This window comes from Arachis stenosperma, chromosome 2 (assembly GCF_014773155.1).
Source record: "Arachis stenosperma cultivar V10309 chromosome 2, arast.V10309.gnm1.PFL2, whole genome shotgun sequence".
In the NCBI taxonomy this organism is placed as follows: domain Eukaryota; kingdom Viridiplantae; phylum Streptophyta; class Magnoliopsida; order Fabales; family Fabaceae; genus Arachis; species Arachis stenosperma.
Window position 1 is genome coordinate 93,706,020 of NC_080378.1, and position 72,089 is coordinate 93,778,108.

Genomic DNA, 72,089 nt, shown 5'->3' on the forward strand with positions numbered 1-72,089 from the left:
TTGGGTCGCGGCCTCTAGCCTCTGCTGATATAAATCCTGTGTCACACACGTTAGTTGTGATTAGGATAATAGTTAAATAAACGAACTTAAAACCAACTAAAACTGAAATCTATGATTAATTTAAACTCACATAATGGGCCGCTGACCATTCGTCAGCAAATCTCTCCTTTTTTTCCTTCAAAGTATGTGTTTACTTGAAGGTCTTCGCCAGTGCGGCCTCGTGATCCAATGACTCAGACTACAAATTCATATATCAATCAAATAGTAAAATAAACGAACAAATTAAAGAATGACAGACAAATACATATGAAACAAATTTTAATTTTAATTTTTTCAATTTCAATGAAAAGCTTATAAAAATTTCGACAGAGTCTCTCCTGAAATTCGGATGTATCCACCTTTGAAGGGTTCCATCCAAACCAAATTAACATCATTGTTTTCATAGTCAAACATTTTCCAAACAATTTCAGTAGCAGGAATCAGCAAACAGTTAAACAATCCAATATTTTTCAGCCGGCTTAGAGCCTAATCTAACCTATTGCACCTATCCTAACCACTTAAATCCACTAAACTGAATATTAAATACTCTACACTCTACTAACTACTTAAGAAACGTCATCATAGAAAAGGAAATTAAACACTGTAAACTCTTCTAACTAATTCAAGTAACTACTAAAACAATGAGGAAATTCTTACCAGCCTCGTCTTCTTCTTCATGAAGGTCGCTGACCCACTGGTATACCTCGATGACCTGGGCAAAGCTTAGTTGGCGATGTTCGTTAGACGTCAATGCTTGAAGGCCTTGTTATCTCAAAAGTGAGCCTCCAGGTCACGTTTGATGTTTGGACAGATCCACTTCGTCAGGTGGTCTTTCCGCTGACGAACATCACTCATCATCTACTGAAAATGTTTGGATGCCTGGTGGTCGTATATCTTGCGGATCATGAAGTTATGCTCCGTATCCCACTGAAAATTTCAACTGCATAAAGTGATTCACCAATGTTAGTAACTTGGAATAAAATATAGTTCAAAAATAGTAAATCATTTAACAAAATTGGGTTCTTACCGTCCACTTCTAAAATCAGCGCTCTTTGGTATCAGTTGGGATCTGCGTGTAGGTCACCCATGGATAGTTGTACATGGACTTAATGACCTCTGAGATCTCTTGTGTGCAGGCAATGTGGTTCGGTGCAATCCTGTCACAGAACAAACTGCACAGTAACAATCACATAAGATAAGCAAACTTAACATAGATGAACTAAAGATAAACAAACATAATATTGTAAAATTGAACTCACGACTGTATGCCGTCGGGCCAAATCTTCAGCCGGAATACAGGCGGTGGTGGAGGGGCATCCTGTCGGGGGCATTGAAGGTATCACCCACCACAGGCTCGGTCGACGGGGTTGCTGCATCTGTCGGAGGAGCGTAGCAGATAGAGGCACCCAGTTCGGGTTTAGGACCACGATAAACTGCTGGTCCAAGGACCTGCCTATGACGTCAGAGGGGACAACAGGATAGCAGGAATAAAGGGCGATGACTGGGTAGTCCTGGGAGATTCAGTGGCAGCCCGTCCTCTACCACGACCACGGGATAACTGGTACATGGAATCGTGATCTCACACACTTTCTTCACAACTCCGCGTAGCTGACCAGCAAGTTCACTGGGTCGTCCAAGTAATAGCTTACGTGAGTAAGGGTCGATCCCACGGAGATTGTCGGCTTGAAGCAAGCTATGGTCACCTTGTAAATCTCAGTCAGGCAGATTCAAATGGTTATGGGGTTTTGATAATTAAAAGATGAATAAAACATAAAATAAGATAGAGATACTTATGTAATTCATTAGTGGGAATTTCAGATAAGCGTATGGAGATGCTTTATTTCTCCTGAATCTCTTCTTTCCTACTGCCTTCATCCAGTCATGCGTACTCCTTTCCATGGCAAGCTGTATGTTGGAGGATCACCATTGTCAATGGCTACCGTCTGTCCTCTCAGTGAAAATGGTCCGGCTACGGGTTATGTAGGGTTAATAATCTGTCGGTTCTCGATCGTGTTGGAATAAGATCCATTGATCCTTTTGCGCACTATCACTGCGCCCAGCACTCGTGAGTTTAAAGCTCGTCACAGTCATCCCATCCCGGATTCTACTCAGAATACCACAGACAATGTTTAGACTTTCCGGATCTCAAGAATGCTGCCAATTGATTCTAGCTTATACCACGAAGACTCTGATCGCACGGAATGAAAGACTCTGTTGTCAGGAGAGGCAACCATGCATCGTGAACCAGGAGGCCAAGAGATATGTATTCAAGTTTGTTTTTAGGTAGAACGGAAGTGGTTGTCAGGCACGCGTTCATAAGTGAGAATGGTGATGAGTGTCACTTGATCATCACATTCATCATGTTAAAGTGCAAATGGATATCTTAGAACATGAATAAGCTTGAATTGAATAGAAAACAGTAGTAATTGCATTAATTCATAAGGAGCAGCAGAGCTCCACACCTTAATCTATGAGGTGTAGAAACTCCACCGTTGAAAATACATAAGAACAATGTCTAGTAATGGCCGAATGGCCATGCCTCCCAAATAACATGAAACAATCGAAACAAGGGTTCAAAGACCTAATCCCAAGATCAAAGATTATAAAAAAGATGAAAATACAATAGTAAAAGGTCCTATTTATAGTGAACTAGTAACCTAGAGTTTACAGAAATAAGTAAATGATGCAGAAATCTACTTTCGGAGCCCACTTGGTGTGTACTTGGGCTGAGCATTGATGCTTTCACGTGCATAGGCTTTTCTTGGAGTTAAACGCCAGCTCTGGTGCCAGTTTGGGCGTTTAACTCCAGCTTTTATGCTAGTTCTGGCGTTTAACGCCAGAAAAGGGTCTCTGACCGACATTTTGATGCCAATTTGGGCCATCAAATCTGGAACACAACTACATATACCAATCATTTCAAGTTCAATCATGGCAATCCATTACTTACCGTGACTCACCCTATAGGAGATAACTCACCCTATCTCAGCCTTCAGCCCAAATTTCGATATCAATTGCCATTATAGGAGATCGGACCACACCAAATCAATTAATGCATATCCAATTTTATTCATTCAATAATAAAACACTCATCAACACCCTATTCGCATAAATAACTATATCACAATCCATCATCAACCTTTTCATTCAACACTAACCTAGGGGCAATTAACATAGGTTTTTCACATAATCTTACATCATGCCTATTCGAAACTAAAACCCGTATCTTAATAACAGCAGTTTCAACTTTTGAATTTCCTCTCCAATTAACTCAAACTTCAACCAGAAACTAAAACCCGTACCTTAATGATGGCAGTTTCAACTTTTGAATTTTCCCCTCCAATCAAATCAAACTTCAACCAATGGCACCAGGCCTTCGCCAAGTGTTTCCAAAAGCAAACAAAGCTCCAATTTTGCAACACCAACGCAACAATCAAGCTATTCACTACAGAAATTATAATTTTCTCAATCTAGGGTTCATAAAATGGGAAAATCCAAAGGAAAAAAGCTTTCTTACCTTAACCCACTCAAATATGGAATGAAATCCACTTGTAATCCATGCTAGAATACCCCTAAAGAACCAAAATTACAAGATTTTAACACCAAGTATCCTAAAAAGGCAAAATAGTGGAGAAACTCAAAAACCAGGATGGGATTTTGGATTTACTCACCACAATACTTACATGGAAATGAAGAGGACAAGGAGATCGATGTGTGACTGCAAACGACTCGTCAATCGGAGTTTCGAATAAAAAATTATGGACAAACGAAAGGTGTAATGAATGTTAGGGTTTCTTCCATCTTTCTCTCTTCTCTCTATCCACCCCTCTCTTCTTAAAATGAAGGGGATGCTAAATTTCCATTAAATGAAGGGTGTTATATACCTGGGCTTGGGTCTAGTGAGGTCCGGTTCAATCATTTTAGCCTATTAGCCCAATTTTGGGCCAAAATCTTTAAGATTAGTATTTTAATTCACATTTTAAATATTTTATCTCTCTAAATTATATATTTTAATTTCTTAATCTTCTTTGCTCATAATTAATTTATTAATTAATTATATATCATTTTTTTAGTTTTACATCCTACCCACCTTAATAAAAATTTTCTCGTCAAAATTTAATTACCTGAAAACAAGTGAGGGATAATCCTTCCTCGTATCAAATTCGAGCTCCCACGAGTGCTTTTCCAATTTGGCTTGACTCCATGCGATCTTAACCAACTAAACTTCCCCTTCTGCGAAGTCTCTTGATACTAATTTGGGACCTAACAGGCTTGACTCTACGGCCTCATACCTACACGACGGAGTATTGGCTTCTCGCAATTCTATTGCCCTCAACCACTCACACATGATCATAACTTTGCATTTCAGTTTTCAACAATAACATAATCTTTATTTATCACTTCTCATTAAAATTCTCAATCTTAATGATCACATTATAATGGGGACGTTAATCAAAGTCACAACCCTCAACCTCAATCTGGGTACCTACTCAAGATTTTCATTATTAGGCGCAAACAAGAAACTTTGACATGATAAATAATTAATGAATTCCCTTTATCATAATCATAATCGAATGTTAATAAATTTTAAACCCAACCAAAATGCCAAACCAAGCCTAAACCATACTCATTTGTCTCACCGTTAGCCCTATCTGTAAAACCCGGTTAATTAACGGCTAATTAACCCATAAATAAGAATTTATTCTAGAAAGCCAAAAATGTTATTTTTATGGCTAAATATGATAGAGGAGATTGAGACGAGAATTTTGGTACCAATTTTATGGAATTCGGACCAAGATTGGACCGAACGGGCCAAACCGGGCCAATTGGACCCAAAGTGGGCCCTTGGCCCAACATAACTAAACCAAAACCCTAGTTTTCAGCACTCTCTCTCCTCATTTGTTACACACACAAGCTGAAATTAGAGAGAAAGGGAGGAAGAACACTCTCTCAAGTTCTCTCCTTTGCTTAATCTTCAAACCACCATAACTTTTGATCTAGAGCTCCGATTGCCGCTCCGTTTGCGGCCACGCATTCACCGCGGAGAGCTCTAAAAAACCCATACAATCAATCTTGAGGTAAGCCACGTGTTGCTGTTCGAAATTTCAGCCCTTATTTTCGAGTTTCATGGGTGAAATGTTGAGATTTTGGGTTCTTTGATGTTATAGGACCCAACTCTCTTGAAGGAGAAGGTTAATCTTGTCTCCTTGGACCTTGGGTGTGGTAAGATTCTCAACCCTAGTGTGATTTTGTTGTTCTATGATGTTTGGGTTTTGAAATGTTGTGTATGGGTATGATGGTTGTGGCTTAGGTTGTGTATGTGTGGATATTGGAGCTTGATTGGTGATTTTGAAAAGCTTGGAAAGGGTTTGGTGGTGAAAAATCTGTTCTTGGAGGTCTTGAGGCCTAGAGAGCTTGTGGATAAGTGGTTTGGAAGTGCTCCGGTGGAGCTTGGGAAAGTCGGCTAAGGTATGGTTTCGGTTTCCCGTATCTAATATGTAATGTGGTAGGAAATACTTAGGCTAGAGGCCCTAAGATAGGCATTGAATTGTTGATGTTGTTGAATGATTGAGATATATGATGTGGTCATATATGCGATGATGATATTTGATGCCTTGGTGGTATGATGTATGAGAAATATGCATGTTGTGATATATGCTTGATGATTGGTTATGGTTGAATGGTGGGTTGAACCATGTTGATGGTGAATATGATGTTGATTGTGTACAATAATGATTTATTGTAATTGGTGTTGTTGAGAATTGGCATGAGGAATAGTATATGATATGTCAATATGTTTGAGTTTGAGCCACTTGGGTGAAGTGGGTTGAAATGATGAGATAGTGTTTTTGGTAATTTGTGGTAAAGTGTCAATGTGTGAGTTGAGGAGGCTTGATGTTGAATTTGATATATTTTGATTGATTTCAAAGAAAGGGATGAAATTGGCATGTTTTGATTGATTTTGAAAAGAGTTGAAAAAGGATTGTTTTGAAAATGGCATATTGTAGTTTTATATGAAAATATGGTTTTTGGGCATACTTTGATGGGACATAACTTGGACTACGGATCTCCGTTTTGTGTCAAATCTGTTTAGAAATGAAATTGGATCCGGGAAGTCCATGCCGTTCGAAGAACGGGTGAAAAACGATTTAAAATGACGAAGTTATGTCCATTGGAAGATAGGGGTTTGAATCTGTGAATTCTGCAGCTTTTAACTTAGAAAATTTTTAGCAGAATAACCCCTTGCGCGTAGGCGCACTTGGCGCGTACGCGCCGATCTTCCAGAAAACGCCATCCACGCGTGCGCGTGATGTGCGCGGGCGCGCCGATTGTGCTGCACCCAATGCCCAGCCATTTTCCAGAGAGTTATGCCAGAACTGTGCCAGTGTTGTGCCTGGGGCACGAGGACACCCACGCGACGTGGTTGACGCGTGCGCGTCGATTGGCAGATTTTTAATCCACGCGTTAGCGTGCATGACGCTTGTGCGTCGATGAGTTTTGAAGCCATCCACGCGTGCGCGTGGAGTGCGCGTACGCGTGGCCCTGTTTTCCTCCCAAAGTTGATTTTTGAGTTTTAAAAGTCAAATCTCATACTTCTAAGCCTCCGATCTCACCACTTATATCTTAAATCATTATGATATGTCTAGCTATGAGAAGGAAGGCTAGTGAATGTGGTAACTTGCGAGTGAAGCAAGGGGGAAATGAATGATCAATGAGGATCATTGATGATTATGTGAGATGTGGAGGATGGTGGTGGAAGTGCTTGTATGCCATTGGCCGAAGGACTGTAATTGTTTATGAATTGGCTGGTTCTGGATTGAACCGTGAGCCGGAATAGCTGTGTATGCTATGAATATTGGCTGGTTATGGACTTAACCGTGAGCCGGATGGCTGATATGGATGTTGATCCATGGATGAGAATTCATGCATGTTTATGCTGAATTATTGATAATTGTGATTTGCACTTCCACTATCGGAGATACGAGTTTCCCTGGGTAGAAGCAGTGGCTAGCCACCACGTGCTCCAGGTTGAGACTCGAAGCTCTTTTGACCCTATGTCATAAGTGTGGCCGGGCACTATGAAAGACCCGGATGAGCTCGCCCCCGTAAATATTCACCAGTGAGGGTGATGGATATAGATCATGATTATGATCAATTTTATGATGAGTATAACTCGAGTTGGGGATGCGTGACAGAGGGACAGTCCAATGGTTAACTGCCAGGACTTGTCGGGTTGGCTCTATAACTGACAGATGATATCATCAGCCACTAGGGACAGGCATTCATCATATGCACACTATGTGAATTGTTTGAGATTGCCTATTTGACTGCATAATACTTGCTAATTGTCTAAATGCCTTAACTGTTTCTATTTGTATATTCCTTGTTTGATATAACTGTGTTTGCTACATTATACTCCTGCTGGTGGTTGGGAGGTTTGAAGGAATTGGAAAGGGAAGTATTAGTTAGACTGAAGAATCTTTAGTCAGATGCCCTTATATGGTTTAGCCTGTTTATAAGCTTTGATATTATCTGGAGGAAGTTCTAGGATTGCCTTTGGCTTTCCTCCATTATTATGTATTATATATGTGGAAGCTGTTACCATGCTGGGGACCTCTGGTTCTCACCCATGCGGATTTTGTGGCTTTCAGATGCAGGACGTGAGGTTTCCGCGAGGCATGCTGGAGACTTCTATATTTGCGAAGATCCTCTGTTCTCGGGGCTATGTTTTGGTTTATATGTTTTTCTTAGATGCTTTTATCTCCATTAAATAATACAAACTGTGATGACCCCTCTTATGGGAGATTTTGGAGAATAGGTTTTATGTATTTGTGTCCCTTTGGGTTTCCTTTGGGGGTTTTCCTCATTTTTATCATATGTATATATTGCTATGCTCGGACCGGTTATCTCCGCAGTCGGATCTTGAGTCTTGATATTCCTGTTTTTGACACTCATTTGTATATATATATAAACTCACGTTGGTTATCCTTGTGCGTTACGTTATCGATCGGAGTGTTGCGCTTTCGAGTTGCGATTTTTGTTTACCCCTTTCTCTTCAAAGGCTCCTAGTTATAATCAATCATTCATACTACTATACGTACTAAATTTTTATTTTAGAGGTCATAATACCTTGCCATCTCTGAATTATGACTTAAGCATAAGACTCTGTATGGTAGGGTGTTACATTTTGGTATCAGAGCAGTTCATTCCTGTAGAGCCTGATGGATGGACTGACTATGCTTCTGTGCATTCTCTGTATGTGTGCTATGTGCTATTAGTATATCTGCTTGATATAATTGGCATAAACGTTCATGAGCATGCATTTGTGACTTGAAGCACTAGACTTCCGATATTGAGACTGATCAACTTAATATCGATTGTTTGGTGTGTATAGGAACCAGATGGCGCCTCGTGGACGCGGTAGAGGTAGTGCGAGAGGTCGTACAAATGCTCGTGCACCGGAGAATAACCCTAATGACCCGGTGAACTTTATGGCTGCGTTGGAGAACATGGCTGCTGCTGCTATGCAAGCCACTGCTGAGGCTCTTGGTCAACAGATGAACAACCATGGTAATGATGGAGGTGGAGTTCAAGGCCCGATGACACTAGCCAACTTTTTGAAGGTTAATCCGCCTAAGTTCAAGGGAACTACTAGCCCGACTGAGGCTGATACATGGTTTCAGGCTATAGAGCGAGCACTGCAAGCACAAGTGGTACCTGAAGGGCAGCGTGTCGAGTTTGCTACCTATATGCTCACAGGTGAAGCGTCGCATTGGTAGCAAGGTATCCGACGTCTTCTGCAGCAGGGTGATGACTATATCACTTGGAATGTCTTCCAAGAGGAGTTCTATAAGAAGTACTTTCCGACTTCTGCCAGGACGGCTAAGGAACTTGAGTTACTGCAGCTGAAGCAAGGCACTATGTCCATATCAGAGTATACTGATAAGTTTGAAGAGCTGTTCAGGTTCTCTCGTATGTGCCAAGGGACTCCGGTGGAATATGAGGAATGGAAGTGTGTTAAGTATGAAGGAGGACTCCAGAGTGATATCTTCAGTTCAGTGGGACCAATGGAGATTAGGACTTTCTCCGAATTGGTGAACAAGTGTAGGGTTGCTGAAGAGTGTGTGAAAAGGGAAACCGCTGAAAAAGGGAGTCACAAAGGTCCATTCCCACAGAATTGAGGGAAGAGTTTTGCACCTAGAGGTCCGTCTTTCAAGAGAGGAAGCTCTTTCAGGAGGCCCAATAACAACAACAATTTCCAAGGGAAGAAGTTTGGGAAGCAACCTCAGAATGATCAAGCTTGTACTAGGTGTGGAAGTCACCATCCGGGAGCACCATGCAAGGCCGGATGGGGTTTGTACTACACTTGTGGAAAGGCGGGGCATAAAGCCGCAAATTGTCCGGAGAAGCAGAAACAAGGTAATGGAAAGGCACAACAGACTGGTCGGGTGTTCACCACTTCAGCTGTAGGAGCTGAGGGATCCGAGACACTTATTCGAGGTAACTGTGAAATGGCTGATCAAACTTTAAATGCTTTATTTGATTCGGGAGCATCACATTCATTTATTGCATTTGAGAAAGCCCATGAGTTAGGATTGAAGATTGTAACCTTAGGTTATGATCTAAGAGTGTACAATGCTACCCATGAAGCCACGGTAACTAGGCTAGGATGCCCGGAAGTTTCCTTTAGGTTCAAGCAGCGTGATTTTGTTCATAATTTAGTCTGCTTGCCGATGATCGGTCTTGATCTTATCTTGGGATTGGATTGGTTATCTAAGAATCATGTTTTGCTAGATTGTTCTACAAAGTCGGTGTACTTTATGCCGGAAGATACTGAAGGGCCGGTCGTGGTGAATAATTATTACTTGAATTTGATGATGGTGAACTGTTCTGGAATCGAATGTCAGGGTATCCTGTTGTTAACTGCGGGCGTTTCGGGAGATGATCAAAGGTTGGAACAGATTCCGGTTGTGTGTGAGTTTCCGGAAGTGTTTCCTGATGATATTGATGAGTTTCCACCTGACCGAGAGGTTGAGTTTGCTATTGAATTGGTGCCCGGGGCGGGACCAATCTCAAGTGCTCCTTATAGGATGTCACCGTTAGAGATGAACGAGCTAAAGTCTCAGTTAGAGGATTTGTTGGGAAAGAATTTTATACGACCAAGTGTCTCTCCGTGGGGTGCTCCAGTGTTACTGGTGAAGAAGAAGGATGGGAGTATGCGGCTCTGTGTGGATTACAGGCAGCTGAACAAGGTTACAATAAAGAATAAGTACCCATTGCCGAGAATTGATGATCTCATGGATCAGTTACAAGGAGCTGGAGTTTTCTCCAAGATTGATTTGCGATCCGGTTATCACCAGATAAGGGTGAGGGGTGAGGATATCCCTAAGACCGCTTTCAGGACTCGTTATGGTCATTACGAGTACACTGTGATGTCCTTTGGGTTGACGAACGCTCCTGCGGTATTCATGGATTACATGAATAGAGTTTTCCGTCCGTTTCTGGATAAATTTGTTGTTGTCTTCATTGATGACATACTAATTTATTCCAAGACTGAAGAAGAGCATGCGGAACACTTGAGGACCGTGTTGCAGATTCTAAAGGAGAAGAAACTCTATGCAAAACTATCGAAGTGTGAGTTCTGGAAGAGTGAGGTGAAGTTTTTGGGTCACGTGGTGAGTAAGAAGGGAATAGCCGTAGATCCAACTAAGGTGGAGGCTGTGATGGATTGGAAGCAACCAACCACCGTAACAGAGATTAGGAGTTTTCTGGGTTTAGCTGGCTATTACCGAAGGTTTATCAAAGGCTTTTCACAGATAGCTTTGCCAATGACAAAGTTAACCCGCAAAAGACACTCCGTTTGTTTGGACTCCTGAGTGCGAGGAGAGCTTTCAGACATTGAAGAAAAAGTTGACCACTGCACCTGTGTTAGTGTTACCTGAGCCGAATGAGCCACTTGAGGTGTATTGTGATGCCTCATTAAAGGGTCTAGGGTGCGTGCTGATGCAGCATCGTAATGTGGTGGCGTATGCCTCACGACAGTTGAGACCTCATGAAGTTAATTACCTACGCACGATTTGGAAACTCGCTTGCAGTTGTGTTTGCCTGAAGGTGTGAGGCATTATCTCTATGGGGTTAAATTCCAAGTTTTCTCTGATCATAAGAGCTTAAAGTATCTCTTTGATCAGAAAGAGCTTAATATGAGACAGAGAAGGTGGATGGAGTTGTTGAAGGACTACGACTTTGAGTTGCATTACCATCCGGGAAAGGCGAACGTAGTGGCGGATGCGTTAAGTCGGAAGTCATTATATACGGCTTGGATGATGCTCCAAGAGGAGAAGTTGCTCAAGGGATTCGAGAGTCTAAAAATTGGTGCTCGAGAAGTATCCGGAACCTTATGTTTGAGCCGATTAGAAATCTCAAGTGACTTTAAGTCTGAACTCCTAAAGGCTCATCAAAATGATGAAGCGTTATGGAAGGTGTTACCGGCTATTGAGCAAGGAAAACAGTGGAGAGTGTCGGAAGAAAAGGATGGGTTATGGAGATTCAAGGGTAGGATTATCGTGCCGGATGTTGGCACCTTGAAGCATGACATCTTAAAGGAGGCACACAAAAGTGGATTCTCCATTCACCCGGGAAGTGCTAAGATGTACCATGATTTAAAGGCGATGTTTTGGTGGCCGGGTATGAAGAATGATGTGGCGGAATATGTTTCAAAGTGCTTAACTTGTCAAAGGGTAAAGATTGAACATCAAAGACCTTCCGGGATGTTGCAACCTTTAGAGATTCCGCAATGGAAATGGGAAAGTATTGCAATGGACTTTGTGTCGGGATTGCCAAGGACCAGGGCTGGTTTTGACGCTATTTGGGTGATTGTGGACCGATTGACGAAGTCAGCTCACTTCTTACCCATTCGGATGACTTACACCCTTGAGGAGCTAGCACGGTTATACATAAAGGAGATTGTGAGACTTCATGGTGTACCTGCTACTATAATCTCTGATAGAGATCCTTGTTTCACTTCAAGGTTTTGGGGTGCATTTCAGAAAGCTTTTGGAACCCGATTAAGCTTGAGCACGGCTTACCATCCTCAAACAGATGGTCAATCTGAGAGGACGATCCAAACACTAGAAGATATGTTGAGAGCTTGTGTTTTGGACCAACCGGTGAGTTGGGATCGGTATATGCCATTAGTGGAGTTTGCATACAATAATAGTTATCATGCGAGCATCGGAATGGCTCCGTACGAGGTCTTGTATGGGAGGAAATGTCAATCTCCGCTATGTTGGTATGAAGCTGGAGAGAAAAGCTTGTTGGGACCGGAAATGATAGTTGAAACTACTGAACAAGTCAAGAAAATCCGTGATAGGATGCTTACGGCGCAGAGTCGTCAAAAGAGTTACGCCGACCAGAGGCGGAAGCCCTTAGAATTTGAGGAAGGAGATCATGTTTTCCTTAAGGCTACCCCGACTACAGGAGTAGGTAGGGCGAATAAGGCAAAGAAGTTGAATCCTCGATACATTGGTCCATTTCAGATCCTGGAGAGGATTGGACCGGTGGCGTATCGGATGGCTCTACCACCTCATCTTTCGAATCTGCACGATGTGTTTCACGTGTCGCAGCTTCGGAAGTACACTCCTGATGCTAGCCATGTGTTGGAACCTGAGTCGGTTCAGTTAAGGGAAGATTTGACGCTTCCAGTGGCTCCGGTCAGAATTGATGATACTAGTATCAAACGGTTGCGTGGAAAAGAGGTTTCTTTAGTGAGAGTGGCTTGGAGTCGAGGCGGTGTTGAGGAACACACTTGGGAACTTGAGTCGGAGATGCAAACGGATTATCCGCATTTATTCTCAGGTAATTGCATTTGAATTTTGTGGGCAAAATTCCCAATTAGGTGGGTAGAATGTAAAACCCGGTTAATTAACGGCTAATTAACCCATAAATGAGAATTTATTCTAGAAAGCCAAAAATGTTATTTTTATGGCTAAATATGATAGAGGAGATTGAGACGAGAATTTTGGTACCAATTTTATGGAATTCGGACCAAGATTGGACCGAACGGGCCAAACCGGGCCAATTGGACCCAAAGTGGGCCCTTGGCCCAACATAACTAAACTAAAACCCTAGTTTTCAGCACTCTCTCTCCTCATTTGTTACACACACAAGCTGAAATTAGAGAGAAAGGGAGGAAGAACACTCTCTCAAGTTCTCTCCTTTGCTTAATCTTCAAACCACCATAACTTTTGATCTAGAGCTTCGATTGCCGCTCCGTTTGCGGCCACGCGTTCACCGCGGAGAGCTCTACAAAACCCATACAATCAATCTTGAGGTAATCCACGTGTTGCTGTTCGAAATTTCAGCCCTTATTTTCGAGTTTCATGGGTGAAATGTTGAGATTTTGGGTTATTTGATGTTATAGGACCCAACTCTCTTGAAGGAGAAGGTTAATCTTGTCTCCTTGGACCTTGGGTGTGGTAAGATTCTCAACCCTAGTGTGATTTTGTTGTTCTATGATGTTTGGGTTTTGAGATGTTGTGTTTGGGTATGATGGTTGTGGCTTAGGTTGTGTATGTGTGGATATTGGAGCTTGATTGGTGATTTTGAAAAGCTTGGAAAGGGTTTGGTGGTGAAAAATCTGTTCTTGGAGGTCTTGAGGCCTAGAGAGCTTGTGGATAAGTGGTTTGGAAGTGCTCCGGTGGAGCTTGGGAAAGTCGGCTAAGGTATGGTTTCGGTTTCCCGTATCTAATATGTAATGTGGTAGGAAATACTTAGGCTAGAGGCCCTAAGATAGGCATTGAATTGTTGATGTTGTTGAATGATTGAGATATATGATGTGGTCATATATGTGATGATGATATTTGATGCCTTGGTGGTATGATGTTTGAGAAATATGCATGTTGTGATATATGCTTGATGATTGGTTATGGTTGAATGGTGGGTTGAACCATGTTGATGGTGAATATGATGTTGATTGTGTACAATAATGATTTATTGTAATTGGTGTTGTTGAGAATTGGCATGAGGAATAGTATATGATATGTCAATATGTTTGAGTTTGAGCCACTTGGGTGAAGTGGGTTGAAATGATGAGATAGTGTTTTTGGTAATTTGTGGTAAAGTGTCAATGTGTGAGTTGAGGAGGCTTGATGTTGAATTTGATATATTTTGATTGATTTCAAAGAAATGGATGAAATTGGCATGTTTTGATTGATTTTGAAAAGAGTTGAAAAAGGATTGTTTTGAAAATGGCATATTGTAGTTTTATATGAAAATATGGTTTTTGGGCATACTTTGATGGGACATAACTTGGACTACGGATCTCCGTTTTGTGTCAAATCTGTTTAGAAATGAAATTGGATCCGGGAAGTCCATGCCGTTCGAAGAACGGGTGAAAAACGATTTAAAATGACGAAGTTATGTCCATTGGAAGATAGGGGTTTGAATCTGTGAATTCTGCAGCTTTTAACTTAGAAAATTTTTAGCAGAATAACCCCTTGCGCGTAGGCGCACCTGGCGCGTACGCGCCGATCTTCCAGAAAACGCCATCCACGCGTGCGCGTGATGTGCGCGGGCGCGCCGATTATGCTGCACCCAATGCCCAGCCATTTTCCAGAGAGTTATGCCAGAACTGTGCCAGTGTTGTGCCTGGGGCACGAGGACACCCACGCGTACGCGTGGTTGACGCGTGCGCGTCGATTGGCAGATTTTTAATCCACGCGTTAGCGTGCATGACGCTTGTGCATCGATGAGTTTTGAAGCCATCCACGCGTGCGCGTGGAGTGCGCGTACGCGTGGCCCTGTTTTCCTCCCAAAGTTGATTTTTGAGTTTTAAAAGTCAAATCTCATACTTTTAAGCCTCCGATCTCACCACTTATATCTTAAATCATTATGATATGTCTAGCTATGAGAAGGAAGGCTAGTGAATGTGGTAACTTGCGAGTGAAGCAAGGGGGAAATGAATGATCAATGAGGATCATTGATGATTATGTGAGATGTGGAGGATGGTGGTGGAAGTGCTTGTATGCCATTGGCCGAAGGGCCGTAATTGTTTATGAATTGGCTGGTTCTGGATTGAACCGTGAGCCGGAATAGCTGTGTATGCTATGAATATATGCTGGTTATGGACTTAACCGTGAGCCGGATGGCTGATATGGATGTTGATCCATGGATGAGAATTCATGCATGTTTATGCTGAATTATTGATAATTGTGATTTGCACTTCCACTATCGGAGATACGAGTTTCCCTGGGTAGAAGCAGTGGCTAGCCACCACATGCTCCAGGTTGAGACTCGAAGCTCTTTTGACCCTATGTCATAAGTGTGGCCGGGCACTGTGAAAGACCCGGATGAGCTCGCCCCCGTAAATATTCACCAGTGAGGGTGATGGATATAGATCATGATTATGATCAATTTTATGATGAGTAACTCGAGTTGGGGATGCGTGACAGAGGGACAGTCCAATGGTTAACTGCCAGGACTTGTCGGGTTGGCTCTATAACTGACAGATGATATCATCAGCCATTAGGGACAGGCATTCATCATATGCACACTATGTGAATTGTTTGAGATTGCCTATTTGACTGCATAATACTTGCTAATTGTCTAAATGCCTTAACTGTTCCTATTTGTATATTCCTTGTTTGATATAACTGTGTTTGCTACATTATACTCCTGCTGGTGGTTGGGAGGTTTGAAGGAATTGGAAAGGGAAGTATTAGTTAGACTGAAGAATCTTTAGTCAGATGCCCTTATATGGTTTAGCCTGTTTATAAGCTTTGATATTATCTGGAGGAAGTTCTAGGATTGCCTTTGGCTTTCCTCCATTATTATGTATTATATATGTGGAAGCTGTTACCATGCTGGGGACCTCTGGTTCTCACCCATGCGGATTTTGTGGCTTTCAGATGCAGGACGTGAGGTTTCCCGCTGAGGCATGCTGGAGACTTCTATATTTGCGAAGATCCTCTGTTCTCGGGGCTATGTTTTGGTTTATATGTTTTTCTTAGATGCTTTTATCTCCATTAAATAATACAAACTGTGATGACCCCTCTTATGGGAGATTTTGGAGAATAGGTTTTATGTATTTGTGTCCCTTTGGGTTTCCTTTGGGGGTTTTCCTCATTTTTATCATATGTATATATTGCTATGCTCGGACCGGTTATCTCCGCAGTCGGATCTTGAGTCTTGATATTCCTGTTTTTGACACTCATTTGTATATATATAAACTCACGTTGGTTATCCTTGTGCGTTACGTTATCGATCGGAGTGTTGCGCTTTCGAGTTGCGATTTTTGTTTACCCCTTTTTCTTCAAAGGCTCCTAGTTATAATCAATCATTCATACTACTATACGTACTAAATTTTTATTTTAGAGGTCGTAATACCTTGCCATCTCTAAATTATGACTTAAGCATAAGACTCTGTATGGTAGGGTGTTACATTATCTAGCTTTTTGCCTAATAACTCACCCAAATTCAGTCTCATCAAATCAATCCCAACTAACTTCAAATTATCCATTACTCAAAATTCAATATAAATCCTCCATTCTCGTAAGCATAGCCATTAATAAAGTAACTCGACACAATAATCAATCACTCAATGCCAAAAATATCTGTCTTTAATAAGCATAATCTAAACACCTTAGTTTAAGTCAATCCGTGGTAACATAAACCATATAGTCACACTTCCTATTCCTCGATCCCTCGTCAGTCCTCGCAACAATCTCATATCCCAAAACTTCTTTTTCACATCATAATAGCCCTAAGGCCCCCAAAATCACCGCGCTTCTACTGCGCCACTCTGATTGTTGTTAAGAACTTAATCATTCACCTACATCAACCAAAAATCTCCTTGAATCTATTTATCTGTCTAATTAAATATCATCAAACTTCTAAATCGATTCTTAGGCATTCACTTCCACTACAACTCACCATTACCGAGTTCAAATAATAACCTCGGGCCACTGTCAGTCCTTCTAACCCTTTTGTAGAATTTTCGGTGGTCACTTTTTGTCATTGCACTTTTCCTTGCGCAGTCCTCCGTCACTCTACTCTTGTTAACCAACTCCAGAAAACTCCTAATTTCTATCGGAACCACCGTACTCATCATATCATCTCTAACACCATGTCCATTACCCCCTTCATTTCCCTTTCCAACTTGGTGTCCCAACTTATCAGCTACAGCTTGCATAGAAGTAGCCATATTATCCAGAGCGCCTGTAAAAATCAATTAGATAACCTTACTCTTGTCCACAAGACGCCATTTGGGTCTTTTCTATACCGAACAATTGATATTAAGGTGATCAATCTTAATATCTCAAGTCTAATGCTTCGAATCCCCAAAGATATGCTCATGAACAGTTTTTCTATATATGTCAAGCAGACATCCTAAATAGCATGTACACACAACCCAGAGTATGCTCAAAAGTATAGTCAGTCTGTCCTTCCGGCTCTACAGGAACGAACTGCTCTGATACTATAATGTAACACCATACCACACAGAGCTTTACACTATAGTCATAAATCAAAGGTGGTGAGGCATTACGACACTTAAAAGATACACACACACACACACACACACACACACACACACACACACATACATAGTCTTTGAAGAAATATGATATACTAGGAGCCTGGAAAGAAAAGACACAACCAAAAATCGCATCACACTCGAACATCGACGATATACGAAAATGACAGAAATATATATATATATATATATATATATATATATATATATATATATATATATATATATATGATTCAAAAGGAGATGCATAACAAATACTAGTCTCGACCTGCAAAGACAAGGCCAGCTAGTAAGTATAATACAGCCCAGAAAGATACAAAATACATATTTCTCCAAAGTCAACCTCTAAGAGGGACATACATATACAATATACAAAAGTGAAGAATAACATCTAAATAAATAACAAACGCTCAATGAGATGCGTCGCGTCCTGTATCTGTAAAATTAAGAATTTTCGTAACGGGTTTGAACATCATCCTTTCGAGTTGTAGAGATAATATAAAAAAATATGAACCCACTAGGCAATCTTAAACTCCAAACATTCAAGGTTCAAGCCTAGGGTCCTTTCTAATTCCAACACGGTTAAGTTACTAAGTCTCAGCCCTTGTCAACTATCTCCAATCTCAATTTTTTCCAACACTAAGCTATTTATTCTCTCAATGTCATTATTGTTCATTTTTAGTATTAAGCCCTTCTGATTTTATCAGTCTCTAACAATTCTTACTAATAACATTCAGTCTCAATGGTATCGATTATCATTATTAGTCTCAACAATTTTAGTAAATCTTAACAATCTCAATATAAGTCATCAGTTATACTAACTCTCAATTTTTCAACCCGAAGCAAGTGGGATAAACCACTGCATCTACCCATGGAGTTCCAATAATCTCAATCAATACTCATTTCCATTATCCAATCATTTAATTATTATCATCTCATCTAGAACAGCACTCAGTGTCACCATCTCCAGCATAAGGGACCTCTAAGTTGTTCAAACACATACAAAGCAATATGAGGAATACACAAGTAGAGAGAACAGTTAAAGCAATTAGTTCAAATAGCCTATAGATACAATTAATGAACAAGGAAAACCAAATACAAGATGTACACTAGATCAATACATATATATGCAAATGATGCATGTCTGTCCTACTAGTCATGAGCTCACGTGTTGGTTAAACTGCCAAAACCTGACACATTCGGTAGCTAACTCGGACATTGTCTTTAGATTACACATCAGCAGGACGAAAAAAATTTCTAGACTGTAACAAGCCAGTCTTGTCTCAGAGGGAAGGTGCCCTGTCACCTTCTCACTGGAGTTATCATTTCGTCTCAAAGGAAGAGTGTCCTGTCACTTGTCTCAAAGAGAGAGTTTCCTATCACCTTACAATTAGAGAGAACGTGGGTCAAACAACCCACCACATTCCCAAAAAGGAACATTCTCAGCTTATCACAATCTGGTTTCAGAGGGAGAGTGCCCTGTCACCATTAGAGGGAAAATAATCCTTGAATTATAAATCAAAACATGAATTAAAAGACAAAAATAATAGAATCAATCCATATAAATAGACAGAGCTCCTAACCTTAACAATGGAGGTTTAGTTGCTCATGACTCAGAGAAGAAAAATAAGGATTCAGGTAAATTGTCTGAGATGGAAGTAAATTGGTATAGAATTCCCTAATGGAATCCCCTGAAATCCCCCCTAAAGAAGAAAAGTTTCTCCTGTTCATAAAATATTAATTAATTTAAAATCTAATATCTAAAATTAAGATAATATCTTTTCCTCTTTTCAAATTCAAATTTGAATCAGAATCAATTAAATAATCTACACCTTGTAACGTGGGGACCATTTGGCTTCACTGGATCCGCGCCTAACTTGGTAGAGAGCTGCGCCTTACTTGAGTGCCAAAATGGGCCCAGAAATTGCCCCCAACGTTTTCTGCATTTTCTGCATGTGGCGCATGTCACGCGTACGCGTCAGTCACGTGTACGCGTCAGTCACGCGTACGCGTCGATGGTCTATTCTGCGTGTCACGCGTACGCGTCAGGTACGCGCACGCATCAGGTACTCGCACGCATCAGGTACGCAAATTCGCTTTTCACGCGTACGCGTCATGTACGTGCACGCGTCTCCATGGAAAGCTCCAAATCATGCGTACGCGTCAGATACGCACACGCGTCACTCCTCGTTGATCATCTTCTTTAATTCTTGAGCTCCTTCCATTTGTGCAAGCTTCCTTTCCATCAAATCCAGCCAAATGCTACCTAAAATACACAAATTTGTACGAAACTCAAAGTAGCATCCATAATGGCTAAAAGATAATTAATTCTTGATTAAACTTAATAATTTAAATGCAAATTCACTAGGAAAAGTTGAGAAAGATGCTCATGCATCACAACACCAAACTTGAATTGTTGCTTGTCCTCAAGCAACCAAACTAATATAGGCTAAGAATGTGAATTTGCATGAGAATGAGAGTTCGATTAAGCTCAAGTCTATTCTTAAAATGGGATTTATTCATTGTAATTTTGAACAGTTTTGGCATTTCACTCTCCTTTGAATTAGAGGAACGTCAGTGTCATTCGGAATTAGAATCCGGATCATATTATGAATTCTCTGATCTTTATACTCCAGTTTAATCCTTGAACACAACATAATTTTCTTTAATTTATTTTTCTTTGGTGATTTGCACGTTGAGCCTAGCCGTGACTTTAAATATTTTGTCTCAAGGTTACTTGACACAGAAACACCACAAGCACTTAACTGGGGAACTCTCTTTAAGTTCTGATTTTTCTTTCAGTTACTCTCAGACAGTGGTGCTTAAAGCCTTTTGCATACTCTGTTAAACACACTTGGTCTCGACTCTAAGTGTTCTGTCTCAAGGATTACTTGACACAATCACACCACAAGCATATGACTAGGGAAATAACTCTTTGAGCTTTTAATTATGTCTTACCTCCCTAGTCATTGATGCTCAGAGCCTTGGACCTTGCTTTTATAGTTTCTTTTTTTTGCTGTTTCTTTTGATTCAAGAATTAAATTTTTATTTATTTCAGAGAAGTCATAATAATTCTCTAAATTCCTATTCCTTATACATCAACATCCTTTGATTCAAATTCAAATATGCATTGTTCATGTCATGCATTCAAAATCACAAATAATACCAGCACATTTAAGTAAATAAGACTACTCTTAAATATAACTCAATTTCTCATGCAATACACCACTTCTTTTTCTTTTGAATTCAAGTTTTAGTGAGCAATACATGAGAATTTTTTTTTTGACTAAAAGTACTAAAGATCATGCAAGCAATCAAAGCAACAAAAAACAGAAGACAACACAATAAGAATGAAAGAGAAATAGAATGAAAGAAACTTAACCACCTCAGTTATGCTGGTGGTCATCTCATTCCTTCATGAAGCACATTCATCTCCCTTTGGTGCTAGACAGAAAAGGTATCAACACCAAACTTAAAGGTTTGCTTGTCCTCAAGCAAAGAAGAACTGCAAACAGAGAGGGATATAAAAGCAATCAATATAATGAAAGAAGGATAAAAAGATAAAAGAACAAGAGAGAGTTAGGATTTAGGAGGGGGATGATTTGAAATCAGGCGCTGAGGTGGTTTAATTGGGCGTCGCATGCGACGCGTATGCGTGAGGCACGCGTATGCGTGGATCACACGAGCCTCAAGCGACGCATACGCGTCAGGGACGCGTACGCGTGGATGACCAGAATGGGAAAACGACGCGAACGCGTCACGGACGCATCCGCGTGGTGGGGCTTGTGCGCCCAGCATAGTTCCAGCCGCACACCAGCATAACTTTCTGGCCAAAACACCTATTACGCCGATTTCACTTATCCACGTGTGCGCGTGCTTAACGCATACGCGTGTAGTGCCAAAATTGTAATTGATGCGCACGCGTCATGGACGCGTACGCGTGATCCAATTTGTGCGCAAGGCACACTTCCTTCGCCACTCCCGCGCAACTTTCTGTTCACTTTTATTTTTCACGCACACACATATGACGCGTATGCGTCAGCGACGCTTGCGTGTCGTGTGCTCATTTTTTTTTTGAAGTGTCTGGTTCCTGTTCAAAAATAGCTGCATAATCAGAAAAATAGTGAAAACTCAATAAAAATCAAATAAGTAAGAAAACTACTACTACGAAAAATAACTAAGGATGAAAAGGAGCGATCATACCACGGTGGGTTGTCTCCCACCAAGCACTTTTAGTTAAAGTCCTTAAGTTGGACATGTGGTGAGCTCCTTGTCATGGTGGCTTGTGCTTGTACTGATCCAAGAATCTCCACCAATGTTTGTAATTCCAATGGCCACCGGGATTCCAAGCTAAGCGCATAACGCCTTCGAGCAAGTTGAAGCAAGTGACAAGGCCCCAAGAGTGTTGATTGTGGGAATGAATTCCAGGGCCCAAACCTTGCTTTTACACCCGTCTTCTTGTGGATCACTATTGTTCTCACTGGGTGGCAAGCAATCTGAATTCTCACAGAGACATCCAAACAACCTTCTAGACCCATTCAATTGAGCTCTACACCAATCCTTTCACTTCAATTTGGAGCATGCAACCATATTGAACCTTGCTTTGTAACTCTTGCCACTAACCATCTTCCTCTTACTCTTAATGCCATAAAGAGCTCTAAGTTGACCATCCGTCTCCAGTAGCCCATATTCAAGTGGGAAAGTAAAGGTTAAAGATAGGAATTTTACCCACTTGAATGTTGTATTAGATGGTGATGGCTTTGGAAGAGGTCTTGCAAGCTCCACTCCCTTGTGTTCTTCTTTGAATTCTTCTACCTCTTTGCAAGCTTCCTCAATTTCAACCTCTTCCTCTTGGTAGCTTTCTTCTATTTCAATCTCTTCTTCATTGCTTACCAAGGGCATGGGAGGTTGTGCATCTTCCTCTTCTTCCATATGTGAGGGTGGAAAGTTCTCTAATTCACTAGAGTATAAACTCCTTTGATTGGTTTCCTCACTTTCTTTCATAGGATCTTGCATTGTGTCTTTTGGAAAGGAATTTGCTTATTCCTCTTCCTGGTTCTTGATCATCATCTGCACATATTTCTCTACATTTTTTACACTTGTCTTTATATCATGTAGGAATTCTTTCATGAGAAGCTCAAGATCTGATGATATTTGAGATGAATAAGGAGATGGTGGCTCTTGGTATGGGTAGAAAGATGACGGTTCTTGATATGGATAGAAAGATGATGGTTCTTGATATGAATATGGAGATGGTGGTTCTTGGTATGAATATGGAGATGGTGGCTCTTGATAGTTAAAACATGGAGCATTGAAGTTTCTTTGGTTTTGACTTTGCCAACCAAAATTTGGATAGTTCCTCCATCCACCATAATATGAATCACTACTCGGGTATGAGTAGTAACCCATGTGATCTCTCTTCATTATTTTTCCTTAGCACAAAACACCAAAAAGGATTAAACGCACCATGTGGTAAACAGGAAAGCAAAGAAGACATAACAGAATTTTTTTTTCTTTGAAAATTTTTTAAATAAAATTTAAATTAAATTAAAACTAAAACGCCTAATCTAAGCAATCAAACAACTAATAGTTGTTAATCACTATCAATCCCCGGAAATGGCGCCAAAAACTTGGTGCGGTGTTTATAACCCACAAACTAACTGGCAAGTACACCGGGTCGTACCAAGTAATACCTCAGGTGAGTGAGGGTCGATCCCACAAGGATTGATAGACTAAGCAACAATGGTTAAATGAATTACTTAGTTAGGCAAGCAGAAAAGAGTGTTTTGGTATTCAAAGAGCATTAAATAGTAATTAAGAATTTCAGAATGCAAGCAGTAAAGAAGTTGTGAAATATTTATGGAGAAATACTTAAGGTTTCAGAGATATCTATTTTCTGGATTAATTTTTCTTATTAATTTATTTTAATCATATAAGATTTAATTAATGGCAAACTATATGTGACTAGACCCTAATTCCTTAGACCTTCCTAGTCTCCTCTAATATCATTAACTGCCAATTCCTTGGTCAATTAATTCCAATTAGAAGCTGCATGATCAAATTCCAGTTTGTATGCTACAAAAATCCTAATTACCAAAAAATAAGGGGATTATATGTCACGTATCCCGTTAAATCCAAATAATTAGAATTTAGGAGAAATTGTTTTCAAGCTGTTATTCAAGTAAAGAGCTTTTCCAAGTTATACAAGAACACAATTAGAACATGGGTCATACTTCCGTTCCACCCAAATTCATAAAATAAAGAGCAAAAACAATCCTTGAATTATAAATCAAAACATGAATTAAAAGACAAAAATAATAGAATCAATCCATACAAATAGACAGAGCTCCTAACCTTAACAATGGAGGTTTAGTTGCTCATGACTTAGAGAAGAAAAATAAGGATTCATGTAAAATTGTCTTAGATGGAATGTAAATTGGTATAGAATTCTCCAATGGAATCCCCCGGAATCCCCCCTAAAGAAGAAAAATTTCTCCTTTTTATAACTAATCCTAATTAATTTAAAATCTAATACCTAAAATTAAGATAATATCTTTTCCTCTTTTCAAATTCAAATTTGAATCAGAATCAAATAAATAATCCAGGTCTTGTAACGTGGGGACCATTTGGCTTCACTGGAGCCGCGCCTAACTTGGCAGAGAGCTGCGCCTTACTTGAGTGCCAAAATGGGGCCCAGAAATCGCCCCCAGCATTTTCTGCGTTTTCTGCACGTGGCGCATGTCACGCGTACGCGTCAGTCACGCGTACGCGTCACGCGTACGCGTCAAGTACGCGCACGCGTCGCTCCTCGCTGATCATCTTCTTTAATTCTTGAGCTCCTTCCATTTGTGCAAGCTTTCTTTCCATCAAATCCAGCCAAATGCTACCTAAAATACACAAAATTGCACGAAACTCAAAGTAGCATCCATAGTGGCTAAAAGATAATTAATTCTTGATTAAACTTAATAATTTAAATGTAAATTCACTAGGAAAAGATGAAAAAGATGCTCATGCATCACTAAACAGCACAAACAATACTTATCTCAAATGACAACAGAACAACAGAGTGTGTACGACCAAGTTATTGAAGCTACAAATTCAGATAATGGTCATATTTTCTTTTTATATGTATACGGAGGTACTGGAAAAATATTTCTTTGGAGAACACTCTCAGCTGCTCTTAGATCTAAAGGTGAAATAGTTTTAACTATAGCTTTAAGTGGAATAGCATCTCTTTTGTTACCAGGAGGGAGAGCTACTCATTCAAGATTTGCAATTCCTCTTATTCCTGACGAATTTTCTACTTGAAACATTAAACAAGACAGTCCGTTAGCAGAATTAATTTCAAGGAACAAAACTTATTATTTAGGATGAAGCACCACTGATGAATAAGTTTTATTTTGAAGCACTTGACTGAACAATGAGAGACTTACTTCGGCATACAAATGAATCAAGTTTAATCTTGCCGTTTTGAGGGAAAATAGTTCTTTTTTGTGGAGTTTTTAGACAAATTCTTTTAGTTATTACAAAAAGATATAGGCAGGATATTGTCAATGCATTTATAAATTCTTCTTACATGTGGTGTAACTACCAGATATTAAATTTGACCCAAAACATGTGACTAAAGTCAAAAAATGAAAGACAAAGCACTAAGAAAATAAAAAGATTTGCAAAATAGACCTTCTTGGAGATGGGAAGCTTGGAAATTTTGATGATGGATGCAGTTTAGTTCCTATACCATCTAAACTATTAATCAATACTCTTGGTAATCCAGTCGAGGCAATTGTTCAGGCTATATATAGTGACTATCTAAAGAATTGTCAAAATTTAAATCACCTACAGTGTTGAAGAGATTAATGATTACATGATATCTTTGAATAAGAATGAATTGAAAACATATCTAAGCTCAGATTCATCTTACTTTAAAGAAGGAACTGACGACACAGTTTCTTGCATACATACACAAGAATTTTTTTTGCAACAATAAAATTTTTTGGGTTGCCAAATCATGAGCTGTCATTTAAAGAAGGTTGTCCAGTTATGCTAATTCAAAATATTGATCATTCTGCTGGACTTTATAATGGGACTAAATTAATCATCACGAGACTTGAAAATAAGATTATTGAAGCCAAAATTTTATCGAAAAACAGTCAATGTAAAAAGGTCTTCATTTCTAGAATGACATTAACTCAATCAGATATAAAGTTACCTTTCAAGTTTTAACGTAGACTATTTTCTCTAATTTTGTTATATGCAATGACCATAAATAAAAGTCAAGGACATTCTTTAAATCATGTTGGCTTATTTCTGAAACAACCAGTTTTTACACATGGACAACTTTATGCCACAGTTTCATGAATCACCACCAAAGATGGACTCAAGATTGTAATATCTCATGATAATTCTAATAATTTTACTGCAACAGAAAATGTCGTTTACCATGAAATCTTCAGAAATATTTGAATCTCCACTAAAAGTCAAAAGGTAATGTGTCTTTGAATATTAGATACTAACTTATCTTCAATAATATTTTTAACATTTGCTTATTTAAAAAATATGATATATTACCATTTTTTTACTAATGATCATTTTTTATTTATGATGAAAATATGACCTAAGACTATGTAATTAAAATATTTATCTGCTGATTTAGTTGATTTATTTTTTAAAAACCAATGCCAATGTTAAATGTGTGTATTTAATAACTTCTGTTGTGCATAATACTTTTAGATATGGCATAAGGTAACATTCTTGCATCTCTTTTTGCCAATCAATTTATTTGTGTGACCTCACAATTGATTTATTCTTTGTTGCTGTTAATTTAAAATTTTTGAGATTTTTTCCAAGAAAAATCACTTAGAACTCTTAAGGAGTGGTTAAGTTTCTAATAACTGCAGTAATGACGAAGAACAAATTTCTTGATATAAAAAAATATTAATAATAAGAATAGAAAGTTATTATATATATGAAATAGAGGTTAGAGGAATCTCTTTATGCAGATCATACATAGCCTTAATTAGGTAGATCTTAGAAGCAAGAAAGCCGTCTATTAAGATAGGAGATGATGGTAGGGAAGGAGAGGAAGTATGACATGTTTAGTAAAAAAGGATTGTGGTTAAAACAAGTTGTGCAGCCATCTTTGTAGTGAGATTTATAAATCATGGGTATCAGATTACGGTAGTCTCAACTGATATTGCTCTCTCCTTAAACATACTATTAAGTTGAATTATTAGTGACTCATTATTTATTATAAAATCATTGCACAACAATAGTCATTATTGCTTTTTTTCTCCCTTTTCAATCAGTGGCAGAATTTTTTTATATATTTTTATCAAATTTGTTTATTGCTCATGAAAATCTGTTTTGAAATGCTCTTGAATATTGTAAAGTCACATAATGATTTAACATATATTTTTCAGAATATTACCTCAACTTTTTTATAATTTAATTTTTTCAAGGGGTGAGAAACAATTGCCACTATCTGTGTTGAATAAGGAATCGTAAAATTTGGTGATGAAGTTGAGGCTTTTGGACTCATGAAGGTATGTTTACTGAGGCTTTTTTTGGGTTTTGAAATTTTTTTAAAAAAAATTTAATGCATTCCTTTTGATTAAAATGCCAATTGTAGACATTTAGTTACATCTGTAAATTGTGACCATTCTTATATTCCATGTATACCTATGAGCTATGACCTATGGTTGATAGTACTTTGCAAACTTTTGATGCTTTCCACTTGCAGTGCTACTATGCAAATGTATCGTAATTTTTGTAGTTAAGATAACAAATTTTTAAGTTGTGAATTAGATTCTATTTTTTAATATTCTTGAATTAATACAAGACTCAACATCTGAAACTCTGCGCATCATGTTTGAGTTATTATTCTCCATTTGATTTTGAGATAAAATCTTATTTTTAATAGATGAATTTATGAAATTCATAAAGGCATATAAACCTGCACACAAAATTATTTAAATTTTGAGTATTTATCAAATTATGAATTCCAAAGCAAAGAAAATTGATAGATAAACATGTATCTCACATGAAATGCTGGTTTATATCGAGGCATTATTTACCAATTGAAAAGATGAAGTATATAATTCAATTTTAATTAGTATTTATCTTGATGATGATGAAAAAAAAAAGAGAAAGAGAAGGACAAAAAAATAATAATTATTTAATTTTAGCTCCATTTCATGTTTTAATATTTTGCTAATGCATGTTCACTTTTATTCTTCAAGATGCTACAATTGACATTCTGTAAAAAGAAGATGTAGCTTATAGGGTTAGTTGTACATTAAAAATCTACAATTACTGTCTTATGTACACGTTAAAATAGTTGAAACAATTTACGTAATCCGAGGTTTAATTGCTATATTATTATTCAATTCTGTTAATCAGTGATTGTAAAATTCGAAAGATTTGTAAATAATTAGCGAATAAATTAGTTATTAATCAGAGAATTAAAAAATAGAATTTTATAATCTATTATAGTAGAATTAACTAAAATATGAATTTAGACACTAATTTTAAAAAATTTAGTTTAAAATTAGACCAAACGGAACGAACCGAGTTCACTTTGGACCGAAGGCCTAGCCCAACTCCACCTTCTTACCCAACTAAATGGAGAAACACACTCAACTTGGAAGCAAAAGGGGGAAGAACATTCCAAATCACAAACCCTTGGCTCCAATTTCAATTTCTCATAACTTTTGATTTGTAACTCCGATTGACGAGTTGTTTGCGTCCACGCTTCCGCGGCGATGATCTCTACAAAACCTAGTAATCATTTTGGTAAAGAGGTTTCATTTTATGTTTCGAATTTCTTCTCTCCAATTTCCAAGAGAGCGCTCAAATGAGTGCCCAAGCCCAAGTAAGCGCCTAAGGGAGCGCCCATACATGTCAAGCACCCCTGGAGCTTGGTGTTGGTTTAATTAAAATCACTTCAAATCCACTTAAACTTTAAGCAAGCAAGTCTACAATTGTCAACCAATTAAAGCCACAAGAAGCATTTAGAATAGTTAATTTTTATTTGATTGTAATTTACTTTCAATTTCATTTGAATTTTTAATTTAAGAGAGCCTCTATAAAGGCATTAGTTTCTACATTTGAAGGGGGTATCGGGATACACACACACACCATCATTGGCACACCACTAGGAGTGGGTCTTCGGATCCCTCCATTTTCACACTTCTCTTCTCTTCCATGTTCTTCCATACGCACATTGTAAATATTTTAGTTATGAATTAATAACTCTTTCTATTGGGAAAGAGAGCTCTATTGTACTTTGAGGGATTGATTTATTTTGATTCTTCTTCTTCTCTTCATCTCTCTTTGATTTACTTGAAGGATTTTTATTCTTTATTTAAGCATTCAATTATCTTGAGAAAGAGATTGAATGTAATTGGGTTCTATGTGATCCTTGAAAAAGGAATCATAGAATCATGCTTGCAAATCCTTCTCATACTTGAGAAGATTTGGGTATGGATAGGATATTGTGATATTAATCTATCCATTATTTGGGTCTAGAAAAGTGTGTGGTATAATCAGGGACCAAGCATCATCTCTTTTCATGAACAATTAGGCCAATGAATTAGCTATTGATCAAGATTAGAGAGATTGGATTACCAAGGGATTGGGATCTGATCACTCATGATTGGCAAGAGGTCAATGAGTTTCATACTTGAGGAAGAGATGAGAATATGTTGATCTGAAGAATGCAACATCTCTTTATCCGAATGCTCTTTTAATTTTTACTTCTAGTATTTTATATTTCCGTCATTTACTTTCCAACACTTTATTTTCTTATACTTTACTTTTCTTGTCATTTACTTTCTTGCACTTTATTGCTTTCTTTTAATTTCAAGTCATTTACATTTTCTGTTGCTCATCGCTCATTTATGATTATCTAACTAAAATAATAAATCAACTATTGCTTGCTTAATCCGTTAATCCTCATGGGATCGACCTCACTCTTGTTAGTTTTATTACTTGATACGACTTGGTATACTTGTCAGTAGTTATTATGCGGAATGAATGGGGAGACTATGCCAATGAATTTTTTATTACAAATGATTTTTTTTCTAAAGTTAAGAATTAGATTCAAACTCGCAATTTCGAGATGAGTATGGAGAGGCTATGCCAATGAATAGTTGTATTTACAATTCTTGTTAATTAAATAAATCAATGAACTAACTACTAGGTCAACCCAAGTTGATTAATAATTAAGAAAAAGTCTTGGGGACAAACACTGATATTAAAATTTAGCCAACACTTAACCAGCAAAAGAAAAGTGAATAATCACACATTATTGGATAAAATCTCACGCCATTAAAAATATCAATAATAATTAATTAATGATTACAAATCACGAAACTTACCTGTTCTTAATACTCCTCAATAATTAATTTTTTTTATAAAAATTTTAGATTTCCGAATAAATGACCGTGGCTTACTTAGTACACGAAATGTTTTTCGCAATTGATAAACTTAAAAACAAATTGTAGACTAATTCAAACCTACCTCGGACTAATTAATAGTGACTAATGATTAATTAAATTCAATGTAAAACCAAGATTTTTGGCATCTGTGTGGCTAAGCTAAAGAGCCTTGTTAGATATCTACCTAACAGAACATGGCAAAACCTTTTCTGGAGCTGTATGCTCTGCACCCTGCAATTAAATAAGGTGAAAATAATAATAATAAATTAGACAACTTCTCAAATTAAAAAAAAAAACTAGTAAAAAAATATTTTATTTTAATTATCAAATAATAATCTCTAAAATTTGATTTTTTATATGCTATAAAAATGTTACTTTTATAAAAGTAAACCAAAATAAATAAATTACCTTCTTAGCTTTAAACTAAGATTATTAAAAAATTGTTTTTAATATTTTTATTGGAATAGTTGTCAATATAAAAAACGTGTTATTATTCTTATTCAATGTCGTAGTTAAATATTTATTTATTTCTTTTTAATCTTGTCTGTCTAGTTGACTAGTTAAATAATAAAATGCAAGTATATTTTATTCCAACTTGCTCGTATTAATAAGCTGAAAGTGATATCATGGTATGAAATGCATTTAAGAGAATTATTTTTTTAGTTCCTTACCTTTCCATAAAACCATTTTTAGAATATTAATGACATGGTGATCCCTTCCAAAGATTATCTTGTGTTAGATATAATAATAATAAATCTTTGAAATGAGGACACATGTCATTTCAATTTTTTAAGAACTATTTTATCATGCGATATCTATCATCCACACAAACATCAACTTCTTGTTAATTATTTGTAGCCATGTAGGGTATATCATCATTGAATATTGCTTTCTGGATTCAAAACAGTACAAAGCATGGTTGAATCATAAATAGCGTGGGTCATGGTTGGTCCTTTATTTTGAATCTTCATCGTTCAAGCTAGGTAGTTATACTGGACGGCCAATATGGACTCTTGGCAAGGAAATGTTCTTATCAAATTTCCAAAATTAGGCTTCAGCAAGTAATTAAATATCACAGTTAATGTGGCTGAGACTTGTCCCAATAGCAAATATATTTGTCCCTTAAAGGTACCACGTGAATTCGAGGCTAATTTTTTTTATATTGTATAAATATATGTGTAATACATTGTTATGGAAAGATTAGGTGTTTTTTTTCTATATGGTGTTTTATTCAAATCGGACGGTCCGATTTGTTTGAAGAAAAAAGTAAACTACAAATCAGAGGGTCCGATTTGTTTGATAAAAAAAAAACTACAAATCGCATAGTCCGTTTTGTATTTTTTATTTTTTTTATTTTTTAAAATAGAAATCGGACGGTCCGATTTCAACATTAAAAATTTTTTTGTTTTCGAAATCACAAATCGGACCATCCGATTTGTGATTGTTTGGAAAAAAAAAATAAAAGAACTCGGTGCCTCCGATTTGTAACTCCCATATTAAAGTTAAACACTTCTCTTCTCACATCATTGGGAAATACACCCTTCTCCCTCCCACACAAAAAACAAAAAGTGTGAATTCGAATCTCTATAAAAAAGAGTATTTAATAGGTGGGTGAATAGAATGAATGTGTGTATTGACCAATATATATATATATATTACAATTAATATAAGAGAGTGAATAAAAAAATTTATGATTTTTTAAAGAATTAATTTAATTATTAATTTATTTGTTGGCTACTATTTTTACAAATAATTACTTGAATTAAAATTAGAGGAGATGAAAAAATAGTATATTAAAATTAAACCGTCGGTCTCTATTTCACTTTATTTAATAGATTTAAAAAATATAATTAGTACTCATCTTTTTGAGAGAATTTTTTTAAATAAATAAAATAAATATTTATTAAAATATGTAATTGGTAACATTTTTACTGTAAATGAGATAAAACAGAAAATAGAATTTATATATATTTCGTTATTCTTATTTCATTTATACTATAAACAATATATTTATGATGTTTACAGTGTAAACGAGATATGTAATGACAAATTTTTAAGAACTATAAAAAGATGTGTATAAGGACGTATCCAGAAATATTATCGTGGGTCCAATAACATATATAATATTAAAAAAATATGCAAATAAAATATAATGTAAGATCTATTACAAAAATATACCGATAGAAAAATATATATATTTAAAGACATCAAGATTATGACGAGAAAAAACTGATGAAATTTTTGTTTTTAATGTCAAAGAACACGTATAAAAAACATGTATAAGATCAAAAAATCTTTTTTGAACACAACCGTACTTGTCTACAAATTAAACTCAAAACTACAGACATTTGTTCTCGCTTTGACTCATCTCTTGCTTCATCAATAATTATACAAAATTTAGAATCATCAATTTCTTCTCGAATTGCTGCACGCACTTTTCTAGCAAAAATATGCAATATATCTTTTTGAACACCGGGAGATATATATTGAGCATTTTCAGAAGCGTTTTCAAGAACAACATTATTAACATTCTGATTACATGAAGCTAAAAGCTTAATTAACTCAACAAATTTTTTCCTATTCAAAGATTCAGGACTTTCATTAGTCCATCATGTCTCACGACCACCGACAGTTGGATAGCAGTCTCATATGCCGTGTCATCCTCCTGTTGATACAATCCTCGTCATCCGTCAGCATCTATGGCCTATAAGGTGTAGTTAGGCAAATTTATCATTTCAAACTCTCGTACAGAAAGATATAGATGGTGAAACAAAAGGCAATTACCCCGATATATGGTGATTGGGAGGAATCATACAATAAGGTGTCGATGTTATTGCAAGCACTGCAGAATTGTTGTTCCGAAACAATATGTGAGATCTGGAATGTACCGTACTATGATGGGCACCTTATAGTGCGTGATTGCAGTATGTTTGAAAAAGTATTTTAGACATTTCCTACCTGTGTAGAGGCTTTTAAACATTGTAAGTCGTTCGTCTCCATCGATGACATGCATTTGAATGGCAAATATGGTGGTATTTTGCTTATTGCAGTGGCACAAAATAGCAATAGTAATATTCTTTCTGTAGTTTTTGTAATGGAATTGTTGAATCTGAGACTATAGAATTCTAGTTTTTCTTTTTTATCAATCAAAGACGTCATATGATCCTACAAAAAGACTTATTAATTATTTTTAATAGATCCTAAATAATCAAGACTGCACTGAAAGCTGACGATAATGGATGACAATCTCTTAAAACGTTTTATACTTATTGGGTTCGGCATGTAACGACAAATTTTATGTCTCATTTTAAGTTTGTTAAAAACAAAATGGTATTTCATAACTGCTACTTACAGTTCAAACAAAACTAGATACAAGTGATACATAAATTCATTGAGGATTTGTTGTAGAAAGTAAGAGATTGGGCTGATAGGTTCAACCACAAAATCTTACAACGCTTTGACTCACTACCATAATATGTAATATGTATACATCACTCTTTTTTAGGCCATCCTTTTTTTAGGTGCATATGCCAGGAAAGCCACCAACAATATAACCCTCTTTTATAGACATAAGAACACAAGAATATTTTATTTGTCAGCTTGGACTACAAGGATATTTCATTTTATTGGAATCATTGTATTGTTGGCTAGTTTAATAAACAACTAGCAAAAGTAAATGTTTTGTCAGGGAACTAAAATGATAATTTAATCTTAAATGCATTTTATATCATGATATCAGTCTCAGCTTATTAATACGAGCAAGTTGAAATAAAATATACTTGCATTTATTATGTAAATATTCAACTAGGCACACAAAATAAAAAAGAAATAAATAAATATCTAACTATGGCATTGAATAAGAATAATAACACGTTTTTTATATTTCATTGTGTTTAACAACCTTCTATGAGTTGGCAAAACATTATGAGTCATGATGCTCTAATTAATTAATTAGTATTATCATACTTTAGAGTATATTATTCAAACACAAATTATTTAACAATCTTCTATGCATTTTCACGTGTCATTACTCATTTGGCTTTTAGTATAATAATTAACTAGTTCTACTCTAATTAATATATAATGGATGAGAAAAAGTTATATTACTGACAAAAACAATTTTAAGATATTTAAATAATAAATACATTATAAAAAAATTTTAAAAATATAATAAAAAATTTTAGAAATTATTATATCTAACAAGATCATCTCTGGTCCTATCATTTGTGAAGAATAAAGTAGGTTTTTATAATTTAAAAATTTTACTTAATTTTTAATTATTTAAATAATTAATTTAAATAGATTTTGATATATCAATAGATCACTATTTATAAGATCAATTATTTAAATAATTAAAAATTAATGATCAACTACTTAAATAAGCGGCTAATTTTTTTAGAAATAAAAAATGTATAATTTAATATTATAATTAATTGGTGTATTTTTTTTATATAAATTTAAAATTTTTTATTTCATTTTAAATAATAAATCGGATTCTTAAATTTAAAAAATTAGAAGATTAAATTTTCATAATACATAAATAGGAGGATTTGATTTGTAGTGAGATAATTTTTTTTTTGCTTTAAACAAATTGAAGAGTCTAATTTATAAGTTTAAATTTTTTTTAATACTAAAATACAAATTTAACGATCAGATTTTTATTTTTTTTTAAAAATAAAAATTATAAATTTGACCCTATCATAAAAAAAATTAAAAATCACAAATCTCATTCTCAAATTTGTGACATCCACAATATATATATATATATATATATATATATATATATATATATATATACTAACTCTCCACATTATTAAAAAACTCCACCAAAAATCTTAATAATAAAAAATAAAAAGTGTAAATAAGCAACGCTAAATACTAATGCCTAGAAATTGGGATTAAGAATTGCAGGTGAGGCTGCAGAGTACAGAGCAGTGAATGAAAATGGCTTCCAATTCCAAAAAATGGAGTTACTTTTTTCAATTACTGCTTCTCTCGCTCACACTTTTCTTGCAGATAGCATCTCATAAAATTGAAGCTGGTGGTTCAAAAGTTGAATACCTTCCTGGTTTTGATGGTCCTCTCCCCTTTCAACTTGAAACTGGGTAAGCTCTATCTATATTTTCCACTTTCCATTTCCATCTACTTTTCCTTTTTTTTTTTTTGGTTGTGTTTTTGGTTTCAACTGTGACTGAAAATTAGTCACCAAAAAAAAAAAAAAACTGTGACTGAAACTTTATGTTTTGAAGCGGATTTTGATGTTGTAGAGGTGTATAAGACACAGAAATTGTTCTTAGCTAGTCTTTAGTCAGAATACGAGATCTAAAATTTTTATTTTATTTCAAAATAAAATACAGAGAAAGAGATTTAGAAATAGTCATTGTTATTTTATATTTTTATTTGATGGATCTTTCACTCCGAGCTCCATGTTCATTTTGTTGTATTTAAACCCAAAACAATCGTGGTCCTTGAGCTTGCATTGCAATGAGGAGAAGCTAAACACAAAGCAAGCCAAACAGTTCACATGCTTTCCATTAGCCCCAAGAAGAACACACCATGGCAAGGATGAAGGAATTGTCGGTGATGGTTGAACTGTCAGCAAGGAGAGCCTAACCAGTGTACAAGTGGAACGCTTGAGCATCAGCCACCAGGTTATGGATCGCTAGAGAGGGAGAGAGTAATTGAGCGCTACTACTGTCTGAAGAAAAAGGACAGCGAAACAAGAGAACACTTAGAACTTGAACATTCAACCTATTAGAAGTTAGAACTTTACCTTTGTTGCCACTGACGATAGCGGTTGGTGGTCCTGATGCCCTTTTTCCTTATTAAACGATTCAATTGGATTAGGGTTTAAGATTCATTTTCAGAAATATTGTTGCACATTAGTAAATAGAGAAAAATAAATTGGGACAAATCTATAAATATTTTTAAGAACTCCTTCAAATGGAACTCTCTATCAGAGTCCCATCAAATACTTTGCCTTCTGACCTCTAAGATTGGTTCAGTAGTGAGGAATAATAATAATAATAATAATAATAATAATAATAATAATAATAATAATAATAATAATAATAATAATAATAATAATAGTGTATGTGGGATATTAAATCCAATATTAAAACTATGTGATTTAATTTGTTTTGACAGGTATGTGGGATTGGGAGATTCAGAAGATGACATGCAAGTTTTCTACTATTTTGTTAAGTCAGAAAATGATCCTAAAAATGACCCTCTTTTGCTTTGGTTAACTGGTGGACCTGGCTGTTCTTCAATTTCAGGCTTTGTCTTCCAAATAGGTAATGTTCAAAATTTAAATTACCAACTTTTTGGTAGTAATTAACTAAGTATCAATTTTCTACACTAGCAGAAAAAACATTGTCCATTTATATTACGTCTACCACGCTAGACACTTACCTTCCTTGGTTTTCAATTTATTTTTTAATTAAAAAATACATAAAAATATCTATTTTATATGCTTTCTTTTTCCCTTTCCTTTTTTTTTTTTCAAAAAAAAAAAATTGAGATCTTGTATGCTGTGTGTTGATGCTGAAGTATGGCCCTGAATCAAACTAAGTTATAAATTTGTGTCTTCTAATTTTGAGTGTATGATTGATATATGATTATTATAGTTATATAGGAGGACTGAAGGCGTTGGATTTTTTAAGTATAAATGACAAAAAGATATATATATATATATATATATATATATATATATATATATATATAAAACGCTCATAATATGTTGGTTTAAGGTTTTTGGTGAAAAAATTTACATCTAAACTATTAATATATAGTATTTTATTTAGCTCATTGGTGTAACACTCTCTAAGTTATAATATAGATTCTCCTCACCAATGCATTCAAAATCCTTTGAAGCAAAGTCTAATTGGTTTTAATCATAAGCTAAATTAGTTAGGGAATGTTTGAAAGTTATCTTTGAAACATAAATACAGCAATAACATAGAGAAAATAGAGATTAAGACAACGAAATGTAAGTATATTTGATTGAATATAAGTGGTTTGGGGAAAAAAAATGTAATTTATTACTGTCCATTAAGCATAGACTTTCCATCCTTGCAGCAAAATCTAGGCAATACCAAGGTTTTGAATTCTTTATGTGTAAATAAAATTACACATATTGATCTAATTTAGCTGAAATTTATTCCACTATTATCTTCCAACTAAACATACCAAAAAAATGATTTATTTAGGGTTAAATTAATATTGTAGGTCCAGTGCAATTTAAAGTTGAGGAATTTGATGGGAGCTTGCCTAAGCTAATCTACAGGGCATCGTCATGGACAAAGGTAACAATGCATCTTAGAGAACTATATATGAATTACAAAAATGTTATGTGCATTGTAAAAATTAGTTACTATATATGTATAACTAGTTTAGTGGTTAATTTTTTGAGTATAGTATAATTATGTTAGTTATATCTCAAACTTTATCTATAATCTGTAACTGTAATTCCTATTGATAGTTTTTATATAAAATACCAACATAAAATCTTAGGGCGAAGAAGATAAGATATATGCAAAAACTGGATTTGTGAAGACAATCCACTTAATGGTTATAAATTAGGTATAGAAAAAATAAAAACATCTATTTACATCTATAAATTTCGTTTTCTAATTATTTAAATATACAGTTATAAGTTATAACTGTTCGTTTGGATTTTTTTTTAAATAAAAAATTACTTTAAACATATAATTGTAAAAGTGTTTGGATACACCTACTGTTAGAAAAATATACTTTTATTTTAAACAAGTAATATTTTGTTTTAAAAAAAATTATCGATAACAAAATAATTTTTATATTTTCTATTCAAATACAAAATGATATTTTTCTAATGAAAAATATCTTGATAAAAAAGATAAAAAAAAAAAGTTAAATACTTCCTTCAAATATTGTTCCTGATCTTCTTTTTCCACTTTTTTCTAGGTAGCTAATGTTATCTTTGTAGATTTACCGATGGGAACAGGGTTCTCTTACGCAAAAGATGTCCTTTCTCAACGAAGTGATTGGAAACTTGTTCATCATGCCCACCAATTTATTAGAAAGGTAAAGTAGTTATTATTATTATTATTATTATTATTATTATTATTATTATTATTATTATTTCGTGATATGCAAAGTAGGGAGAAAGAATAACTCAAAGTCACAACTGTCCTTTTATTTTGTAATGAAACGAGCCCCAAGCCCAAAAAGAGAACTAAACTACTACAAGGAGATAAGTGTGAAATGATTATTGAAATGGTAAACCACAATATTTGAGTAAATCACCAAAAAAAAAAAACACCTATGAATTATCAAATTGCTTATAGAAATATCTTCTAAATTCGTTAATGTTGGCCAACAAATTATAGCTTAAACGATATAGTTTTCATACTCATTTAGAGATCGCGGGTTCGATTCTCTCTATCTTCGAAAAAAAAAAAATTCGTTAATGCAAAAAATATTCTTAAAATATGAAAAAAATATTCAACCATTAAATATATTCTTAAAATACGTTCACGATTAAATTTTGATGCATTCTTTTTTTTTTGCAAACAATATTAGAAAACTGAGATATTTTTATCTATAAAATTTAGTAATTTTATGACAAGTAGATACATTTTTGTAATTTTTTTGGCTAATAATATTTTTTAAAAAATATGCAAAAGAATCTAGAGATCAAATTTTGGTATGATTTTTTATATGCACTTTTTAAATAGTATCCAAATATTTTTACAAAATTTCAAATTAAATGTATAAATTATTTGTCAAATACAAAAATTATTTATCTCTTATAAAAAATAGTATTCTTTTTATTTTAAAATATTTTATCGTTAACAAACTTAGAAGATACTTTTATCAACATAAAAATTCATGGACAAGTTTGGATGGTTTAGCCCACAATATGTTTACATCTGCATCTTTTCACATATAAAAACTTTAAAGAGCAACTAAGCAAAAATGATTTCTGATATTTTTATGTAAAAATGGTATTATAAACATTTACATGGTTCAGTAAAATATATTGAGTCAAATATAATTGATTGTATATTAAAAGTGTTATTTTATTGTATATGAATAATTCTAAAATGGCTCAAAATATGACAAAAAAAGAATAAAGTTCCTTTTATATGTGTTGGGCCAAAAATTTGAAACTTAAAAGAAAAAACATCCTAAGAACTTGAATTTTTCTTTAATTAGGAACTAAATTGGTTGAAGATGATTGGTTGGATTTGAAGTGTATACAATGTCCTGTAGCTAGAAATGAGTCAAACTAGATGTACCTTTACTAATGTCACATATTATAAGCACTCTTTTATCCGGATACCTCTTTGACACGAACACCCTAAACAGTGACAGAACTGGTACCTTAACTTGTGGAGATAAACTTCTTTCGTATATCTTCTTTTAGTTAAAGAAACTTAAAATAATAGAAACACCAAAAAATACATTCTACTAATTACATCATTTAATAACTAGTCTTGGGATAAAAGTAGGCTGAATATGACATTGTAACTATTGGACAATGTACTCTCCCTCTAAAATGACTTTAGACTATAAAACATGCTTAAACTCGCTTCCCTCGAAAAGACTTTTCTAAAACTTTGTGAGATAATCTATTTTCTTTGCTCTCTTACCATTCTTCTCCTTATTCTTTATTTTGTTCATCAACTTCAAACAAGTGAATTTATAAAATTAGCATTCGGGTATTCTACTAGAACACCCGACAACAAGCTCTATATAAGTTTTGTCCACTTTAAATTAAAAGAGTTCATTCATCCTCTTGTGACATTAGTAAAGGTCTCAACATTTGTTCTCCATCACTATTCCACATCATTAATTTTTATGTTGTTTATTTATCAATAATCGAAGTATTTTCCTTACAATTTACCTATCCTTTATCTCTCTTCTTAATCTTTCTTTATTTAATCTATTTCCACAAAACTATACCCGAACCAATAGTAAAAATGTCTTTATGGGAGTAACTACCAACTTAAAATGTTTGGTAACTGATCTAAGCAAACCCCATATTCATCTTCAAAGGGGAAACTCTTTTGTACCTGAAAATAAATAAATAAATAAAATAAAAAATGTCACAACTCGTTACCAAATGTTCTTGTGTTGTAGATGGTATACCCATCAGCTTGGATTTGGCTTACCCACGAGTTAAATGCAGACTAAAAATTATAACCCAACTTATTATTTTGGTGGATCAAAGCATGAGGGAGTTTGGTTCGTTTTGTCATCTTCAACTTGTTAGTTGTGTTGTTGTTTAGACCTTTAAAAAAAAGAAGAAAAAAAAAAAAACCAGAGAAACTTGTGTTGTAGTCTTGTAGATTCATGATATTTAATTAATTAGACTTTGGTGTTTTCTTTTTCATTTATTTTCCAGTATTTGTATTTTACTTTGTGGGAGACTAATTCCAGCTCCTAACTAAACAAGCTGTATAACTTTGATGATTTATTAATAACCTATGATATTTATGTATTCATTTTTGCAGTGGCTCACTGAGAATCCAGAATATATTTCCAATGAATTTTACATGGCAGCTGATTCTTATTCTGGCATTCCTGCTCCTCCATTGGTTCAAGAAATTGCAAATGGTAAGAAATTATCATTGTATTACACAGGCAATTGCATGGAATAATTACTACTACTACTATATTATATTTTATTATATTTAAAAGTAAAATTGTTTACATTTATATATTAACTATTTTATAAGTGCTAGATTGAGAGTAATATACATATTTGTTCTTTTATATCACGAAGTCACTTCTCCAAAAAAATTTAAGCTAATAGGTGAAAATACATAAATTATTATATCTATAACACATTCTTCGTCATGAGATTCATGAATTTTTTGTGTTATATATCTACGCATATCATAAAAATAGTTGTACTTTTTTTCGAACAACCAAAAAAATAGAAAAAAACAAAATAAAGTATAACAAATAAGCATGCAAAAACATTTGCATCTCCAATTACAGTCATTTCAATTGCATCTAGAAAAATCAAACCATAATTATTCAATTCCTTTATTAACAGGAAATGAGAAAGGTCTTCAACCCCACATAAATCTCCAGGTTTGTGATTATTTCCAATTACTATATATGTTTTGATTGCCTAGAAAATCAAATAAAATTTATTCAAAAATCAGTTTTTCAAAATTGCCAAGGAAAATATATCTATGGTCGATCGAAAACTTATTAAGTGTATTTGTTGAAAAGGGGAAAAATTTGCTGAGTGTTGGTGAATATTTGGCTTTAGATATATTAGGCAACACTTTTAAAGCGCACTTAAAACATAATAAATAGGTTACTCTTTAAAGAGTTTTTTTTTTTGTGAAAAAAGTGTACCCATAGATATTAAGATAATGTTACGCTTTATAAGTGATCTTTATAATACTTAAGGATAAACTTTTCAAGTAATGCCACCACTGTGTTTTCTATTCTCTTTTAAAATGGTACGCTTTTCAAATATAGCTTAAAAAAAAGTGTGGCTAAATGAGTATTTTTCTTCTTGTGCGAATTGAATGGCAGGTGTTTCTTCTATTTGACCAATTTCCTAAAACTCAAACCTTAATTTTTTCAGGGATACATACTAGGAAACCCCGTAACGACAAGTGAAGAAGGAAATGATCATATCCAATATGCTCATGGAATGGCACTTATTTCTGATGAACTCTATTTGGTATTCTTACTTGTGCATGCCTAATTAATTATTAAATGCATGACAAACATTCTTGTCTAGTAAATATACTATACATAAAAGTAAATTCCCAAACTGCTCCTTAGAAAGAATTTAGTATTAGATAAATAAATCTCTAAAAAACAAATATCAATTTAGTGTTTAATCTCTTAAAATATCACACATATATGACTTTTTCTTTAAACATTTTTTATTGAGTAAAGAGTGCTACACTCTTTGTTAATGAAATAAATCTCAGCTCTCTATTGATTATATTTGACTCATATTTAGAGTTTAAAGTTTAGAATTTATGGTTCTTAGGGTTTATAATTTAAGATTTAGAATTTAAAGTTTAGAATTTAGGTTTTAGAATTTAAAGAAGGTTGTACTCCTTAATTTCTCCTAAGCGCATTAGCATTCACCAACATATAGTCCTTAGTAAAATAAAGAATAAATTTAGAGTCTAATACTTAAGTTTCTATATTCATTTCAAGTATTTTCGTTCCTCATCATTTTGAGAAGAAAAATATATATAAACAAAAAACAATCATGTCTTTATAGTTACAAATGACAAAGTGGTCCCTTATATAGTTATATTTACAAAAATAGTTTGACAGAGAACTTAACTTATCTAAAATTTAAAATACAAGATACTATTTTTTTTTTTTTCGTTACAGTTTCTTTAAGGACCATTTTAAAGTTTTACTCAATATAAAACTATTGATGTCTACCCATTTGCCTCTCTTGTCTATGAACAGTCATTGAAGAGAAATTGTAAAGGAGATTATCTAAATATAAATCCCGAAAATACATTGTGTTTAAGCGACATGGAGTATTACAGTAAGGTAAGTAATGATCATCTCAATTTTACTATATATGGTAATGATATCCACTGTAATAGTTTATTAATTTATTTAGCTACATTATTGAATTCGTAATATTATTTTCTGATTTGTTTTTTTCAGTGCCTTGAAAAAATTGACCTCTATTTCATTTTGAATCCATATTGCAACGATGATTGGCTTAAGCAAGACCAAGGGATGCAAACGAGATCTTTGGCTAGAAAGCTTGAGGCGCGTTTCGAAACTCCTCTCATAGTGCCAGATATAGGCTGTGAGGTACATTTTCAATTTTTAATATCTTTGTTTATGCTTACACATTTTTGGTGCAATCAATATAAAGAAATTTTATATATACATTTAATTACGTATCCATACGTCAGCAAAAATAACAATATTTTAAATTGACAGCATAAATGGTTATTCAAAAGAATGTGTGGGATCGGACGATTGTTAGTGCATCAAAATTAAACTCACATTTCTTCAAATTTTGAAAAACATTTTTTTTTTCATGAATTTTTTTTCTATTTGGTTGAGATCCATTACCCTGCCAAAGAATATCTAATGCATAATGAATTTCGTCATGAATCAGCAAGGGTAATAATATTGAAAAACATACTTATCAAATTTCAGTAAATTTGGGTAATAGTATATCTGTAATATAATAGTTTGTATTTAATTATTTATATTTCTAAACTATATTATATATTAAAATAACACATAAGGATAAAACTTCCAATTGCTTCAATTCCAAACTTTCATGAAGTTTTAATACTCTAATAATAGTGTAATAGAATTTTACATACATAACATTAGCAAAAGTAATTAATATTGATATACATCACTTAAAAAATCATTTAAATGCATAAATCTAATTAAACGACAATAATAAATTTTTTACATTGTTGATATATCAAAATAATTAAACTCTTAATTTATATGGTAAAATGTCTTAATTCAGCATTTATATTGATTAAAATTCAAAATCTATTATAAATAAATAAATTATTCTAACAAAACTTACACCTAAATAAGTGGATCTCCATTCTCCATCCTCCATTCTTTTTTTTTTTTTTTAGAAATTATACTCTGCTTTGCTCTTTTAAAAAATCGAATATTATATATTTTTTCATGATAGTGATGATGATGTAATTTCCAAGAATTTTCATTGTTGTAGAATTTTCTTTTCTTTCTGGTCACTCAATGGGCCAACCACAGAAGCGTACGCAAGGCACTACACATTCGAGAGGTAGTTTGATGAGAATATTTTTGGACTTTATAAAATTTCATCAGTTCTTGCTAAATTGAATTCACAAATTAAATCATAATTATTGATGTATGTCCAATCTCAAATATATATATATATATATATATATATATATATATATATATTGAGTTGAAATTTGATATCGTTGTTTATTGATTTTCTACCTTGTTCATATGAATAATGCACCAATATCAATATTCTACAGGGTACTATAGGGGAATGGGTGCGTTGTTATAAAGATGATTATGAATTCAGCATCGGTAACAGTGTTCCCTTCCATGCAAATCTCAGTGCAAAAGGCTACCGTTCTTTAATTTTCAGGTGATTATTTTAACATCTCAAACTGTTTAATTTATAATTTATGACTTAAAGTATATTGACGAAAACTTGTGTTATTTTCATATACTCCATGTGTATCCGTTTGGTTTATAAAAATAAAAATATTTCTATTTTCACAATTTCATTTTTTTTAAAGTTTGAAAGCAATAAAAAAAATATTTATAGATAACATGTGTTTTAAGGACATATATTAAAATTATCAATTAAAACTTTTTTTAATAAAAAGGATGTAAAGTAAGTTTAATTTTCAATTTATTTTTTATGTATTTGTTAAATTAAAAATTAAAAAACTTCTATTAATAATAATTTATCATAGACTCGAGGATATATATTAGCTAAATCTTTTCTGTTTTACTCTATTCAAGTGACATTCAAAAAATTATAAGAAAAGAATACAAATCAACTATACTAGTCTGTTGCAGCTATCAACGACTAACTGATTTTGTATTGCAATTGATGTTATGTTGGTAGTGGAGATCATGATTCAGTGGTTCCTTTTTTCTCAACTCAAGCATGGATAAGGTCTCTAAACTATTCCATTGTAGATGATTGGAGGCCATGGTATTTAAATGACCAAGTTGCAGGGTAAGCATAGATTTTTTTGTTAGAGATATAACTATTTATGTTGCCTTCTCTTATCAACTTAAGTTTTTAGGATGAGCGGTTTTATAATATGGTATCAGAACTCTATCTCTACAAAATCTAGAGTATGATCTTTGGTGAACTCTAAAAAAAAAAAGTAGCATAAGGCAAATAAAAAAAAGAAAAAAAAAAGTCTGCTAAAATCAAGCAAAGCCAAAAGAAACTCTTACTTGAAGGAGGATGTTAGAGATATAATCATTTATATTTTTATTCGTTTTAGCTCAAGTTTTTGGAATGAGTGTTTTTATGACACTTTTAGTTTTGATTTAAAAAGTATTAACAACGTTACAAATCTATGATATCATTTACAAATATGTTTTGTTTAATTTCAAACAGATACACCAGGACTTACTCAAATAAAATGACATTTGCAACTGTAAAGGTAAGAAAACATTGAAATGGTCAAATCACAATTCACAAGTGCTATTCTTCTCAAGAATGTGGGGGTGTGTGTGTGTGTGTTTTTTTTTTCAGGGTGCAGGACATACAGCTGCTGAATTGAAGCCTAATGAAAGTTATGTCATGTTCACTAGATGGATATCTAATAGGCCTTTGTAACTATGCAGCTAACATATTTTCATGTTCTCATTGCAATTTGAATGGATGTTAGCTAATTCAGGAACTTGTTTCCCGCAAATGGAGCATTCAAAATAATTTAAAATTTATATTATTTGGATATTTTCTTTTTCAATTAATATATTGATGGAATTACTCTTAATTATAGTGAATAAATTACTATTTATACCTACAAATATTTAAAAAGTTGATAAATCTATCAATAAAAAAACTAAAATTTATTGTATCCATAAAAAAAAGGCTCAAATTGACAAAATTATCAAAATCCTAAAAATTATAAAAAAAAGATCTAAAGTACTCTATTTAACCTAACCTAGCTTTGAATTCTCAACCATAACTCTAATCTTACTCATCTCCAAGTCTCAACTCTTCACCACTTCCATCCCAACTCTTCCTAAGAATGAAAACTAGTAACATCACCCACCAAATTCTACAGCACCAACATCGTATCATCAACAACGAACTCCTCCGTCGATCCTCATCATCAAAATGTAGATGTGGTAAATTGTAAGAAGGAAATTAAAATTAGTCACTAATAAAAAATATATATTATAATATAAAATATATTTTAAAAATAAATTAAACAACATATATTTATATGCAAATATATAGTAATTAATTTTAGCGACAGATTTTAGTGTATTAATAATATTTTTGAAAACCAAAATATAGCATCTCAACATAGCAAGGATGTAATACCTAGTCTAACCGAAATTAATTAAATAATAAGTTAAGTAGGAGCGAATATGGTTGGAAAATTTGGCAATTGGAATTTGATTATTTAAATATGATATTTGGATTCAGTGAATTTTTTCGAGTCGGAAAACATAGTTTTCTGCGTAAAAGCGCGCAGTGGAATTTTGACCGGCAGTACCGGCTGAGACCTGTCTGGTACTGCAGCTGAGAAAATTGATTATGAGTAAATAGGATTAAGAAATGATGAATTATAATTAGGGGAGGTAGAAATATTTGAAGTGCGATTTAGAACATTAATCTTAAAGGTTTTGGTCCAAAATTGCGCCAACGGACAAAAATAAGTAAACCGGACCTAAGTGGGCCCAAGACCCAACATATATAAACATTAGTTATGAGCATTTTAGCTCATTTTACCCTAAAAGGAAGGGTTGGGGCGCAGAAATTGAGAAGAGAGAAGAGAAGAGAGAAAACCTAACTCTCTTTGATCTTCAAACCACCATAACTTGAGCTACGAAGCTCTGATTGACAAGCCGTTTGCGGCCACGCGTCGCTCTTCTCATCCTCTACAATTCTATCTAATTTTTGTGGTGAGTAATCCATTCATCTCTACCCAGTTTTTGAAATTCCACACTGTTACACATTTTTGGGTAGTTAGTGTTGAAATCTTGTGATTTTGGGTGTTTAGGGATACTCCAACATAGATTCCAAGTGGGTTCCATCCCAACTTCATATGGGCTGAGGTAAGAAGTGCTCAAACCCTTGTGATTTTTCATTTTTATGAGCCCTAAGTTGATGTATGTATGTGATATTGGTTATGTTAGTGTATTTGATGATCTTGGTGCACAATTGGGAAATTGGTGTTGCTTGAGGAGCTTTGGTGAGACTTGGGGTTAAGGATGGTGGAGACTTCTAAAGAAGAGGCTCAATTGATTTGGCTACAAGAGGTACGGTTTAAGTTTCATTTAAGTACCGTGTGATGTGATGAGAATTCCTAGGCTAGATGCCCCTAGGATTAAGTTTGAATTGTGTAACTGGTTGGTGCTAATATGCATAGTTGGTATGTAATGTGAATTAATGATTGGGTTGAGAATTGTGTGGCCTTGTATGCTTGGTGTATTGAAAATTTGATGTATTGGGTAATGAGTATTGATTGTGGTTTATGCATTTAAATTGTGAAATTGGGCCGGAGGCCGTAAATTTTGGGCCGGAGGCCGGAAAGATGTAAGGAAAGTAAGTTGATGTGTACATTGTATGATGACACAAGTGATTGGATGAATTTCAGATAATGGATATGTGAATGATTGGGTTGGTTATTGAATAATAAGGTTTGAGGAGTTGAAGTGTGAAATTTGGTAATTTTGGGTGAAATTATGTAGATGAGGTATGTTTGGTTTTGGTTGAGAAATATTATGTGGTCATATATGTGATTATGATTATTGATGTCTTGATGGTATGATAATGCATGAGAGATATGTATGTTGTGATATATGCTTGAGGAATGATTAAGGTTGATTTGTGGGTGAAACCACGTGATAGTGAGTATGACATTGATTATGTATAATGATGGTTGATTGGAAATAGTATTGTTGGAAATTGGGATGAGGAAGGATGTATGACATGTTGATGTGTTTGTAATTTAGCCATTTGTTTGAAATGGGTAAAAATGGTTATATAGCGGTTTTGTGAATTGTGGTAAAGTGTTAATGTATGAGTTGAGGAGGCTTGATGTTGATTTTGGTATATTTTGATTGATTTCAAAAAGGGTTGAAACTAGCATGTTTTGGTTGATTTTGAAAAGGGTTGAAAATGGCTTGTTTTGAAAAGGGCACCTTGTGGTTTTGTATGAAAACATGGTTTTTAGGCATACTTTGATGGGACAAAACTTGGAATCTGGATCCCCGTTTTGTGCCAAACTTGTTTAGAAGTGAAATTGGATCCGGGATGTCCATGCCGTTCGAAGAACGGGCGAAAAACGATTTAAAATAAGAAAGTTATGTCCGTCGGAAGATTGGGGGTTGAATCTGTGAATTCTGCAGCTTTTAACTTAGAAAATTTTTAGCAGAATGACCCTCCACGCGTAGGCGCACTTGGTGCGTACGCGTCGTTTTTCAAGAAGGCACCATCCACGCGTGCGCGTGGTGTGCGCGTGCGCGTCGATGCGCTGCACCCAATGCCCAGCCATTTTCCCGAGAGTTGTGCCAGAGTTGTGCCAGTTTTGTGCTTGGGGTGCAAATGCACCCACGCGTACGCGTGGCTGACGCGTACACATCGTCTGGCTATGTTTCAATCCGCGCGTCCTCGTGTATGACGCATATGCGTCGATGAGCTTTGTACCATCCACGCGTGCGCGTGGAGTACGCGTACGCGTGGCCCTGTTTTCATCCAAAAGTTGATTTTTGAGTTTTAAAAACTAAATCTCATACTTCTAAGCCTCCGATCTCACCCCTTATGTATTAAATCATTATGATATGCCTAGCAAAGAGGAAGGAGCTAGGGGATGTGGTAACTTGCGAATGAAGCAATGGGAGAAGTTGTGATCAATGATGATCAAAGATGATTATATGAGATATGGAGGATGACGGTAGAAGTACCGTGTATGCCATGAGCCGAAGGGCTATATTTATTGATAAATGGCTGGTTCTTGATTGAACAATGAGCCGGATGACTGAGTTATTGCTGGGTTACGGCAAAGCCATTATTGATTATGGCTGAGTATAAATGCATATATGATTAATGAATGAATGTGTTAAATGGATAATAATAGAAAATGTTGAAATGTGATGTGTAACCCCGGGTAGTAGGCAGTGGCGTTGTCCACTTGCTCCGGGTATGAGACGGAAAAGGATGTTTATGATAAATGAGTTTAATTATGGAGTTTTGAATGAATGTATTTGTGATACCTGGGTAGTAGTAAGGGTTGTGGTTCGTCCCACTTGCTCCAGGTTAATGTTTGAAATTTGATAACAATGATGATTGCTTTTAAACTAAACGAATGTATGTTTTGAGATCCTGGGCAGTAGCAAGGGTTGTGGTTCGTCCCACTTGCTCCAGGTCAGAGATTGTGACGCCTGGGTAGTAGCTGCAGTAGTGGTGAATCCACTCGCTCCAGGTTGAGCTTTTAAACACCCGCCTGGGTAGTAGCCGCAGTAGTGGTTATTCCACTGGCTCTGGGTTGAGCGGGTAGTAGCAAAGGGGTTGTAGCTCAAACCTACTTGCTCCGCAAGGGGTGTTTCTGTCCAATGGTTAGCTACCAGGACATGTCGGATTGGCTATATAACCGACAGATGATATCATCAGCCATAGGGCAGGCATACATCATTTGCATATGTTTGAATTGTTTGGGTTTGCTTATTTGTTTTAGATTTCTACATCATATATGCTATGTTACCTGATTATGTGCTACTTGTTCTACTTGTACCTTATTTGTGTATTACTTGCTTGTATTGCTTGTGTTTGTACAACTGAGAGATCCCTCATGTTGGTGTCGGTGGATGTTGAGGGCTGTTCTTGATGAGATGAATTGATGATGCGATTGCATGATGATGATGATTTTTGAATGAGATAATTTGAGCCCCCTGGGTAGACGCAGTGATGTGATTTCACTAGCTCCAGGCGAGGGTATGATGTATTGATATAGAGTTGCTGAGGCAGAACAACTAGTGATGGTTTTGCTTATGATTCTAAGTCTGATTCGTGGAAGAATCAGCGAGTTGGGAAACATGTGTAACATGAACTAGATTTAGTATCCCCTTACGACAGTTGCCTATTTATGGATTAGTGAGAATCTAGGCTGGATATTTGGTGAAAAGGAGTTTAGGATGCTTAGTGAGTTTTTATTGCAGTGCATTGTATTTATTTGGCACTTTTACCGTACTGGAAACCCATGGGCCCGGGGTTCTCATTCCGTATATATCTTTTGTTTTTCAGATACAGGTCCAAGTGCTCAGAAGTGAGCTGTGGTTCGTCTGAGAGACGGCGAAGATATTTATTTTCTCTACTTTGTGTTTTGCTTAGAATCTCTCCACCTTTGTTTTGAAAAGATTATATTATGTATTGAACTCTTTTGGAACTTGCCTATAGAGGCTCTTATGTTTCCTTTGGGAGAGATTAGGATATACTGTTGTTAACTACTTTCATACTGTACCCTAGCCGGCCTAGACTTCGCGGGTCGCGACTAGTGGCTATTACTTATGTTATATATCTATCTGTTATCTATCTCTTAATCTCCTTTATGCCTTGTCCGTATATCACTTTCGGCTTCACAGTTTAACTTTTCATTGTCGAAACGTGAGTGATACGTCTTCGCGATTTTATTTCTACTCTTTTCAGGCTTATCGATTAATACTCCTTTCGAAATTACCTATATTTATATATTAAAAATCCACCTGAGAGTCGTACCACCGTAATATCATTGATTTATGACTCGAGCATAAGGATTTGAATATTAGGGTGTTATATTATGGTATCAGAGCAGTTCGTCATCGTGATTCTGAGGGATGGAACTGCTTATGCTTCAATGCATACTCTGAGTATGTGCCTGTGCTAGTTAGGGTATCTAACCGATACATCTAGCATGAAGTCCATAAGTGTACCTTTGGTACTTTGAAGCACTATACTTCCGATATTGAGACTGATCAACTTGATATCGATTGTTTGGTGTGTATAAGAACTAGATGGCGCCTCGTGGACCCGGTCGGGGACGTGAGAGAGATCGTACTAGTTCACAGGAACCGGAAATCAACCCGAATAACCCGGTAAACCTTATGGTGGCATTGGAGAATATGGCTGCTACTATGCAGGCCACTGCGGAGGCTCTTGGGCAACAGATAAACAATAATGGCAATGGCGAAAGGGAAGCTCAGGGCCCGATGACACTGGCAACCTTCTTAAATGTTAATCCACCTAAGTTCAAGGGAACCACCAATCCGACTGAAGCTGATACTTGGTTTCAGGCCATGGAGCGAGCATTACAAGCGCAGTTGGTGCCTGAAGAGCATTGTGTTGAAATTTCTACCTATCTGCTCACGGGAGAAGCATCGCATTGGTGGCAAGGGGCTCAACGTCTCCTGCAACAGGGGAATGATCCTATCACTTGGGATGCCTTCCAGTTGGAATTCTATAAGAAGTACTTTCCGAATTCCACCAGGACAGCCAAGGAATTAGAGTTACTGCAGCTGAAGCAAGGTGCTATGTCCGTATCTGAGTATACAGACAAATTTGAGGAGCTATTCAGGTTTTCCCGCATGTGTCAGGGAGCTCTGGGAGACTTCGAGGAATGGAAATGCATTAAGTATGAAGGAGGGCTCCGGAGCGACATCTTAAGTTCAATGGGACCAATGGAGATCCGAACTTTTTCAGAGTTGGTGAATAAGAGCAGAATTGCTGAAGAGTGTGTGAAGAGGATGGTTGCAGAGAAAGAAAGTCATAGAGAGCACAACCAAGGATTCGCACCAAGGGGTTGAGAGTTTGAGGAGAGAGGATACATACAACACTTTTTCCAAGGACGGAATAACTTTATGACGAGTGAGCAGTCCCAAAGAAACGGTAAGGAATAACGGGCAGCGGCTACTTTTAATGTTTTGAGCTGTCAGAGATGTGGAAGTTATCTCCCAAATAGGCCGTGCCGATTGGGGTTAGGTGTATGTTGCAAGTGCGGGTTACCAGAGCATGTATCAAGAAATTGCCAACAAGGAGAGAGTCAGAATGCGGGCCGATTGCGACAGTAAGATTGAGGTAATTGCAATAATCAGGCTTAAAGGACAGTGCATGATTTTATAATACCGCCTGTACAGTAAAACTGGGAATGTCAAGCTTAATATTAGACTGAGAAGCAAACCGGATGGTCCGAGTAAGGATTTGCCTTAATACAAATGGATAAATGCCTGATATGTAAATAATTTTCTGTTGAGAATGATGTGTTGTGTTTGTTATGTAGTTGGTTGATTTCTGGATTTTTGGTGAAACGGATTGAACCCGTGACTTTTAGTTCCTTTGATTTAAATAGATAAGGAATGGTCCTAAATGATGGATTTGGAAACGTTGATTTGAAATGCCAGTCATGCTAAGTTGTGGTTGAGTACTTGAGGAAATAAGTGATGGAACTATTACTTGACGAGAAATCAAAGTGGCATAGTGAAAGCTTGCTAAAGTGTTAGCATAGTATGGTAATAATAAGGAAAAGTGGGGTATGATTAGAAATGCTTTATGCTTTGAGTACTTAAAAGTTTAGTGAGCTTATGCAGATAATGATTCTAGATAATTGGAATTAATTGTGGCTGTGAGCCTTGATGGTTCTGAAACAGATGAGGAAATTATCATTGATGCGTAATCTGATTTGGATAATGAGAGAGTGCAAGTTGTCGTGTTTGAAAGATGAGTACTATGATGTTTGGTCATAGTGACCTTGGATTTAGTTTGGGATTTGTAATGATTGCTTTTAAAAGACTAATGTGAAAACCATTAAATTAAAATGTTGATGCGGTACTGAGATTGGTTTGAGAGAACCCGTGACGGGTGGTAAACTCCAATTTTTAGGGAGGTGCTGTTGAAAATTTTTCCAAGAATTTGAAGGAGTGTTGGTTTTATTTTTGAAAATGATTTTTGATCTCAGTAACTTCAACAAAAGAGATGTGTCTCGAAAGCTTTTATAGATTATTAAAGGAAAGCGGATTCTTAAGAGTTTGTCAGCTTGTTAGTTCAAACTCATTGAATTCTAAAAACGAAGAAAGCTTTGATTGATTATAGTGATGTGGGATGATGGCTATGATTAACGATGATGGCAATATTATTGATGACATGATTTGAGATTTAATAAGGTGTGGGTTGATGAGACAGTAAAGGTAAGGAACGAGGCTGTTGGTCGGTATTGAACGAACGACCGAGACCCTCATGGATAGAGAAATCAGAGCGCGGCAACGGAAGCGCGCAGAGTAAAAGGACCTTGGAACTGTTATGCGTTTGATATAAAGGCAGACTATGCTCGCGTACCCGTAGTGATGGATGGAATTTTCGAGGGCGAAAATTTCTGTTAGGGGGGTAGAATGTAATACTTGGTCTAACCGAAATTAATTAAATAATAAGTTAAGTAGGAGCGAATATGGTTGGAAGATTTGACAATTGGAATTTGATTATTTAAATATGGTATTTGGATTCAGTAAATTTTTCCGAGTCGAAAAACATAGTTTTCTGCGTAAAAGCACGCAGTGGAATTTTGACCGGTAGTACCGGCTGAGACCTGTCTGGTACTGCAGCTGAGAAAATTGAATATGAGTAAATATGATTAAGAAATGAGGAATTATAATTAGGGGAGGTAGAAATATTTGAAGTGCGATTTAGAGCGTTAATCTTAAAGGTTTTGGTCCAAAATTGCGCCAACGGACAAAAATAAGCGAACCGGGCCTAAGTGGGCCCAAGGCCCAACATATATAAACATTAGTTATGAGAATTTCAGCTTATTTTACCCTAAAAGGAAGGGTTGGGGCGCTGAAATTGAGAAGAGAGAAGAGAAGAGAGAAAACCTAACTCTCTTTGATCTTCAAGCCACCATAACTTGAGCTACGAAGCTCCGATTGACGAGTCGTTTGTGGCCACGCGTCACTCTTCTCATCCTCTACAATTCTATCTAATTTTTGTGGTGAGTATTCTATTCATCTCTGCCCAATTTTCGAAATTCCCCACTGTTACACATTTTTGGGTAGTTAGTGTTGAAATCTTGTGATTTTGGGTGTTTAGGGATACTCCAACATGGATTCCAAGTGGGTTCCATCCTTACTTCAAATGGGCTGAGGTAAGAAATACTCAAACCCTTGTGATTTGTCATTTTTATGAGCCTTAGGTTGATGTATGTATGTGATATTGGTTATGTTAGTGTATTTGATGATTTTGGTGCACAATTGGGAGATTGGTGTTGCTTGAGGAGCTTTGGTGAGGCTTGGGGCTAAGGTTGGTGGAGACTTCTAAAGAAGAGGCTCAATTGATTTGGCTACAAGAGGTACGGTTTAAGTTTCATTTAAGTACCGTGTGGTGTGATGAGAATTCCTAGGCTAGATGCCCCTAGGATTAAGTTTGAATTGTGTAAATGGTTGGTGCTAATATGCATAGTTGGTATGTAATGTGAATTAATGATTGGGTTGAGAATTGTGTGGCCTTGTATGCTTGGTGTATTGAAAATTTGATGTATTGGGTAATGAGTATTGATTTGTGGTTTATGCATTTAAATTGTGAAATTGGGCCGGAGGCCGTAAATTTTGGGCCGGAGGCCGGAAAGAGGTAAGGAAGGTACGTTGATGTGTACATTGTATGATGACACAAGTGATTGGATGAATTTCAGATAATGGATGTGTGAATAATTGGGTTGGTTATTGAATAATAAGGTTTGAGGAGTTGAAGTGTGGAATTTTGTAATTTTGGGTGAAATTATGTAGATGAGGTATATTTGGTTTTGGTTGAGAAATATTATGTGGTCATATATGTGATTATGATTATTGATGTCTTGATGGTATGATAATGCATGGGAGATATGTATGTTGTGATATATGCTTGAGGAATGATTAAGGTTGATTTGTGGGTGAAACCACGTGATAGTGAGTATGACATTGATTATGTATAATGATGGTTGATTGAAAATAGTATTGTTGGAAATTGGAATCAGGAAGGATGTATGACATGTTGATGTGTTTGTAATTTAGCCATTTGTTTGAAATGGGTAAAAATGGTTATATGGCGGTTTTGTGAATCGTGGTAAAGTGTTAATGTATGAGTTGAGGAGGCTTGATGTTGATTTTGGTATATTTTGATTGATTTCAAAAAGGGTTGAAACTAGCATGTTTTGGTTGATTTTGAAAAGGGTTGAAAATGACTTGTTTTGAAAAGGGCACCTTGTGGTTTTGTATGAAAATATGGTTTTTGGGCATACTTTGATGGGACATAACTTGGACTCTGGATCCCCGTTTTGTGCCAAATGATAAGAAGTGAAATTGGATCCGGGATGTCCATGCCGTTCGAAGAACGGGCGAAAAACGATTTAAAATGAGAAAGTTATGTCCGTCGGAAGATTGGGGGTTGAATCTGTGAATTCTGCAGCTTTTAACTTAGAAAATTTTTAGCAGAATGACCCTCCACGCGTAGGCGCACTTGGCGCGTACGCGTCGTTTTTCAAGAAGGCACCATCCACGCGTGCGCGTGCGCGTCGATGCGCTGCACCCAATGCCCAGCCATTTTCCCGAGAGTTGTGCCAGAGTTGTGCCAGTTTTGTGCTTGGGGCACAAATGCACCCACGCGTACGCGTGGCTGATGCGTACACATCGTCTGGCTGTGTCTCAATCCGCGCGTCCGCGTGTATGACGCATACGCGTCGATGAGCTTTGTACCATCCACGCGTGCGCGTGGAGTACGCGTACGCGTGGCCCTGTTTTCATCCCAAAGTTGATTTTTGAGTTTTAAAAACTAAATCTCATACTTCTAAGCCTCTGATCTCACCCCTTATGTATTAAATCATTATGATATGCCTAGCAAAGAGGAAGGAGCTAGGAGATGTGGTAACTTGCGAATGAAGCAAGGGGAGAAGTTGTGATCAATGATGATCAAAGATGATTATATGAGATATGGAGGATGACGGTAGAAGTACCGTGTATGCCATGAGCCGAAGGGCTATATTTATTGATAAATGGCTGGTTCTTGATTGAACCATGAGCCGGATGGCTGAGTTATTGCCGGGTTACGGCAAAGCCATTATTGATTATGGCTGAGTATAAATGCATATATGATTAATGAATGAATGTGTTAAATGGATAATAATGAAAAATGTTGAAATGTGATGTGTAACCCCGGGTAGTAGGCAGTGGCGTTGTCCACTTGCTCCGGGTATGAGACGGAAAATGATGTTTATGATAAATGAGTTTAATTATGGAGTTTTGAATGAATGTATTTGTGATACCTGGGTAGTAGTAAGGGTTGTGGTTCGTCCCACTTGCTCCAGGTTAATGTTTGAGATTTGATAACAATGATGATTGCTTTTAAACTGAACGAATGTATGTTTTGAGATCCTGGGCAGTAGCAAGGGTTGTGGTTCGTCCCACTTGCTCTAGGTCAGAGATTGTGACGCTTGGGTAGTAGCTGCAGTAGTGGTGAATCCACTCGCTCCAGGTTGAGCTTTTAAACACCCGCCTGGGTAGTAGCCGCAGTAGTGGTTATTCCACTGGCTCTGGGTTGAGCGGGTAGTAGCAAAGGGGTTGTAGCTCAAACCTACTTGCTCCGCAAGGGGTGTTTCTGTCCAATGGTTAGCTACCAGGACATGTCGGGTTGGCTATATAACCGACAGATAATATCATCAGCCATAGGGCAGGCATACATCATTTGCATATGTTTGAATTGTTTGGGTATGCCTATTTGTTTTAGATTTCTACATCATATATGCTATGTTACCTAATTATGTGCTACTTGTTCTACTTGTACCTTATTTGTGTATTACTTGTCTGTATTGCTTGTGTTTGTACAACTGAGAGATCCCTCATGTTGGTGTCGGTGGATGTTGAGGGCTGTTCTTGATGAGATGAATTGATGATGCGATTGCATGATGATGATGATTTTTGAATGAGATAATTTGAGCCCCCTGGGTAGACGCAGTGATGTGATTTCACTAGCTCCAGGCGAAGGTATGATGTATTGATATAGAGTTGCTGAGGCAGAACAACTGGTGATGGTTTTGCTTATGATTCTAAGTCTGATTCATGGCAGAATCAGCGAGTTGGGAAACATGTGTAACATGAACTAGATTTAGTATCCCCTTACGACAGTTGCCTATTCATGGATTAGTGAGAATCTAGGCTGGATATTTGGTGAAAAGGAGTTTAGGATGCTTAGTGAGTTTTTATTGCAGTGCATTGTATTTATTTGGCACTTTTACCGTACTGGGAACCCATGGGCCCGGGGTTCTCATTCCGTATATATCTCTTATTTTTCAGATACAGGTCCAGGTGCTCAGAAGTGAGCTGTGGTTCGTCTGAGAGACGGCGAAGATATTTATTTTCTCTACTTTGTGTTTTGCTTAGAATCTCTCCACCTTTGTTTTGAAAAGATTATATTATGTATTGAACTCTTTTAGAACTTGCCTATAGAGGCTCTTATGTTTCCTTTGGGAGAGATTAGGATATACTGTTGTCAACTACTTTCATACTGTACCCTAGCCGGCCTAGACTTCGCGGGTCGCGACTAGTGGCTATTACTTATGTTATATATATCTATCTGTTATCTATCTCTTAATCTCCTTTATGCCTTGTCCGTATATCACTTTCGGCTTCACAGTTTAACTTTTCATTGTCAAAACGTGAGTGATACGTCTTTGCGATTTTATTTCTACTCTTTTCAGGCTTCTCGATTAATGCTCCTTTTGAAATTACCTATATTTAGATATTAAAAATTCACCTGAGAGTCGTACCACCGTAATATCATTGACTTATGACTCGAGCATAAGGATTTGAATATTAGGGTGTTACAAAGGAAAATAAAAAACTATAATTCAAGTTGAAAAGTTTTTAACATAACATTAAAAGCATAGTTATCAAAATCAAACCATTAATCGACTCGATCAAGTTATTGGATTACTGAGTTAATGGTTCAACTGACGGACCACCGGTCGAATTATTTAATCTATTAATAATTAAATAAAAATAATAAAAATATGTAAAATTAAATTTAAATAAACAAATAATTTAAATAAACAAATAAATTTAATACAATATTTTTTGGTGACTCAATAAATACAATATTATTATTAAAAAAATAATATATATATATATATATATATATATATATATATATATATATATATATAACACTATTAACTCCTTTTAAAAGTGTGTTATGTCAAATAAGCGAAAATCTGTATACTATGTTCTATGAATATTATTGTTAAGTCTTGATTTTAGGGGTTATTAAGGATCGAACTCTTAATCTTTTGGATTTAGAATTCTGATATGATATCATGATACCACTCATCCCAAAAGTTTATACTGATGAATAAGGTAACACTAATAGTTATATTTTTAATACTCCCTAAATCTCAATTGTACATATTGTACAAATATTCTATTGGTTCTCTATACTTTCTCATTATTGTTAGCGTATTATATATTGAAGACTTTGTTACAGTGATCCAGGCATTTAGCACACCGCTTTTATTATTGGTATGGTCTGATTAATTTCAACTTTTTTTATTTATAGAAAATTCTTTTAACAGTTATTCTTTTTTTTTTTTTTACATTTTTCTTTTAACTTGTTTTCCAAAATTTACACCATATTTTTCACTTTTAACTTAAGAGTCAAATAAAAGTCTTAGTCCTCAAGTCAAAATAATCGCTGGTCAACTTCATTTTTTAGATTATCTATTTCTGACTTCGACTTTTTTTATCTTTACATCTTTTATGGTCAACCTGGTTAGCTGTCGAGACTTACTCCAGTCGAAAAACTTGTTTTTATTACCAATAGTATTTATGTATAAATATAATAATAACTAATTTTAATGACTAATTTTAATATATAAATACTATCTTTAAAAAAATATATATAATAATTGACATTGTTTTAAGGTTATATAATTAAAAATAACTAAGTTTGGACATTTGAGATTCATATACTTTAAAATACAAAGTGAACTATCGATTTAATTTCTGTTATTTTCATGTCCTAGTAAAATAGTTCTTAAAAAATTGAAATGACATTGTGCCATTATTTCAAAGATTTATTATGTCTAACAAAATAATCTCTGAAAGAGATCACAATATTACTACTATTTAAAAATTATTTTATTGAAAAGTAAATGTTTTGTCAGGAAACTAAAAAATAATTGAGTCTTAAATGCATGTTATCATGATATCATACTTTCAGCTTAGAATATGAGCAAGTTTAAATTATACTTGCATTTGATTATATAAATATTAAACTATGACATTGAATAATAATAACACGGCTTTATATTTTATTTTGTCTCATATATAACACTAGGAAAAAAGACAAATAAGTCCCTAACTTTTTAAATTTTTGACAAATATATTTCTGATAAATTTTAAATACAAAAAAGTTTCTGACTTTAACAAACGGAGGACAATTTAGTCCTTCCATCTATTTGCCTCTCATACACCTAACGGAATTGGCTGACGTGGCTGAAATGGTGTTCAGGTATCCGTTACGGTGCCACGTTGGAAGGAGAAAAAAGTTCAAAGGACAAATAAGTCCTTGACGTCATTTTACAAATAAAATTCGAAAGACAAATAGGTCCTTGAGAATTTTTTTTTCAAAATTAATAAACTCATTTCCTAAATTCTCTCATCTACCTCTCTCCATTTTTATATTTCTCTCTACTATTTTTACTCTATATATAATTATATTTTATATTAGTAATTTGACAAATCAAAATATGTCATTCGATATTTTTTTACAATTAAAATATTTTAAATGTAAAATTATACACATTAAATTATTTTAAATTTTAGATAACGAATGTTAAAATTAATTACTAATAAAAAATTAGACTTTTTCATATAAAAATAATAACTAAAAATCTTATTATTTAATTTTTTATCTGCAGATATCTTAGTCTTCTTAATCAACTTACGACTTTTTTGTAAAAGTAGTTTGATTTTATAAATCTTTTGTGTCATGCATAATTTATACTGTTAGAATAAAGTGAACTATAATTTAAAAAAAAATTCTCGTAATGTTATTATGCATAAAAATACTAGTTCTAATATAATACACAAATGCACTAATGCTAACTTAATACATGAATGATGCACAAATGAACTAATGCTAACTTGATGCATAAATGAACTGACGCTAACTAATGCTACTGGTATGATGAAAACTGAACTAATGCAATTTAACAAATTCTAATATAATACACAAATGCACTAAAACTAAACTAATGCAATTTAAGAAAAAGAGTAGAAACATAACAAGCCCAATTTCTACAATTTTAATACAAATAATTTAAATTGTAGAATAAAACAAGTTAACTAGATTTCAAAATACAAGCATAATTTTATCAGAAATTATTTTTAATATGGAAAAAAAATTGGTGTTTTGGTTGAATATTGACATTTGAAGTGTATTATAGTATTGTGAAAATTATTCAACACGCCCCCACGTGTTGGCTAAGATGCTGCCACGTGTTCAACACGCCTCCCACGTGTTGGCCAGAATGATGCCACGTGTTCACCACGCCCCTCACGTGTTGCACCACGCCCCCCACGTGTTGACTTTCCACAAAAAAATCTCCCCATCTATAATTACACCACATTCTCCCATTTTCAACAAAAACACCAATATTTTTTCCATACAAAAAAAAATAGCCTAATTTTATAAACTAAATTCTCATAATAGAAGTATAATGAAAAAAAAAATTCTCAAGGACCTATTTGTCCTTCGAACTTTATTTGTAAAATGACGTCAAGGACTTATTTGTCCTTCGAACTTTTTTCCCCTTCCAATGTGGCACCGTAACGGACACCTGGACACCGTTACAGCCACGTCAGCTAGTTCCGTTTGATTTGTGAGAGAAAAATAGATAGAAGGACTAAATTGTTCTCCGTTTGTTAAAGTCGGGGACTTTTTTGTATTTAAATTTTGTTAGGGATGTATTTGTCAAAAACTTAAAAAATTAGGGACCTATTTGTCTTTTTCCCATAACACTATGTCTCATGATACTCTAATTAATTAATTAATTAGCATTATCATACTTTAATTTAGAGTATATTATTCAAATTGTTTATTTAACAATCTTCTATGCGTTTCACGTGTCATTTGGCTTTTAGTATATATATATTTTTACAATAGGATCAGATAATAAAAGACGCAACCACCCAAATAGAAGAGAGAAGGTTTCGATTTACAACTTACAAATAGGTGCGAAAAATAGGAGGTTCTGAAAATCAGACATGTCATTAAATTTCTCTAATTATTAATTTATTAATTTAATTAATTTAATTATGGTTCAACTGAAGTAATTATTTTATAATAAAATAATAAATAAAAGATAGATAAATACACTAAAATATAATTATAATATAATATAAATATAATTTAAATTTAAAATACTACATTAATCAAAGTCTTATGATTTTATTAAAATACAAATTTAAGATAAATATAATAAACGATGTCATTGAACTCTATCATGTATCATGTCTATAGAGAAATTGTTTAATTACATGTAGATCTCGTTTGATCACCTCATAAATAGTCTTTCTAGATCTTCTTCTACCTTTCACCCATAATCTATCCTTCATGTCATCCACCTTTTTGATTGGGTGCTCTATCGGTCTTCTTCTCACGTGTCCAAACCATTTGAGACGCGATTCTACCATCTTTTCTGCAATAGGTGCTACTTCAACTCTCTCTCTTATATCTTCGTTCGTTATTTTATCCAATCACATATGACCACTTATCCATCTCAACATCTTCATCACTGCCACATTTAACTTATGTTCGTGCTCCAAAACATAGATAGACACAAAACATAGATAGACATGAAGCATAAAACCAAAAAAGCAGAGAAAATAAGAACAAGGAATGAGTCCACCTGAGTGAGGGTGGTACCTTCTTGAAGGTCCAATGGTGCTTTTTGAGCTCCTTTATGTCTCTTCCTTGCTTCTGTTGCATGATCCCTAGTGATTTTGGTGTTCCTATCCTTAGTTGCTTCCAATAATTATGTGGAGGAACATGTATCCCCTGAGGTATCTCAGGGATTTCTTGAAGAGGGAATTTCTCATGCTCTCTTGATGTGCAGTCAAATGCTCTTCTACTGAGCTATGGACCCTTGAGATGAATCTCTCCATCTCCCATGACTCAGAGGTGGAAGCTTTTGTCTTCTCTTAGTTTCCTCTTCAGAGTCCTTTCAGGTTCAGGATCAGCTTCAACAAGAATGCCTTTTTCCTTGTTGCTGCTCATATAGGGAAGAAGAGAACAAGAAAAGAAAGAGGAATCCTCTATGTCACAGTAAAGAGGTTCCTTATTGTTAGTAGAAGAAGAAAGGAATAAAAGTGGAGAATCCAATCACAATGGTGAGGATAGAGGCAGTGATTGGAGATGAAGAGAGGTGAAGAGAAGTGTTAGTAAATACATAATTAAATAGAAGAAGAGGAGAGATAAAGGATTTCGAAAATAATTTTGAAAAAGTAGTTAGTGATTTTCGAAAATTAAAGATAAGATATACTTAAAATTAAAATTTAAAACAATTAATTAATTAAAAAGAATTTTTGAAAAAGGGATGAGATATTTTTGAAAATTAGAGAGGGAAAAGTAGTTAGGTGGTTTTGAAAAAGATAAGAAACAAACAAAAAGTTAAAATTTTGAAAAAGATATGATAAAAAGATATGATAAAAAGATAAGATAGAAAAAAATATGATTGAAAAAGATTTTAATTTTAAAATTAAAATTTAATTACTTCACTAACAAGAAACTACAAGATAAGATTCTAGAATTTAAAGATTGAACTTTTCTTAACAAGAAAGTAACAAACTTCAAATTTTTGAACCAATCACATTAATTGTTGGTGAATTTTCGAAAATTTGATATAAAGATAAGAAAAATATTTTGAAAATATTTTGAAAAAGATATTTTTTTTTTAAATTTTCGAAAAAAAAAAAGAAAAAAATTGGAAAAGATATGATTTTTGAAAAAGATTTTGAAAAGATAAGATTTTTAAAATTTGAAAATTTGACTTCACTTGTAAGAAACAAATAATTTTAAAAATTTTTGACTAAATCAACTCAAATTTTCGAAATTTTGAGAGAAAAAAGGAAAAGATTTTTTTTTATTTTTGAATTTTTAATGATGAGAGAGAAAAATAACAAAAATACTCAATGCATGAAATTTTTAGATCAAAACAATGAATGCATGCAAGAATGCTATGAATGTCAAGATGAACACCAAGAACACTTTGAAGATCATGATGAACATCAAGAACATAATTTTGAAACATTTTTTATGCAAAGAAAATATGCAAGATAAATCTGTAATGCATGGACTCTAATAAACAAAAAATGCATATGAAAAACAACAAACAACACAAAACAAGAAAACATCAAGATCAAACAAGAAGACTTACCAAGAACAACTTGAAGATCATGAAGAATACTTTGAATGCATGAAATTTTCGAAAATATGCTAGAAAAAATTTTTTTAAGCATGCAATTGACACCAAACTTAAAAATTGACTCAAGACTCAAACAAGAAACACAAAATATTTTTGGTTTTTATGATTTTCTAATTTTTTTTGTATTTTTATTAATTTTTTTTCGAAAATATTCTTTAGAAAAACGAAAATAAGAGAAAAATTTTGAAAACTTTTTGAAAAAAAATAAAAAGAAAATTACCTAATCTGAGCAACAGGATGAACCGTCAGTTGTCCATACTCGAACAATCCCCGGCAACGGCGCCAAAAACTTGGTGGGCGAAATTGTGATTCATGCTTGAATTGTTGTTCGAAATTAATTCCCCAGTAATGGCCCCAAAAACTTGGTGCTCAATACTATGGTTTAAATATAACCTCACAACCTCGCTCAACTAACCAGCAAGTGTACTGGGTCGTCCAAGCAATACCTTACGTGAGTAAGGGTCGATCCCACAGAGATTGTTAGTATGAAGCAAGTTATGGTCATCTTGTAAATATTAGTCAGGCGGATAATAATTGATTAGTGGGTTTTCGAAAATATAAAGAGATAATTAATTTATTAGTAAAGGATAGAGATACTTATGTAAATTCACTGGTAGGAATTTCAGATAAGTGCATGGAGATGCTGTGTTCCTTTTGAATCTCTGCTTTCCTGCTACTTTCATCCAATCCTTCTTACTCCTTTCCATGGGAAGCTGTATGTAGGGCATCACCGTTGTCAATGGCTACATCCCATCCTCTCAGTGAAAAAGGTCCAAATGCTCTGTCACGGCACGGCTAATCATCTGTCGGTTCTCGATCATGTTGGAATAGAATCCTTTGATTCTTTTGCGTTTGTCATCACGCCCAGCAATCGCGAGTTTGAAACTCATCACAGTCATTCAATCCCAGAATCCTACTCGGAATACCACAGACAAGGTTTAGACTTTCCGAATTCTCATGAATGGCGCCATCAATCTAGCTTATACCACGAAGATTCTGATTAAGGAATCCAAGAGATATGTGCTCGGCCTAAGGTAGAACGGAAGTGGTTGTCAATCACGCGCGTTCATAGGTGAGAATGATGATGAGTGTCACGGATCATCACATTCATCAAGTTGAAGTGCAACAAATATCTTAGAACAGGAATAAATGGAATTGAATAGGAAATAGTAGTAATTGCATTAAAACTTGAGGTACAGCAGAGCTCCACACCCTTAATCTATGGTGTGTAGAAGCTCCACCGTTGAAAATACATAAGTGAAAGATTCAGGCATGGCCGAATGGCCAGCCCCCCCAAAACGTGATCAATAGTCTCTTAAGATGAAGAATAAAACAAAACTGAGACTAAAGATGTCTAATACAATAGTAAATTATCCTATTTATACTAGACTAGCTACTAGGGTTTACAGGAGTAAGTAATTGATGCATAAATCCACTTCCGGGGCCCACTTGGTGTGTGTTTGGGCTGAGCTTGATCTATCCACGAGCTGAGGCTTCTTTTGGAGTTGAATGCCAAGTTGTAACGTGTTTTGGGCATTTAACTCCGGGTCGTGACGTGTTTCTGGCGTTTTACTCCAGACAGCAACATGGAACTGGAATTGAGCGCCAGTTTACGTCGTTAATTCCCGAATAAAGTATAAACTATTATATATTGCTAGAAAGCTCTGGATGTCTACTTTCCAACGCCGTTGAGAGCGCGCTATTTGGAGTTCTGTAACTCCAGAAAATCTATTTCGAGTGCAGGGAGGTCAGATTCCAACAGTATCAGCAGTCCTTTGTCAGCCTCCTATCAGAGTTTTGCTCAAGTCCCTCAATTTCAGCCAGAAATTACCTGAAATCACAGAAAAACACACAAACTCATAGAAAAGTCCAGAAATGTGAATTTATCATAAAAATTAATGAGAACATCCCTAAAAGTAACTTGATCATACTAAAAACTACCTAAAAATAATGCCAAAAAGCGTATAAATTATCCGCTCATCACTAGCCTTCGTGCCGACCTATTTTATTTCTTGTAGGCACATGATGTTAATCTTCTTCCTTGTCATGGTATCCACCACCTCCATGAACTTTTCTGTTAAAGTGCCGATGTTCCATGTCCCAAATCTCAACCTTCTGTTGCTCTGACCTTTACCTTTAGCTTTTTCTTTGTGAACTAGCTTATTTACCCTCGTCCGTTCACGAAAATGCGGGAACACTTGCTCATTTAACACTACACATGGGTACCGACGCAGCGACTCTTGCTCATTTGACACTGTAAGTGAGCCACAATGCGTTACTTCTGGGCAACAATCTAGCTTTAGCGTAATATTGTCTTTGATCCATGTCATGAAAATTTGACTAAATTTTTATGTTAGCTATCAAAAGCCTAACACAACCCTGCTCTTTTATCCGAGTTTGGAACCGGTTATGTACTGCAGGTGTAGCATAGGCGGAGTTACAAATTTAAAATAAATAACAAAAGAAAATTAACCTAAAATATATTAATAACCTTTGGTCTTATCAATTAACTTGATTATTCATTTTTTCATTAAATTAAAAATACAGCTGACTAATTTATTCCTACCCTAACAAAAGGTTGATCATCAAAATGAACAAATAAAAGCTCAAGACACCACCAGTAACTTGACAAAATTTTATGTTTTAACTTTTAATAAAATTGCTAGCAACATTTAATAAGGTTTTAGCACATTTTAAACAAAGAGTAACAAACTTTTCTAAAAATTAACAAGGATTATTAAGACTTCAATGTAATTTTAGCATAATTTTTTTAGCATAGCACAAAACAAACCAACAAAATAGAGTACAGCAATGAGCAGAACTAATTAATCATTCTACAATTCAATATGAGTAGCACTAATATGAATGGTGCTAATCTATTACGCAGTATGTCTATTGCAGCATTCACCAAGCATTCTGTCTTCTATTTTTATTAAAATATCCAACAGGAACAATAAAAAATTACACACCAACAACACCAACAATTAAATAAAAAAATAGCAAAGCCCAAAAATCACCTTCCTTCCACTAGGGTTGAAATTTGAACACAGGGGAAGGAGAGGAAACACAGATGAAGGCTAGAACTCAAACTAAGACGTGGAAGAGGAAGCAGTGAAGTACGAAGAGGAAGACACAGGCGACGAAACTGGAACAAACAACGACTGCGGAAAAGAAGCGATGCGGTTGAACAAAGGCGATGGCAGAGACAAGCTACGACGACCGCAATGGTAGAGACAAGCTGTGAAGACACTAAAGCAGTGGGGAAGACGACTGACTAGATTCGACGGTGGCAGTAGGACGGTGGCAGTGACACAACTTGAGGACGTAACGCCTTACCACACAGAGCTTTATGCTTAAGCCGTAAAACAGAGGTGGTGTGGTATTACAATCTCGAAAACAAGATATACATATATACTAATTGAAAAGAATTTATAACGAAGGGCCTTGAAGGAAAGTTTAAACAAAAACGTGAAAAGAAAAGCGCATCGCTCAAGTAATGGAAACTTAAAATAGGAAGAACGAAAAAGTACATGTACATAAAGAGCAGAATATCAACGGTACAAAATATCGAGCCTCGGGCACGACCTACAAAACTAAGGCTAGCCAGAAAATATCATATACATATATATACATCCCCAAAAGTACTCAAAATACAAGACACAAACTCATATCTCTCCATGAATCCTCTAGGAAGAACAAAAGTAAAGCACACCGAGGAGAAGTATGTATATATATATATATATATATATATATATATATATATATATATATATATATATATCAAAATACAAAAGATAGCATCCCAACTTCGCTTGCCAAAGGAAACTCCAGACACCTATCGAAGTGCCTCTCGACCTGCATTTAAAAAATTACAACATATATATGGAATGAGAACTAGAGGTTCCCAACATGGTAAAGGTGCCCACGTACATAAGATTTAAGATCTCGGAAAAGGCAGAGACAATCTTAGAACTCCGACACTAAAAAAGATATACTAAACCAGTAGTAAGGTAAAATATCTAAGGTTCTTAAGTTCTAAATCTAATTGTAGCTCAATTACTGACCTGAAACAAGCGAGATGAACTACAATCCTTACTACTGCCCAGGTATCTCAACCAAAAATTCATTCTCAACATCATTGCAATTCATCATTCATGCATTTATAACATTTTCGCACTTCCCTAAACAATCCACATTAACTCAATAAATAATCATATTTTATCATTCTTGATTGATCAACATCTTTTTAGTTCTCATTCGCATCATAATCGGTACGTTTATATTCTCCCAGTTAGAACTCCATCCTCCATAACTCCATTCTCTACGACTTAACATCTCCTGTAGGTTCACTCTCTTTCCTAGGCTTAAAAACTAGGTACTCGGACCATAAAAGATTGTTACAAAGGTTTGAAAAGTTAGAAGAATAGTTTAGTATACAAAAATCCTACTTTTAGTCAAAACATGGGTCTCGCGTCGAGCTTATGGCCGCGTACAGAAGAAGGCAAAACTGAAGGAACTTCTCGCGTTGCGTGTGCCGCCCGCGTACGCGAGCGTTTGATTTAGCAGGTCCGCGTACACGAGATATCTAGGCAATGAGTGAATCTCGCGTCGCGTGTGCATGATTGCGTACGCGACTCTTCCTTTTTCTTAAAATGCTGCTAAGTTGCAAAATTTCCAAAATTTGACACCAAACTTCAAAAGCGCATAACTCTTTTGTTTTAAATTATTTTTCCTCCATTTTTTGAATGGCATAAACTCCACGGACCCAATTTTCATTTGAAACGTGTTTGACAAAATTTGGGGATCCGAAAGCTGAGTTATGACCTGTCAAAGTTGGTTGAAAATTAAGTTTTTCAAAAACCCAAAAACCTCTTTTTTTTTTTTCAAATTCTCAATTTCAAATCAAAGTTTTATAATCAAAAAACTTCAAATACACTCAAAGCAATCCCCTAACCATTTCATCCCTTCCACAATATTCACATACTCTATTTTATTAATTTTCACCCAGCAAATAATAGCCAACAACAACACAATTCATCAATAAACCATAGCATAAATCATAATCATTCATCAATTTTCATCAATCACTACCACTATCAATTTTCACACATTTACATGTTTAAACTCATCATTTTCACTAGAAATCACTAAACCTCCACATATGTACATAGTTCAATTTATCCTACGATCAACTAGCCTAAATTTTCACGTTACATTATACGTTATCTATGAGAAACCAAAATCATACCTTATCTGATTTCTCTCTAAGCTAAAGACACCTCAATTTCACCATTTTTGCATGCATTCACTTTACCAAAATCACACAAAAATTGGTTCCCAGCTTCCAAAGTTTCAATTCCACAAGTTTAACCACCAATAGGACTTTAAATCAACATAATTCAATCTATTTCCACATTATATTACTATAATCAACATCAAAACTTACTAATTCAATAATTCACAAAAAGGTTTAAGGGTTCTTACCTTTTTCAAGTATCAATGGAACAAAATCCAATAATTTTCTCAGACTAGTTTGATCCTAAAATACTAAAATATCACAAATCTCAATATTCAATTATCCGAATTTCGAAAATGGGAGAAAGAGAAACCGAGAGTGAAGTTGCAATATCCTTACCAAATTGGTTAGTAGGCTTTGTAGAGTTCGACGCGGTGATCGCATGGCCACAAATGATCTGACAATCAGAGCTTCGAATTAAAAGTTATGGTGGAATGAAAATTGAAGCAAGGGTTTGCTCTTCTTCTTCTCCCCCTTTCCTTATGTTTCAGCGTGTTCCCTTACGAGGGAGGGAAGAAATGGCTGAAGCCATTTAGTGTGGGTGAGTTTCGGTTGGGCCTTGGGTCCAAAATGGGTTTGGTCTAATTGGTTTGGCCCGTTGATCTAATTTTGGGTCAAATTATTTAAAATTAGTGTTAAAATTCATATTTTAATTAGTTCTACTTCTTTAAACTATAAAATTTAATTTTCTAATTTTTTTAAATAATAATTAATTTATTAGTTAATTATTTATTAATTTCGCGAGTTTTACAGAGGACGAATGCAGCAATGAAGGCTAGGGTTTTTCTTTGAGATTGGAGAGCAGATGCGTGAAGGTAAGAGACAAAAAGAGAGAATAAGGCTTTTTTTATTTTAAGTAATTATCCAAATCAATTTCTGGAGATTTTAAAAACGGATATTTTAATCACAAAAAAACTAATACACAGAAAATATTTTTAGACTTTTTTTCGACAAACGAATTAGTCTTTAACTTGATTTGTTTGTTTGTAGTCAACAGAAAACAATGGTGTGACACGTTTAGACATCAGGTGATCCGTTATGTGTCAAGGACAAATAAATCTCTATCCTTATCAGCAGAACCATGCCATTTTTGTCACTTCTCCTGGTATTTGTTCTTTGGAAATTAGAAATCCTACATTGTTCGCGTTCTGAAATTGGTTGTGTTCCAATGGCAAGTAATGGAGGAAGCTCAGCCACTTCTAGCCGCCGTGGAGAGAGAGGGAGATTCGTTCATGAGAGAGCCAATAATCTGGGTTTAAACAAGCTAAGGTACAACACCGAAATGTTTATGAGGTCTTTATGCAATTATCTTAGAAACAAGTTTAAGTTGCTGCAGCATTCAGATGTAACTGATGTTTTATAAATATGCAAGTCCGCCGTGTATCTCAACTTGTTTTGAAAAGGGAACATGCATACATTGATACAGTTGTTATGGATTGTCTGGAAACTCCAATGAAGGCAAGTTACACTAACTATTGTCATACACTCATACTCTAATATTTGCAAAAAGAAAATATGTATTCCAGATTTCTGTTGACTTTAGACTACACATCCTTTTCATTACTGCTTCTGTTATTCTTATATATTTCAATTAAATATTGAAAATTTCCGGCATTAGGCATTAATGCTTGATTTGGTTTGTGATTACAGGTCAAGCAATCTTTTCTTATTGCTCCACACGAATCACATTTTCAAATAGTACACCATATTTTAAGGGAGCATGTCATGCAAACACCTGGTTATAAGGTTAATACATTTGATATTTCAAGTTTGGCTTTTCAAGATGATCCATGGTTTTGACTGGGAGGGAGAAGCCGGTATCATGCTTGGCTGGGTTATTACAACTCAATTAGGGAAATTGGGAGGGAGAAGTCCACCATAGCTGGGCTTGCAAACCGGTTTTTCTGAATCAATTCGTTTACGGTGGATGGGGACTTATTTGTCTATGATACGTAATGGGCCATATGGCGTCTAAACGTATCACGTCATCGTTTTTCGTCGAGTACAAATGAAAAATTAAGCTAAGGACGGATTTGTTTGCAGGAAAAAAAATTTGATTATGTTTTTGTGTATTAATTTTTTTTGGGAATTAAAGTGTCCATTTTTTATTTTTTGGAGAGATAATTACTTTTATTTTTTTTCAATTTTCTTTTTTTCTAATTTAAAACTAAAAAAAGGTTGAAAAGTAAAAATTGACCTGTCCTAATTCGATCCGACCAATTGATTTTTGACTGATTCAATAATTTTTAGACAATTTTTTTAATGACAATTTTATCCATAAACCAAACCGAAATTGTTGACGTTTTTGGATAGCTTAGAACCAATTTGACTGATCGGTCAGGTCCGATTTTTAAAACCATGATAAAAAGATTCGAATTGAGTCAAATTTTAGCTTAGACAAACCTAAATTATGTTGTAAATATATGACTTAAGTTTAGGCTTATTATATTTTATAAGTTTTTATTGGGCTTGAGTCTGACTTGTTTAAAAGTCTAACAAGACCATAAATTTATTTAAAAATCCTATTTTGTAAATTTAACTCAAAGCAATCAATTTAAAATATGTAAATTGGCATTAAAAACATTCTAGAACTTATAATTTATAATTTATAAATCAAAATTCATATATATATATATATATAAGTCGTTAGTCATATATCATAACTATATTTATAATTTATAAACATAAATTTTTTCTTTAAATAAAAAAAAGCTTTCATCTTAATTAGTTTTGATTATCCTTTTTTTAGTTTTTAGACTTATTATGAGTGAATAATTAAAAGTCAAAATTTGAAATAATTTATTTTTACAAAAAAATATTTTGACGAGATGATCCAACGAATTTTATAAGTCTTTATAAAGTCTATAAACTGATTTTTTGAACTAATAGATCTAAAAAAGACAAATAAAATTTGTCTAATAAAATAAACCAAGTTGAGTCAAACCTGAAACGAATCAAATAATAATTTTTTAAATAACCTGAATCACTTCTACCCCTTCTTAAAAAAAAAAAAAATGGTTCAAAATTCAAATCCAAGCCATCTAGATTATAGCGTACGTGTTCACCTTGTCATTTAAGTTGTGTGCTCATTTTTAATATATAATTAACTAATATATATATATATTTTTTTCTCAACATTACAAAAAATTATAAAATTATTTTTTTGTCTATAAATAATATTTTTTAGACAATTTTGCCCTTAAAAAAATCATTCTCCTCACCACTAACCCCAACCCTTTTATCATAATCACGGGCTTTTTTCTCTCTCTCTTTCTTCGAGATTCCTACTCTTCCTCATCACTAACTCCTAACCCCCTTCAACATTTTTATATAACCACTTTTTCTTTCTTTTTGTCCCAAACTCCTATTCTCCCTCACAAATAACCCCACTCATCTTCTTTTCTTCACTATCACTATCACCATCACTATTATCACAAAAACAAAGATTGAATCACACAAATAAATTAAAGAATTAAAAAAAAAGAGACTTCATCCAGTAGAAACTTCTTTAAGAGATTGAACCATGGACAGTTATTGCTGCTGTCGAAAAAGGAGCCACAACAGATGGTGGCGGCACTGCGAACGACGCGGTG

The 72,089-nt window shown here is 34.9% G+C and overlaps 1 protein-coding gene across 1 annotated transcript; it reads left to right on the plus strand.

Annotated features, from left to right (window-relative positions):
• The first annotated feature begins 34,834 nt into the window (after positions 1-34,834).
• LOC130961360 (serine carboxypeptidase-like 11) lies at positions 34,835-45,455 on the plus strand. Its single transcript, XM_057887203.1, has 14 exons — positions 34,835-35,108; positions 36,151-36,299; positions 37,234-37,310; positions 37,948-38,067; positions 40,503-40,605; positions 41,051-41,088; positions 41,597-41,695; positions 42,451-42,537; positions 42,658-42,810; positions 43,709-43,780; positions 44,004-44,119; positions 44,609-44,722; positions 45,116-45,161; positions 45,254-45,455. The coding sequence occupies exons 1-14, from the start codon at positions 34,942-34,944 to the stop codon at positions 45,335-45,337; spliced, it is 1,425 nt and encodes a 474-aa protein (XP_057743186.1). The 5' UTR covers positions 34,835-34,941; the 3' UTR covers positions 45,338-45,455.
• The last annotated feature ends 26,634 nt before the right edge of the window (positions 45,456-72,089 follow it).

What these genes read in the sequence shown, in the direction of transcription:
- LOC130961360 (XM_057887203.1), top strand. Translation starts at nt 34,942, where the DNA reads ATGAAAATGGCTTCCAATTCCAAAAAATGGAGTTACTTTTTTCAATTA. An exon ending in GGTTCAAGAAATTGCAAATG is followed by an intron (nt 40,606 to 41,050) that starts GTAAGAAATTAT and finishes CTTTATTAACAG; the next exon opens with GAAATGAGAAAGGTCTTCAA. An exon ending in TACCGTTCTTTAATTTTCAG is followed by an intron (nt 44,120 to 44,608) that starts GTGATTATTTTA and finishes TTATGTTGGTAG; the next exon opens with TGGAGATCATGATTCAGTGG.